At 36.9% G+C, this 72,089-nt stretch overlaps 3 protein-coding genes and 2 long non-coding RNA genes across 13 annotated transcripts in view; 2 read left to right on the plus strand and 3 right to left on the minus strand.

Annotated features, from left to right (window-relative positions):
- LOC138128274 (putative zinc finger protein 66) overlaps positions 1 to 8,110 on the plus strand; it is a 12,770-nt gene extending 4,660 nt beyond the window's left edge. For 5 of the 9 annotated variants that reach the window (XR_011158582.1, XR_011158581.1, XR_011158579.1 and 2 more), the window contains 2 exons: positions 1 to 3,423; positions 6,893 to 7,033. The exon at positions 1 to 3,423 is cut by the window's left edge. Coding sequence is in view for 3 of the 9 variants with exons in the window: in XM_069044465.1 (XP_068900566.1) it covers positions 6,893 to 7,916 (1,024 nt within the window). In the remaining 6 variants the exon portion in view is untranslated. Of the gene's footprint in view, positions 3,424 to 6,892 lie in introns of all 9 variants that reach the window. The other 4 variants (XM_069044465.1, XM_069044464.1, XM_069044466.1 and 1 more) reach the window with 2 other exon arrangements.
- A 3,577-nt stretch (positions 8,111 to 11,687) lies between these two features.
- LOC138127486 (uncharacterized) lies at positions 11,688 to 18,147 on the minus strand. Its single transcript, XM_069043533.1, has 2 exons — positions 18,010 to 18,147; positions 11,688 to 13,043 (listed from the first exon to the last, which is right to left on the minus strand). The coding sequence occupies exons 1-2, from the start codon at positions 18,142 to 18,144 to the stop codon at positions 12,051 to 12,053; spliced, it is 1,128 nt and encodes a 375-aa protein (XP_068899634.1). The 5' UTR covers positions 18,145 to 18,147; the 3' UTR covers positions 11,688 to 12,050.
- A 53-nt stretch (positions 18,148 to 18,200) lies between these two features.
- On the plus strand, positions 18,201 to 46,163 carry Atx2 (Ataxin 2). The gene is made up of 8 exons (XM_069043532.1): positions 18,201 to 18,368; positions 18,430 to 18,619; positions 31,679 to 31,803; positions 31,865 to 32,315; positions 42,265 to 42,865; positions 43,071 to 43,447; positions 43,508 to 43,695; positions 43,776 to 46,163. Exons 2-8 carry the CDS (start codon positions 18,582 to 18,584, stop codon positions 44,222 to 44,224), a joined length of 2,229 nt encoding a protein of 742 aa, XP_068899633.1. The 5' UTR covers positions 18,201 to 18,368; positions 18,430 to 18,581; the 3' UTR covers positions 44,225 to 46,163.
- LOC138127487 (uncharacterized) lies at positions 22,875 to 25,764 on the minus strand. The gene is made up of 2 exons (XR_011158235.1): positions 25,454 to 25,764; positions 22,875 to 25,145 (listed from the first exon to the last, which is right to left on the minus strand). It is a non-coding gene; the product is annotated as an uncharacterized lncRNA (long non-coding RNA).
- An 11,465-nt stretch (positions 46,164 to 57,628) lies between the features above and the next one.
- On the minus strand, positions 57,629 to 58,852 carry LOC138129628 (uncharacterized). Its single transcript, XR_011159286.1, has 3 exons — positions 58,256 to 58,852; positions 57,817 to 58,200; positions 57,629 to 57,761 (listed from the first exon to the last, which is right to left on the minus strand). It is a non-coding gene; the product is annotated as an uncharacterized lncRNA (long non-coding RNA).
- Between the last annotated feature and the right edge of the window lie 13,237 nt (positions 58,853 to 72,089).

Genomic DNA, 72,089 nt, shown 5'->3' on the forward strand with positions numbered 1-72,089 from the left:
GTAAAATCGAAATTTTTTCTAAACACCAAAGATTTCTCATAGCAACGGAGAACTCTAAATATTTATTAATTTTTGTGTTATATGTCTGTGTTATATTATGTGAATTTGGAACAGCTATATCTAAAAGATATGCTTGCTTTTGTTGTTTATTTAAAATAATAATGTCTGGTCTGTTATGCTTAATATGTATGTCAGTTAAACCTGTTCGATCAAAATACAATTTGTAATTATCATTTTCCAAACAACTTTCTGGTGTATAACTAATATTTATATTTCATTTTCACTCCAGAAACATTTTGTTAACTAGCAATTTTATTTAAACGGAGATAACGACAATTTTGACAATAAAAGTGCAGCCAATTATCTGAATTATCAATCGAAAAACGCCCCTAGGAACCAGGATGGAGCCAACTCTCTTTAATATACTTACTAATTTTAGCCCAATTTAGTTTACTGGATATTTCTAATATTTGATAGTGTAAGCGTTATGTTACGAACTCGTGTCAACAGACTGTCGCAGCCGAAGCGTTGAAGCGGTTCGCTAGCTGTGCTGTAGCGGTGTGGCGGTATTCTGGGTAGGTAGAGGTCTTTCAATCTCTCATGGGTTTTGACCTTGGAAATATCTGCGCGAAGGCGGAGCGATAAACCAGTAAAGAATTGGTAAATGAAAACTGAAAACATCGACTATTTTAGCCACGCATTAAAATTCAAAATTACAATTTCATAATGACACATGACAATGGTTCGTTAATGATCAAGCCAGCTGTGAAAAACGAAAATGCTGCAGATTTGCCAGTTCAGACATTATAATATAAAGGTTCTACGAATGACGATGTTTTCCGGTCGGTTTTTTTTTTTTAATTCAACTGTAGGTTAGATTTCGAAAATAGACATCTCTAGCTTTATCCATCAACGTCTTTTACTCTGGCCCAAGAATAACAGACGCATTTACCACAGATCTGACAACTTACACATCCATCACCAAAACCGTGGTTCTTCATTTTCCTTTTCGCAATCGCCGGAAGATGTATTGCTGGGTACTAGCACGTTTAGCTGGTTTCTTGTGCATTCCTATTTTCATTTTCTTTTTCTTATTACAGTTAACATCCCATCTTGCCCCCGCGAGTCTTTTCAGATTCAAATCGCAATATCTACAAAGTAAGCTTTTCCAAATTATAGGAAAACGATTCCTACCTTAATGTTTTCGGTACGGTGCATTGCATTGTAAACACCTTCAATGTCTAATATTTTGATAGCTTTCCTACGCAGAGGGTGTGTAAAATTGCGAGTACAGTCGGTTGCAAAAAATTCGAGTACCTACATCAAATTTTCTATAGTTTAATTCATCCTTCTTGTTGTCAATTTTGATGTTACCGAGACAAGCAAAAGGTCCAAACTTTTCATTTCTTACTTACATCAGACATAATGACATTCTTTGTGTCAGACATAACCTATTTGAAAAAGCATGCCACTAAAAGTCAGAAAAGCGTGATTTACATGTGTTAAAAATAGGAAAATTCAGTGCTCTTGATTTTTATGATGTACTATCGCGGCCATCCAAAAGTGAAGGTTTTTTTTTAATAGTTTGATTTTTACTTTAAATCATAGACGTCCTAAAATGTCAAAGTTTGACACTAGCGTTAAAAAAATTATTGAAACTATTTTTTTTTAAATGCCACATCTCACTCCGATTCAGACAGCTAGGGCTATTGCAAAGCTAGAAGAAAATTGGTCGTTGGCTTCTGTGGCGAGAGAATTACATTGCAATAAGCCAATAAGACTTGCATCTTCAATATAAAGAGGCGTTGGCAAAAAAACAGGCTTGCAAGGCCAATACGAATAGGTGTTGGAAAGATTCCTTTACTAAAGTTTACTTTCACGTTAATAATGTATTAATTACTTCTCAACCTCATTTTTATTAAAACATATTTCTTACAACTTTTTATTATTAAAATAGTAACGCCTGCTGCACGAACGCCAATGAATACAGCCTGATTTAATCCAACGAAAAATACGAAAATTTTCGCAAGCTATCGTTCATTTTTGGATGGCCGCGATGGTACCTACTCGATTTTTTTGCAACCGACTGTACATACATACTCCAAACTCCAGCTTAAATTTTTTTCTTTTTTATTTTTCTCAATGGAATTTGACATAATTTAATAATTTATTGATCATGAACGAAAATGAAGTAACTTTTAAAGTACTTACAACTTTTCTTCGATTAATCAGTGCAAAGGAAAGATTAGCAGCATGTTTAAGATAAATAGAATTCATTGAAAAAGTAACATGAATTCTCAACTAAGTACAGTGGCGGGCAAAAAAAGTTAGCAATCATTTAAATGTCAGTGTCATTAAAGCATTAATAACATTAGGATTTTTATGTGACAGAAAAGTGATGGCTAGTTTTTATTGCCGGCCATTGTACAGTGGCGAGCAATAAATTTTGATCGTCAATGCCCGGTTCACACAAGAGCACCTTCCGTTACGTCAAAGAATGACAACCAAAATTCACTGCTGGCTACTGGAAGTACGGTCGGTGGACAAATAAAACTGGGACACTTAAAATTTAATCTATGTAAGTCAGACCATTGAATTGTCAATATATTTGTCAGTATCTATAGAATATGTCATACGAAAGTTAACCTATTTGTGACAAAGCCGTATTTAAACGATGCAAATTTGTAAATTTTGACTTATATGATTGTCATTTTTGTCCCAGTTTTATTTGTCCATCGACTGTACCTTCGCTGGCCAAAAAAAAAAACTCTTACACAGGTAGAGCTCGTGCCAACTCTCATGATCGATGACGCAGAAACCAAAATGCGTACCGAAGCGTCTGTACTATTCGAACTAAAAACATTGGTACCATTTTGTCACGCTTTACATATTTGTGAGCTAATTTATGTTGATATTTATTTGGCGAGAAGCCGACAAGTCCTTAGATAATGTCGGACATTCTAATCCAAATCCTTGAACAGTGTAAAATGCAAATTTGCCGCCACCCTGAAAATTTGAACTAAACGACCGACGTTTTTACGTTTCACTTATCAAAATTGGGCTCCGCCTTCGCGCAGCTTTTGTCAAGGTCATCGATCATGACAGTAGGCACAAGCTCTAACAGAACAACAGATCCAAAAATTAAAAATTTGAGTTGTGTAAACATCTCTTTTTTAATAAAGGTTATGTATGCATAGGTTTAATTTTTTGTTTGGCCAATAAAACGGTACCAACATCAGCAGCAATTGCCCGTATCGAAATCCCGTCTCTTAAACGTTGCGCTATAGACTTTGACACTGACAATAGTGTTTGACATTGTAGACTTTGTAAATATTGTAGACTACCTCGGAGATGCGAGCACAAATTTAATAGACTTGAACAGCTGATTGGAGATCAATCTGAAATAAACGAACGAAAAATAGGGTAGGTAATTGTTCACTTTAGCTCCCGGTCGAATTTTCGCGTTTTTTTCTGGCCAGACACCCTTAGGGCGTCCTCCTACATCGTTTCCCACCACTCAAACGGCAAACCTTGTGCAAATGCCCTTGTTTTTCTCTCTTGTTCCACATACCACATAAACATAACCAGATAACCCTACTATTGTGACAGGCGCCAAAATCTCAACATCCTCGGTCGAAATACTCCTAGCAAATCGAGCTTCCTCTAATGACTCTGACGTCCAATATCCGAACAATTTACGTAAATTAGCATAAAAATGATATAAACGAACGCAGCTTAGTAGTTAATAGTTATAAGACTCTGATAGATTGTACTATGGCGGACAATAAATTTAGGCCGGCCTGTCATTGGCTTGACATCAAAATGTGAAGCTGGCATTATGTTCAACTAACCCCATTCACGATTTTTGTCATTGTCATCGTGACAGCGATAATCAAAATTAAAATTGGGAAAAGAAGCGTGCACCAGAGAGAAGTGCTACTACAAATCAGTTATGCTAGTGCGTCATGATCTGTAAGTTACGAAAAGGGCGAAGGAAACGCCAAACAGCTTGAAAATCTTCAGTTTGACAAACTGACACATCAGTCATAATGACAATAAATGGTCGCTTGCATTGACTTTTTTGAAATGTCAGAAATTTGCCGGCCTAAATTTATTGTCCGCCACAGTACGTTTTTTGACAGAAGACAGACCCCGAGAGTCGTATGGCGGGAATTAATCTGCAGGGATACAACGGTTTTCTTCATAACAAAAACAGTTGAGATGGAGAGTTTAGTATTTTTCACTGCTTTATGTTTTGGAACTAGAATTTAAAAACGTACAATCTATCACCGTACGGAGATCACCAGTTTTTTTGCTAGTCGATAGTAGGTACTTACTATTGGGAGCATGGAATTTCGGGCAGCAATTTATTTGTCATTTAAAAAAACCCCGTTGTAGTCTAAGCTTTATTGTCATACCTAATTGTCATAATAATTAATTTTGACTGAACTTCAAAATAAACTGTCACAATTATTTTACATTTTAGTTATTGATTTCCAAAGCACTTGCAACTTTTCAGGATTGATGATTGATGGTTAGGTTCGAGGCTATGTGGTTTCTGGTGACAAACAAAAGATATCCCAAAAATGTAAGACAGCAAATTAATTGTAACAGTTGCAAATGACTAATTTCTCGCTAAATCATAGATGATTTTTCGTTTCACAATCAATTTTGGTTACTGGCGGCATATTTATTTGAATTTAATCTCTCAATTCAAGGTAACCAACCTTAGGCATTCAAAATAACTTTTGAAAATTCTAGTTACACACAACATGAAAAACGTTATTTCCCTAAAAGTTCGAATTCTAGGGAGTAACTTATTTTTGACACGAGAGTAATAAAATGAGGTTATTAATACGTCTAGAACCTAAAACCTATTTCACATCTTATATCAGTCAAATTTGAAGTCTGCCCGAAATTATGTGCTCCCAATAGTACATTCATAAAGTGTCAACTCCATGTTATGAACATTGAAGGAAACAAACATTTTGTTTCCCCTAGAGAATTTTTTGACGTTTATTAACGTCCACGTAGGAGAGGTATACGGCGCTTGGGAGTAACACACAAAAGCGACACGCGAGAATGTAACCCTCACAACTCCTAATCGCACCTGTCCGTGCCCACGGTAAAAATGTTCATCTAGAACTCCAATAGATGAATGTGTAAACACATTTGACATACAGAGCTGGCAACCCGGTATTTGTGTTTTCCGTATTTGATTATGAATATTAACTAATCAATAAAAATTAAAAAAACACATTTATCCGAAAAATAATACATGTTAATGATTTTTACGCTAAATTAAAGTAACGTAACAACACTTTAATTTTAAAGTAACTGTAAAAAGAGAAAATTAACCGTGCGTGCCACCGATGTTGTAAATATCCCCCAGAAATTTACAACATCCGTTGGGAAGTCGCAGCTACCTTAACCTAAAGTGGAAGGTAAAGGTGTGTTTACGTCATGGAAACCGAATATTAGATTTTATTGGGCTGTTTTGATATTGACAACAATAACTCTGAAATTATAAAAATGTCAGTTAGGTACTTCTGTCAAAAGATTTTATACACAAACCTAATAAGAAAATTTACAACATTTTAGACGTTGGAACTATAATTGAGCATTTTATTATTATTGTCGAATAATGGAGAAAATTTAAGAAACAAACAGGACCAGCATTTTACATTTGTAAGAATAGGTAATTTACCAGGTTTATTGTCAAACGCGACGCCACTGATAAGCAGATTTTTCGGTAAAATGTCAAAGAAACGTCAGTTTTAAAGCAACGGTGTTGATGTTGACCATGAGAAACAGTTTTCAATTTCGGCAAAAGTTTACGGACTTTTCCTGTAATTGTAAGCAACAATTATCCCAGAATAAACGGTAAAATGAGTTTTACAATTGAAGATAAAGCAGGTAGGCAACCAATAAAACGACTGTGTATAGCAAGTATACATACATGTGTACGATTAAGCTAAGAAAATGGTTTCGATAAAACAAAGGATGGGGTAGGGGGTAGCACTAATGATTTGCTTTCTTGTTGATCACTGAATTATGGAGGAAACAAGGACACAAACATTTTTGCTTCGCATATGCAAAATTATTTTTTTACATCTGTATAAAAAATGAGGATTAGGTATTAAAAGGGTAGCGCCAAAACTACTATCCACAAATGTGTTCTCCACTACCGTTAGTGAATGTAATAATTCCGAAATCATTTTTAATAATAGAAAGTAAAAATTCTCACTCTTGGGATTGGAATATTTATTCTGAAACACTTGCTTCTTATATGTTTTGCATGTATTTTCATTCCATAACAAGTCACTGAATGAATATTCCATAATTATGTTCAACGAAATACATAGATTGCCATGGATTTCAAAACTGTCAGTGTCAGATATCAATGCGACGTCCTAATTGTTTTGTGACAAGTTTTAATTGAAATAAACAAAAATTGTTCAGATTTCATTGTTTTTGATTCATACTTTCTGGTCGTGGAGAAAATCCAGTCTGTTACTCGGTTAGAATATACTTACTATTCTGTTGTGCTAAAAACTTAACACTTAAGCCAGTGACAAATCAAAAATACTGAAGAAGCAAAAAGTTGTAGAGAATAATTCTGTATAATTCGCTACTGGTTCGTTTCTGCTTTTTATTCTCTAAATAAACGATATCTGATGGATAATAAATTAATATCTATATTTTAGCATTGTTATTATAAACAGTTTTATGTGATGTTTCTGGTTTATAAACAACCAAGTTCCTTATTTTTTATAATTTAATAGTTCTTTCCAAGTTTGCACAATATAAAACCAGAACACGAAAGCCCTTATTTCTCTGCGTATCAGGCTTGTTTCTTGTTTCATCCCCTTAAAGCTTATTTATTTTATAGGCCAGACCCGGACGACTGCGACGATTCACCCGACCGAAAACCCGTCTACAAACACAACACTCGAAGAAAACTGAAATACGGCGACTCTGAAAAAAAGTACATTTGCAACTACTGCACGTTCAGGTCGAAATACAGGAAAAGTCTAGCCGAACATACGCTCCTCCATAAGTCCCGCGACGAAACGCCGATCTACCATTGCAGCGACTGTTCCTACGAAACCAAACGCAAACATTACCTGAGAAAACACAGTTTAATACACAAAAATAGCAGTCAGTTGGAGATGCACAAATGTCCGGAATGCGATTTCGCAACTAAACGGAAAGACGGTCTGCAGAGACACATGTTACTCATCCACAACCACAATTCCGAGGCATTGATATACAAATGTCCCGAGTGCAGTTACCAAACCAAGTTGAGCTACAGTCTGACCTCGCACATGTTGGTGCATAAAACTTCCGAAGATTTCTACAAGTACAAATGTACGGAGTGTCCGTACAAGACTAAAGAGAAGAGGTCGCTATTCAAGCACTCTTTGAGTCACAAGAGCAAGGACGAAATCAACACGTACAAGTGCACGTATTGTCCTTTCGAGACCAGGAGGAAGTCCAGTTTGAACAAGCACATGGCGCCGATTCCAGGCGACGAGTTCGGGAAAATTCACAAGTGTACGGTTTGTGTGTTCGAGACGACGCGGAAGAAATGCTTGAGGAGTCACATGTTGTCGCATCGGAACGCCAACAAAGCCTACAAATGTCCGTATTGTCTCTACGAACACACGAAGAAAAAGAAACTGACGAGACACATCTCGGTACATAACGACGGCGAAGAGTCTTTCAAGTATAGATGTAAGGAATGTCCTTTCAAGACGAAGTGGGTGGACGCTCTCAACACGCACAAGTTGAGACACGTGAAAGAGGAGGACGGTGGGATTTTTAAGTGCATGGTTTGTTCATACAACGCCAGGAATAAAGCGCATCTCACGAGACATTTGAAGATGCATAAAAAAGTCAATGTGGGGAAGTAGTAGTCGCGACTGAGTGTTTTTAGTTGATTCTGTTAGGTTATTTTGCCTGTGATATTTCAAGTTTTAGTGTTGACAGTGGTGAACTGCGAATAGAAACCACCATTGTATAATTTATATTTATATTTTTATTTGTGTTAAACGTTCGATGTATTATGTACCTTTCGATTTATTTATAAAATAAAAGAACAACAGTACACACAGTTTTAGTTAATAACGTTGAAATTTATTATTAATCAGAAACATGTGGAACAGCTTTCCGATTTTTCTAAGCTGCGGTTTCATGACATAATGTCCTAAGGAAATATCGAGCGAACAATAATTATTTGTATATCAAGGATGCGAAATCGTACTTTGACGAACCGAGAGAAAAATTGTCGTCAAGGCCGCTTTGCGGCCGAGACAAGACAATCTCGAGGTGGTCAAAGGATTTCGTAGTCAAGGTGTACACAACATTTTGTGTGCAACCCGAAAATTTGTAATTATAAAATGAACAAGTAAAATTTCCTTCATTGTCAATAAAAATACAGTCGGCCTACATGTCGCTATGGAAACAACATAAATAAAACAATTCACTTTGAGAAAAATTGCAAAAATGTCCGAAGAAAATTACGATGTTTCAGTTCCGTGTACTCATCTAGAGTTAAAAAAATATTATAAATTGTGCAGTGTCGCATTTGAAACATGAAAAATGTTACAGTGACTTTGAGACTGATGTTACAAGAAGAATGTGAAAACCGTGTCGGATAACGTTGTACTGACTTATCTATTTATTGGAAAGTGGAAGATAAATGTTGAGTTCTGTTATGGTAGGTTGTATCATCTGCTCCTTTTTAGGTTTTAGGTTATTTTATCAGGAGCCGTGCAAAGACACAAATAAACCAAAATGACTGTTGATGAGATTCAGGAAATGTTACGAGATATATTTCTCTTTTTGATCGGTGAAAAATGAACCAAAATCAACCTAATTCACATGTGTATGTTTCATATGGATGATAGATCGATAATGGAGATCTTTCTTATCGACTCCTCAACCTCATGCGACTGTCTCATTTGAAATTGGCGGAAATTTCAAACCGGATGAAAATTCTGTACTGATAGTGGCCGTTCCTGACACAAAATCAAACTTTAACTGTAACCAATCCAGATTTTGTAAGATTACACCGGAAATATGCAGATAGATATGTTGTAATTGTAATAATAAATAAACATAAAAATGACTTTTACGTTTACGGCCGTCGTCAAGGCAACGGCTGCGAAATTCAATTTCGCGGCCTGTTGTACGCACGCGAAGTGCTCATTTCGCGTACGGTAGCACACAAATTAATTTGTAATCGAGTCATCCATGGATTTGAATACGTATGTCATTTGCGATTGATATGTCGAGATCTAACCAGTGTTCCAAGCTGTGTTTATTGCGGCGTGGAGTTCAAGTAATGACATACGATTTCGGATTCATGGATATCTCGATTACAAATTAATTTGATCGCTCTTTAATAATGCGAGAGTGGTTTATCATTTACTGTCGGATGTAATAGTAGTTCATTTAACGAGCGTTTTAAAGGCCCACGAGTGTCAAAAAAGGCCTAGTTTACACACGAACGAGTTGAATACAACGTTTTTTTGTTCGACGAACCCCTTCAAGGCTCCAAATCGCTTAAAATCCTTAAAATTAGCTTCACGTTTCGTTTTAACAAGTTGTGACATTTATCAAAATCCGTTCACACAGAAGAAAATTCTCAAATTCTGACAATGTCGAACAAAAAAATATTTTTTTGTGAACTTCATAACTTTTTGGAAAATTGGCAAATTTAAAATTAAACTGGACAAATGTCATACGTAGGTGTTACAGCTACCGTTGCTAAAGAAATTGCAGCCAAGCAACTAGAATTAGCTTTTTAAATCTGATTAACTCACTAACCTGCAGCAAATTTTAACCTGATTTTCAATTATTTTTATCTCGAAAACGAAAAGACTTATTAGAAACATTTTTTGTGTATGAGTTCTACTCATCGTCACCTATTACTGAATTTCTTCTGGCAGGTTGTATCGGGACCAACCTGTAGGTATAACCATTGATCACAGCCGTAGAGGGATATGGAGGGAGCACTCTTCAAAAAAGTGGCTACGACCGCGCTTTTCTGTAGACCTAATAAAAGGTCTCCAGATGAGCCGAGCGAAACCGAAGTTAACGCAGATATTTCATCTTTCCAGTGGCGTCCCTTTAACTTTTTTCTGATGACAATTTTTGTAGGAATTGTAGGAAGACGACCGTAAATATTTAGTTCAAAATAAAAACAGATCAGAGTTATATAACTGAAAAAATACAAAGACAATTCACCAACCGGTTCACGTGTAAAAAAACAAATCCCAGTAAAATGACGGAACACCGACGCCTATGAAGCATCTGATGCCCAACGACCCTCGTCACGAAATTTCACGAAGTACTGGCGGTCATTTTAAAAGGCGTCATAAAAGGTCTCCGCACAGGTCTCGCGACGTGCCTCTTCCTTTACATTGCCAGCATAGGCAGTGCTCCCTCCATATCCCTCTACGGCTGTGATAAATTACAAATTGAAGTTTTCTCTTTTTCAACGGTCTTTGAAATTCCCATTGATGGTTGTCCAATGTCCACTTCTACTCTTTCATTCTAGACTTCTTCTTTCAGTAGTATTTGAAGTATTTGACAGGTGATGAAGCTGCACCATACATTAACTTTAACCACACATTTTTTTGAACACATGTTATATTCAAAATACCAATTTTAGGATTCAAATCTAAATGATAAATTTTAATTATCTCAACAATCTTCAACAACTGCATTATCCCATAAATAACATGGTTTTCAAGAGTTTTTTGAAATCAAGCACAAAATTAACATTTTAATTTTTATCCAAAATACATACATATAGGTATGTATTTCCATTAGGTACTGTCGCGACCAATAAATTTTGGTCGCCAAGGTCATTCTTTGACTCAATGGAAAGTGCTATAATGTAAAGCGGGCATAACCTCTAATAAATCCTATTTGTCTTGTCTTGTCAAGGTCTTGTCAACTTTTTGGAAATCTCAACTGGGTTGCCACCCTAGCTTCTGACACATTCGTCTCTATCAGTGAAATATAACATTGGAGCCATAATTTTGAATGTTTAGAATAAAACTTTTATAATTTTTTTTTGTTTGACGATTTATTGACATAATTGGCCCTAATAGACCATTCTAATCTCGGTTGTGAAAATCTGATATTTTCTGTGTTGTGAAAGATTTTGGGTTGCCCTTCCCCTACATCTGGCGCATCTCGGTAGCCACGCCTGTGTACCTCTCGTTGAAATGCACTCTAGCAGCTTATAATCTTCCTTTGATGAAGTCCTCTCTTCGGTGCTAGAGATGTTGTCTTGTCTTCGATACTTAATATTGTACCATAAACAACACGTAGTTTCTTCACTGCTGCTGTAACGTTGTTATTCTGAGGAATCTTGCAAAGTAAAACATGTCTTCAATGCCTTTCAACCATTCCGCAATACTTATGGGACGAGGTAACACTTTAAAATAGCAGGTCCAGTTTTCTCCATTTTTCGTAATTTTCCAGCAACTATGTATGTCAAATTCTGGATAACTAATCTATTAACTTTTTTTATTTTGTTCTTTATTTTTTATCATTCAATTACCTAGTTCTCATTTGTTAACTGCCATTATTATTAATCCATAATTTTTACAGCGCTCTTTAAAAATATTAGCTTTCGTATTTAATTTGTAATTAATAAAGGAGGAGAAGTGGCTTAACGTTTTTATTACAAGTTTTTGTTTTTATATATTTTGACAAACAGAGATATAATATAATATAGTAAGTATGTATAACTACAAGTAGGTATGTATTTCGAAGAATGTAATACTATTTCAATTTTTTTAATTAGGTATGTGGAAATTATACTAACAATAAGATAAACAGCAATCGTTAAAAACTAGGAGTAAGTATAACAAATATTAACAAAATAAATAAAAAAAATCTCTTTCATAATAAATTATACAAACATATCATAAATGTCAACAACTGAACCGTGATTTATCTTATCTATGGCTAGAGAAGCTATTTAAATAATTTTTTGACTTAACATCGCCAATGTTTCCATCGTGTTATTAATGCAATTCCAAAATAACGGCAATATTTTCGTCAGAATCAGAAGGTTTATACTCTAAATTCCACAAGCTGGTGAATATTAGAGATTCTCCTTCCTTCAATTTAACATTAATTTGAGGACATTCTGTCTCACAATTATTTCTTGGTAATAACTTGATAAAATTTGCCCCCATAATCTGGCCAACCACTGCAACTTTGTCAACCAATGCGATCGGTTTGAAATGGGTTGTGTTGTAGTTTTTACTCCACAATAACCAGTTATATTGCACTGGAGACAGTTCCGGCGGTAAAAAAGACGGTCTTGGAGCGAATCCCCTAAACTGTTTCATTCCAAAGTAATCACAGTTTTGAAAATGTAGAAAAAAAATTTCGAACAAATGAGTTTTTTCAATAAGTTTTTTAACTGAAGGTGCGCCATTGTAAACATTGGTAGCTAAATTACAAGGTACAGAGTTTGCGATGTCTGGATTTTGTGAAATATGTTCCATAAAGTTGTCCGACTTTTGCCAACTTTTTTTAATTATTACAGGCGTGTCTACATCTAAGTATCGTTTCATCAAAATGTCTTCTGCGATGCTGTTGTACACATCGATTTGTTGGATGTTCTCGCAGAGGTCGCAGTTGAAGCTGATTTCGGAAAGAGTTGTCGGTGAGATGTATTTGGCAATGAGACACTTCTCGTTTTTCAAATGGGTCCAGTCCCAGTAAGGAAGAATCTTGATTAGAGCGATACGTCCAATAGCTGACAAGTTCCACGAGAATGTTTCATTGTATGTTAACAAATATAAGAGGATGACAAGGATGACTGAACTGAAGACGACAGCTGCTGTTAGTTTGATTTTTTTGGTGTCGGGTCTTAGTGGGGTGAAAATGTGGCGAATTTCTTTGTCCGTATATTTGTTGTCTTTGAGGTACTTGTAAAACTCGTTCAGTTCGTCGTTGAATTGTTGAAATGTGTAAACGGGAGTTGTATTGTGACTTTTCATTTTTATCTGAAACCCAAATATGTATTTCTCAATACCTATGTACAGGGTCATTATAAATGATTGTCCTATCGCAGTAGGCGTTGGTGAAGTGTTGAATGTGCCGCAAGCCTCATAACATGAGTGACACTAGTATCGCCGATAGGTGGTGCTACCGGCGGTAGTGGAAATCTGTCTGCTAGTTTCTCTAACATTGCGAGGCTGGCGGCACATCCAAAATTTGTGTGGGTTTTCAACGCCAACTGCGATGGGATAATGATTTATAGTGATCCTGTAGTTCCCAACATGCTACTTTGATCTGATCCTTATTGTTGGATCGCAATCAACCAAATCTAGAATTTGTTCATCCAGTTTCACAGCACCATCATGCACAAACCGCCCCCTAACCCACCCCTTTGGGCCAAATTGCCCGTTTTCTCTGTCTTCGATCCACATTTGCAAAAACACTACTGTGAGGTTGAAGTCTATTGGAATGTACAGTCGCGGACAGAAAAAAATAGGACAAGTCTTATTAAGAAATTTAGCTAAAATTGAGTTGAGTAGCTTGGGCTTATGATAATAAATAAATAAATATTTTACTAGTAACCATAGAAAGAGTGGGCAGAATTACATTAGTGAAAAAACATTGCCCTACTTTTTTCTGTCCGCGACTGTATATACACTTGATTTCAAAAAAAATAACGTACACCTAAAGCATTGCGCACAGCCACCTATCATGGTACAATCATTCATAATGACCCCGTATTTCCCCATGTAATGTTAATGTTAGCTTTGTTTCCATGACATTTTGAACTTTGAAAATTTTCGAAGGTAGCGTATGAAATTCATGTTGCCTAGAAACAGTTTATACCGGGCCATTTACACTAGGACAATGCTACAAATATCGCTCTCAGCACTTGTACGCTATTTTTGTGAAATCAAGCGTAACTCAGCATAACTTCTGGCAGCTGCCAAAGCATTTTGTTTTGATGCATTTCCCATATATTGGGTTAACTTGATACAACAATTACACGTAAATTGAAGGATTGGTTATCTTTTCATTCCTCCTGTTCTTGAAGGATGAAATTTAGGAAGAGAAATATTTAAAAATATTTATTATTTTATATCTTATCTACCAATGAACGTAAGTACGATGCGATCAACAGTTACTTAGATAAGGGGTGGCTTTGACAGTGTCAGATTTTTCGTATCTTTGCTACCTCAGTTAATAAACATCAAACAAGTGTCATTATGAATCAAATTTTAACGCAAAAAAAGCTTTTACTTTAGAACATAAAAGGTTCATCATTGCTTCGTAATGATGTTTTTAATAATGGATACTGTACATACAGTGCTGTTGCTTGTTTGGCCGAGTTTCGGCAAAAATTTCCAAATTTAAATTGAAACAGGTACAGGTGTCCCAGAACTGGCTCCCCAGAGAAAACAGGCGTGTGCCGACAACAAAAGAGACTCTAAATTGAGTAAAATAAATGTTCTGCTAGCTCAAATTACCGAGTTATCAAGACTTGACAATTGTAAAAGATAATAACTTCGAAGTAAAACAATAAAAATGGAGATTCTAAAAAGAACCATTTATTTAAATAGGTAATAAATAATGTTAAAGCAGATGTTCGAAATGACCACCATTCATTTGTATGCACAATTGTGCTCTACGTAACAAACTTCTTGTAGTAGCGTTAGTTATCATTTCTTCAGTAACTGAAACAAAAGCCTCCTGAATTCGAACTCTCAGATCAGCCTCTGAATTTATGGACCGCCGATAAATCATAGATTTCAAATGACCCCAGAGAAAAAAATCTAGTGGATTCAGATCTGAAAATCGGGCAGGCCAATGATGCGGTGCTCCTCGACCGATCTAGCGCTGTGGATATTGGTTATCCAAAATTTTCCGAACATTTCTGTTAAAATGTTGGAACCAGTCATTTATGCGTTAAGCAAGAGGTACAATTTCAAGTAAATCAGGTAGTTCCGTGCCAATGAACTGAACATATCTTGCAGGGAATTCAAACGGTCCAATCTAGAGCGGGAGATTCGGAATTTTAACGAATGGAAGGATCCACCACACTAACTTATACTTGCCAAACGATCGCTCAATAGCCCAGTCCACAAATTAACAGAAAACCTATGTTGAAAACCTCTGGGAATAATTCTCTTGGATTTTCCTCTGCCCAGAAATGAAGGTTGTCATAATTGGAACAACCTTCCCGGCAAAATAGCGACTCATCAGAAAACAGTATCCGTGACAAGAAGTGTGGATCAGCATCGTTTTGGTTTATTAACCATAGACAAAATTCTCTCCTAATTGGATAATCCTCTGGCAGAAGATGTTGTACTCGTGTATAGTGGTACGAATGCCTCCTATTATCAGCTAGAACTCTCTGCACCGAACTTTTGGATAAACCCATTTCACGATAAACTGTTCGAACACTCTGGATGCCGTCTTCCTCAAAGACATTCAATACGGCTTCGTCGTGCTCGACAGTCCTTACATTTCTTGGAGCACCCCCAACTTTTCTTCGAACTGGCTGCATTTGACCCGTTTCTCGACTCCGAGCGATTAATTTCAGGATTGTTTTATGATCCGGATGATTTTGTCTTTGCGGAAATTGTTCACGGTACAACCTTACTGCTTCACGTGCATTGTTCCCACATCGTGCAAAACTATTAGAATCATATCTACGTACTCAGAGGAAGAATACCTACATGTTAAATGATACACTTGAATTAAATATCGCAGCGAAATTGTATCGTGTGTTCCAATAAAAACTCACTCGCAGTAAGCCATGACTATAGAGATAGATAGACTGGTCATGTCGATTTTAGGATCATTGGAAGTAGTTCATTTGTTACTTACAAATTTTCATCATATTGTGAGTTGTGACAGATAACCTATAAATTTACTTTAGTAGTTCATTTCCATTTCACATCTGGTACTAAGACATACTTCACTTTTGTCATGGCTTGCTGCGAGTGAGTTTTTTGTGGAACACACGATATAACAAATGTCAAACTGACGTAAACAATTATTCTAATAAATGTAGTGGACCAAATACAGTGTGGAATTAAATGATTTACATCTAGTTACCTTCGGAATTTTTGCACATGTAAATTTTCCTGTACCACTCTACTTTTTTTTTCAAAGTGCCGAACTATTACTTCTGTCAATAAATGTCATCAATCGAATTGACAATTGTTACAATTTACTAAATTGAATTAACAAATGTTGGTGGCCACTTTCAACACTAGCTCTGGCTTGCTTTTGTTAGCTCCTTTTTCATTTCAATCTCAACTTTGCATTCATATCATCCCTTCGCAATAAATCACATTTGGAATTTGGATATATATTTTAAGGTTAGGCTTTCTTTTTTTTGTAGAGCGGCATTTCGTATTTTTACAAGGGTAATGCAAAGGTAACTAGATGTAAATCATTTTATTCCACATTGTATAATGGACAGAATTATAGAGGTTTACGGATAAAAAGGAAACCTAGGCAACGCAAAATTGCGATTATTCCACCTTAATGGTGATCAACTCTGATTGGTCAACTTCAGAATGTCCTTTCTCGGTTATCATTTGAGATAGGACTTTTTTTCTTCAAAATACACGTTAATATATTCGCCCTAAGGGTCCCTGTTTTTTCTGGGGAGCCAGTTCTGGGACACCTGTATATGCAACCAGAAATACTTTAATTCATTGCAGAGCATTGCGGACACACGTCGAAAATCTCAACGCCTTCTTTGATCTAAATAATTGTTGATCGCAAGTAGCAGTTGCCATTTACTTAAGCGATTTTTGTTTATTTATTAAACAACCTGTACATGTTTAAAAAAATGGTGGGCGAGTCGCCTACAGGCCTTTAAAAATAAAATTTTTAAAACCTAATTTAATTTACAAAATTTAATTAAAAAACAAAAAAAAACATAAAGAAGGTTACAGTAATGCGTTGTCTTTCTTTCAGCAATAAAAAAAAAAACTTCGGCAAAAAGATTCGAACCCGGAGCCTTCCAGCGAGCCGCTTTAGGGCCATATCTCACTGGGATGCCATGGAAGCGCCGCCAGCAGCATCGCCAGACATAGGTATCACATTAAAAAGCAGAATAACCAACAATAATATTACCAATCTATGAAAAAAAGTCACATACCTACATTTAAAATCACCCGGTACTTACATACAGGATTATACTAAATGATTGTAGTCGAAGTAGGCGTGAAAATTGAGTGCAAAATTTATGGTTGCCGCTCCACATAAATAAACATCAAAATGATGTGAATAAGTGAGTTCACACACGGGAGTTAAATTGGGTGCAAAACAACTCAATATTTTTAAAATTGATTGCAAAACAACTCAATACCTATTTTTGGATTCAATCGTTAATTTAACAAAAATAAATAAAAATCTCATCACCGTACTTTTCAGCTAAAAAATGACAGTGACAGCGACAAAACTTACAGTTCACATGAAAGCGGCAAAAATGTAATAACATGGGCATGGCGCATGGCCTACTTCGATTACAATAATTATTTTAGAAAAACCTGTACCAGACCTGTACTAAGTATTCATGGTCCATTCCAACAAAAAAAATGTTTAATTAATTTGAAAGTTAACTTAGATTAAACAATTTGTTGGAAGTGCAATAGTAACTGAGGAGTGATTCAAGCAAGTCGCTAAATAATTCTTACAATTATTAGATAACCACCGCCAACAACCTATCAACTAACATGTTGGCACAGTTTAAATTTAGCGCGATTGTAATTAAGCCAATAACCTGAAACTTTCATTGTTGTTATTTTGAAGTGTCGCCAATCTAGATTTATTTAATGACTTAATCACGTTAAGTTGGTAACTAATGAATGTGTTATTTATTATTAAATCTGTACCAGTGTTTTCACTGAAAGGGTCGATTATTGATTTGTAATTACTGCGGAGCCAACATTCCAATAATCGTGCAAGCATGCCGACAAGCCACAACCCTACCTGCACAACGTATTCCCGAGTATTCTCCAGATGAATCTTTAAATAGGCCACCGTCGCCAACAGGTTGTTCCTGCTCGTGTTAAGCGCAATCTCCTTATTATTGATTATCCGACCCATCGCCCAATTTGCCGCCATAAACCGAACCCATCGCAAGCGAAAAAAGAAGCAATGACCGCTTCCAGTGGCGCGCAAGCGCAGTTTGTCCATGTCAGTCTGACAGACAACACTTCGTGCAAATGCTGTGTTATAATTGTTTGTTATCGAAGGAATCAATTTTTTAAAAGCACCCATCCACCAGGTCCGAGCTGAACTCTGTCCGGGACGCTACCCACGGTGCCGTCTGCCACGAATGTGAAAAGGTATGTCGAAGAAGTTTTGCAAGTTGCGATTACGTCACTGAGCCATTTTGTGCGCTTGTAGGTGTCTTCGGCGAGAGTGTGGAGCTTTGTTGTCTGAGGGTCGATCACGTACCTCGTGTATATTTTTTTTCGAGCAGTTGTACAAGGAAGGACTCCAAAATTCCGGTACCGACGAGAAATAAGGACCATACCGGCCATCACGGTAACGGTGAGATGAACAACAAGAGGAAAAACAGAGGAGGGCCTGTAAGGTTAGTACAACAAACAAAGAGGGCCCCAGTTTCTCGACTCAATCCGTTTCGGTCTCAAATTAAAATATACATCGAGACCTGTTCTCGAACAGTTTCCACAAATCTTTTAAATGCCCTGCGAAGTGTAAATTTACAAACTAGAATGTTCAGAAACGTGGATTGAAGCAGATTCTGCAACTGAAAACCTCATTTGTTGTGAATTTGAACCATGTGCTACTGGTTGTTTTGTAATTGAAACTTTTAAAGTTACCAGGGTTCATTTTGTTTTCAAATAGTTTCGCTGCTACTAGAAACATGAATCATCACTTTATCTCCCAAATGTTCGCCACAGAATTGGTATCTTGTTAAAACAATAAATATATCATTGGCCTAGAAGTTCATTGTCCTTGCTTTTAATGCAGTTCATGTTGTTAATGGGGCCTGAAACTAAGATATTGACTCATATCATTCACACATCTCTTTAATCATTTTTATCACAGTCATATTTTTTTATTTGTTTATTTTCTTATTGTTTGTGTTATTACAGCATTGTAATTTATAGGTGTGTAAATGCAGAGTAATGTTTCAATTTTACAATTCATAGATGTAATTAAAAGAAGTCTCATTAAGAGTTACACTCACACAGTCCCACCACTCATTTTTTATTTATATATGTCCACATTTATTACGTTATTTTGTCAACTCTTCATTACTTTTCTGCATGAAACTAATCAATTACTGTTAACAATTAGATTTTTTTATTCTCAAGTTGTCTGTATGTCTGACCTCATGGCACAACTTTAAACATGGTCTATGGATAAAATTTTTATCAATTAAGCAACTACAATGTAACAAATGACGTGCGTTATGTTAATTAAAGTTGTGAGGGTCAGGCAGTGAAAAGTTGTATTTAATTGATTAATTAATTGGATTTAAATAATACATGTAATTGTCGGAAACTGGAAGATTGTTGTGCAAATCAAGCAAAAATTATTTGTTTGATTTTGTGTAATTTTTTTTCTAAAATTTAAAGTTTAATGAGCAGTGTATTTGCCCTTGAATAATATTTGAGTAAATGACTTTATCTATACTTTTATCCTTGTTAGGTAACATAAAGAGTGAATGAAAGTACTAACAATTAAAAGTTATCATCTTCTCTTATCAGAATTAAATTTTTAACAGCTTCTGTTTTGATATAAAATTAATTATTCTCGCTCGTTTTTCCTCATAGATTTATTATTGTCTGGTCTTTCGGCCGACTAGTCTAACGGCCGTATTCACCAACGCCAGTTAACGTTAACTGTAGGTTAAAATGTTTCGTTACCTTAGTTACCTATTGTTACAACAATATTTTCGTATATTTTAACCTACAGTTAACTTTAACTGGTGTTGGTGAATATGGGCCTAAGTCGAATAAATCGAGGCAGAAAATTAAACGTAATCTCAGATCATATTATCCAAATTTTGAAGTTAATTGGTTTTGGATTATCAGCGTTCTGGATTTTTGCAGTTTTTAATGGGTTATCGATCGATTGCGCTACGGCTGCAAGATAGTTTCGTATCTGTGGATGCAATAAGAGTGTGCTGCAACGCGAAAATCCCGTAATATATTCGAGGATTTTTGCATTTGCGTTTCCAACAGTCTCGCGTTTTTATCGGTTGAAGGAAAGTAGATTTTTAGAGAGGCAAGGGTGACGTCTCGTAAAACAGCGAATGCATTTTAAACTTGGCTTTTTCTTATTCGGGACTGCTTCCGTAAACACGACAGAATGAACGAGAGGCGAGGGAAAAAGCTCACAGTCTCGTCATTTTTTTCGTATACAGTGTGTGGTTATTACATCTTTCAAGATGTTTATTATCTTTGTCCGGGTTGCAAAAATGTGGTTTTCATGTGGTTGAGGAATGACTCAAATAATTTTGTTATCGTTATCGGGTTTGTCATATTAATTATTTAATTACTTTAAGTTGCTGAATAATGTCGATAGTTATTACATCATTTTTATTCTTCAAGGGTGCCTAGCTATTTTTTGTATCAATTGTAAAAGCGTTCTCAAATAAAAACTTGGTGTTGTGTCAAGATAAGTTTTATTTGCAGTTTTATACGAAAGTTAACATGTGGTCATGTTGTAATAAAACACCACGATAAAATCGCGTTTGATAATTCAATTGTTTCTTTCGTGATTGACTCGGAAACATTCGCGAAAATGGTAAGCGAACAACATTTTCTTATCATGTGTTCAGAAATCTGTAACATTCCCCGGAGATAAATTGTGTATGTATCTTTTTATTTCTTTTTAACTTTGCCTTAAACAGTATTGGCTCTAGAAACTGTTAGGCAGAACGGAAATTCTTGTAGCGAATACCTTTCCACTGCGGAAATCCCTTTTATGGATCCTTTTCCTATGTCCGTATCAATTTTGAATACGGATTAGTAAATTGTTGTACGAAATCTTAACTTTGTTTTCTTATCACGGACAAACTTTCTCTATTTAGAATTATCTAGGCAATTGAGGTGTTGAAAATATTTCTCTTTGTTCTGATATTTTTGATTATTTTTATTATAATTTGTACGTTTACTTGATTTTTTTTTTATACAATGCTTACCAAGAAATTTGTCTCACATGGAAAAAAGAATTGTATTAATTGATTTCGTAAAAATTTTACAACAATTCCTGCTGGTGTTTTAAGGACTACAAATATGACTGACAAAAGTTATTAAGTTTGTGACTTTTCAATGAAAAACCATTTGTAATTCACATAAATGTCAAAATTGACAAGTGACAATTTATTTTGTCACATGGCACGTTTCACGTTTTCTTTTGTTCATTATATTGCAACGATTGTTCAAATCAATTTGTGGTCAAACAGGTCGTGGTTTTCCAAATGTAGATTATCTTTTTAGTTGATAATCTTTCAATCCTTCTGATACCTAACCTCACTTCGATCATATGTTCATTTGTTGTGATAACTGATAAATTGAAGTACAGGGTTATTATAAATGATTGTAGTCGAAGCAGGCCATGCCCATGTTATGAAATTTTTGCCGCTTTCATGTGAACTGTCGATTTTTGTCGCTGTCAGTGTCATTTTTTAGGTGAATGAGCATTTTGTTTTATTTTTTTTTTTAAATTAACGATTGAATCCAAAAATACAGTTGTTTTGCAAACAATTCCAAAAATATTGAGTTGTTTTGCATCCAATTTAACTCATGTGTGTGAGTACTCACTTATTCACAAATCATTTTGATGTTTTTTATATGGAGCGGCAACCATAAATTTTACATTCAGTTTTTACGCCTACTTGGACTACAATCATTTATAATAACCTGTATTTTCGCAACGGTTTCTGAAATACATGTAGATAGTCGTCCATTTCCACTCTTTCGTCCTTCACTTCCTGTTTCACGTAGTACTTGACAGCTGATGAAGCTAAACCATACGTTAACGGAAGTAAAAGCAAACACTAGGCCGCTTGACCATATATATTTTTTTTGAACATGTTTGTCTTCATTACACTGAGCAACAGATGTCTACGGACTTTTTACTTCGAGACAGCTGTAATTGCAAAATTTGTGTTTTGATTATTATTTACTTTATTCAGTTGAAAAATAATACCTACGAGTAGGCATTCAACAACGTATTGTAATATCCGAATAAGTGTTCAAACAATTTGTGTTTAAGTAGGCTATTTTTGTTCTTTTTGACAGTTTTGTCTCACCCTTTTTTATACACTATTCTTTATCTTGGTGAGTGGTCGATGCGATCAAGCAAGCCATGGGTCGCTTTTAACTGCCATCGCTGTCATTCGGACTCAGAATCATCGTCAAGCATTCTGTCTGATAATAATAACTACCTATAGTATTGCATTAATTGTTAACATTAGGATTTGTCAATTAAAGAGAAAATTTAGACGACGATATTCACTATCTTATAGTGAATTTTTTTTTAATAAACAAGTGTCTGTCAAAATTAAGTAAAAAAACACTGTACCACCCTAAAATGTCGTCGCCTTAAAGTGTTAACCTGCTTAGTCCATTTTATCCAATTTTACAGGAGAGGCAAAAAACGATTTTGCAACAATTATTGTTGACAACAATTAATAAAATTTATTTTAAATTATGCATTACCAGCATAAAATTAATTCTAGTACTAAAAATGATAAAAATTATGATTATAATTGTATTTTTTAGTATTTTTTTGGAGATAACAGTTTATCAATATTTTAAATTGGTTTAATATTGGACTTAGCAGTTTTGGTGCAATGAAACACGCCCTAGGTATTTTATACGCCAAGTAACTTTATTAATATTCTAGATAGGTTAAGTATGAAAAAAAGAAAGATTACATTTCTATTCATGGGGAAGATCATCATAAAATTTGTGGTAGTCTACTGGCAAAGTTTTCTTAATTGCTTGAAAGTCTTCATATTTTTTAGCGGTTATTTTACGTCTTTCTGTGTATAGCTGCTTCAGTTGTTCCCAAGAATGTGTCTTAATTTTGGTGTTTTTCCGTTGAGGAATTCTTTTCCATTCATCAACGAAGCTGGCTTTGTAATAAATTTCACCTTCAGGTGTGTACCTCAAAGCACGAATGTCTGTGACTTTCAAATCACCTTTACCTCTTCCTGGACGGATTGTTTTATAACGCTGAATTGGGTCAAAATTTAAAAAAAAATCATGCGTCAAGTATTTTACTTGGTAGGGTGCAGGTTTCTTTCTTGCCTTCTGACATATAGGTACATAATCCGCTGGTAGATTAATAATTTTATCTTTGAGATTTCGTTCGATTGTCGCGTGAACCGAGTCGACTTCCATCTGTGTGTGGCCAGGTTCAAGGTATTTTTGTTCTATTACTATGTTATGAGCAACTGCTACGTTTAATAACACATTGGCCATAAGAGCGTTTCGATTTTGGTACCCGCAACCATCTGTGTACATTATAATAGTGCTCCTTTCATCAGTATCTGCTGGCATGTTGAGTAATATCTTCTGTTCAATAAAATACATCCAAATACTTGAAAATTCCTCAGCACCAAGGCCTCCTTCACACTCATTCCACACAAAACAATAAGCATTGGAATTCACCAAGTTGTAGAAACACAGATTGTGTACTTGAAGCTTTGTTTTGTAGTATAGTGTGGAAACTTTTGATTTTGGAGCCATTAACACAGCTTGTAAGTCTGCTGTAAAAACGTATTTTCGCTCCTTTTTATCCTTTTCCTTTTCTTCCCTTGCCTCCATTTTCCTTTGTACGTGCCTATTAAATTCATCTTCCAAAACTTGCCCCATTCTATAGCTAACACACTTCTCACATTCATCTTTTTTAGGGCGGAAAAGTGCAAAGTTTTTTTCATCAAAAGCTTTAGAGAACGATGCTATCGAAAGAGGCTCTTGTTTTTTTGCTTTGCACCAGTCTTTGACATAAAATTCGTAAACACTCTGCCGGGATTGCCATTCAGCCAGAAGATATTTTTTTTGAGATGTTGATCTACAATAGTGTGACTCCATAACTGGTAAAGTATCTAAAAATTGGAACAGGCACTCGTGACGATCTTTGAAAGGTTCCATTCCACTAGTTGACTGGCGTAGTATACTTGGAGTACGTGTCCCGAAAGAACTCTTCCAGTGAAGAATTGTCCATCGTCCAATCACGAGAGTATTAATGAACATGGTCCGGCAGACCCTGAGACATTCTTCTTGTACTCGTAGAAAATATTCTAAGGATTGTCCTCTTTTTGTTTCGTTTTCTTGTTTTCGGTTTCGGTGCCTTTTAGTTGGTACGGATTTAACCTGATTATTAATAACAACTTTTTTTTCGCCCCATGACATTTGCCAAAATGACTTAAAAATACGCTGTCTTTCGTGTTCATTGATTAAAGAACATTTCATAATACCTCGTTGTTTTGATTTACATTTGCATCTTGGTTTCATAACCCGCGGCTCTTTAGGCTTGTCATAGCACCATTTTCCATCTTGTTTCGTTCTACCACAATAACGTTTACCACTTTCTCTTAGTTTTTTGTTTTTCTCGCTACACCATGTTGACTCCTGAACTTGGAAGCGTTTTTTACGTTTTTTACTTTTTTTTGGATATCCATCTGAAGATGAAATCGAATCCGTGTCCGAATATGGAACCAAATTCTTATTGATTTCGCTACCATCAGATATTTCTGACATCGTTGATTCTATAGGATAAATTTGGGATTGTTCTTGTCCTTCAGGGTAGTTCACTTGACAAGGAAGCTCTATTATGATATCATTTAATAATGGAACATGCTGTGTTTGAACATCTTGGAAGTCAAAATCGCTACGGGTGGGCAGAAAGTCTACAAAATTTATTTCGACGTTTTGGACAACTTCAAGATTATTGTTTGATTCGTTTGCTTCCCCCGTGGATTGAATTATCGTAACAGCTTCATCTGCATTCAATTTTATGTTTTCGTTAAAATTATTATATTCAGTTACATGCACTTGTTCATTTTCTTCAAAGTTGTGAGCGTTTCTTGTTGGTTTGGTTACCATTTCTAACATTCGTTTAGCACGTGACATCTGGAATTAAAAACCTTAATTCAGGACTAAGTACTAAACAGGCTCAATTTTTATCATTAATCAAAAATATTTCGCGAAACTCATCAACTACACAAATTTCTGGATTAATAATAATTAGACAAGAAACTTTATTAAAATAGGCAGTAAGTTGGTGAAAAGCTGCTATATTCCAGTTATTCAAAAATAATAAAGCGGAAATACTGACAAGTCCCTTTGTGAAAATAAACATGATTTTAACCCTAATTTATTGGCACAATTCACAATTAAACTTGACAACAATTATTCAATAATTCCAAAAGTAGACTTACCTTTAACACAACAGTTAAATGACCACAAAGAATGGTAAAAACTGACAGTATTTCACACAAACCCGCGGCGCGTTCCTGTGACGTCTAGATTTTCGAGGCAAAATGCATGGTTGCCAAGGACTTGGCTGTTTTACGCGGTAAAACAAGGCGGCCGGACTTAGCTGGTATACACATCATGCAATATTTCAGTTTTCAGAGGCAAAATCGGACTTAACTGTTTAACGAATCCAAAGAGTTTAATACAATTTGTATGTTGATGATAAAAACTCATTTTTACATAAAAGTGGACTTAGCAGGTTAACACTTTAAGGCGACGATGTGCGCATATGGACCAAATCATAGTTAAGGTTATGTTCACTTCACTTCCCGTACCTGTCTTCCGTGAATTCATTTTCAAAACAAATTTAATGAGAAATCAGGAGAAATCTTTTTCGAATTTGAAATACATTCTCGCTAGTCAGGGCGCTGGCTCAGTTACATTAAATAAATGTTGACACTCAGTGTGACAAATCGTATTATCATGAGAATGATTGGTTCATAACCAACATGACAACGTTTTGCCAATTGTTTATTATTATTTATTACTTGACGTGGCATTTTTTTATCTATTTTAAATTCAAACTTAATCAAATTCACAATTTTGAGTCGACGCAGTAACAACTAAATGTCAAATGCGAGGCAAAACTACCAACACACTTTTCCATGGGAAATTTCAAAAATCCCTAAATTCACTTTACGGCTGAAAATTTCCCTAAGACCACTCAACACATATTCAACAAGATAAAGAATACTGTTATGTTGGAATGCTTTAACCACGACCTTTGAAGTGAAAAAACTCCTTGTTTCTTGCTGCTTTGAAATTAAATTCGTGAATTATTTCCTGATTGTTCGTTAACGTATCCTTTAGATACATAACCTCACTTTGATCATTATTTTATTGTAAATTAAATCCGTTTGTTACTTCTAAAAATCACTTTTTTTTTGCAAAAAAAAAGATTCACACCACTGCTTGTTCGCTGAATAAAAGACGTTTGACAATTATGACCTGACAGTTGATGAAGCTACGCCATACTTTAACGAAAAACAAAGCAAGCACTAGGCCGTTGAACCACAAATTTTTGCGAACGCTCTTTACATCCACTGGTATAGTTTTACTATGTAGAATCTAAATGATTCATCAAACTGAAGTAGTCTTAAGTGATATTTCAGAGAAGGATTCACTGCTTAAGAATTGTCCAAATGACTAACCACCCAGCTCCTTGGAGTTTAATTACCTACATTTAGTGAAAATTTTCTCTTAAATGTTACTGTCGTTACTGTTCTTAAGTTCAAAATAGGTATAGGTCCAGTCGACGTCAAGGATTTGATCCATCGAGATGGATAACACGCAACAGTCTGACGTCGAGACAACCTTTGGATCAGAATGTTGCGTGTCACCTAACTTGATGGGTTACGTACTTGATGAAGGCATTGCGTACACTATGTGTTGTATTTTCCGCATGATTAATCTTTTTGCCATTATTGAAACTAATTATAGTCTTGGAGAAAGCAATACAGAGACTGGATTGGAAAAAAATGTAAATTGTTTATAAAAGTACTGGTCAGTTTGTGTTTCTAAATGGCCATCTTTTGGCATACATCATACATTTCTCCCAGTGGCGGCGCAAGGGGGGGTCAAACTTAAGAATTTTAAATGAGAGCAGCTGTCAAATAAATACAGGGTGAGCAACAATAACTGTTTCAGTTGGCAAAAAAAAAATTTACATAAAATTTTCAAACTGAATTGTACCGGGTGAGATGAGTTTTATCGTCAGTGCGAAAACATCCACTTCTAATCAATTTAAAATTCTCAAAAAATTCAGGAATGATTGTGTATAACTCTAGAACAGTCTGTAAAAATTTCAAAATTTTTAATAAAACAGGTAAAGATTTTCAATAACTGCTACATTAATTTACATAATTTTTCACTGAGAGTCCTTTCAAACATTCAGGAAAAATTTGGTGTCATTGAAATCATGAAAACATCACCGGTTTTTGAAATAAATGGAATTTGATATTAAAGCCTAAAATTTAACTATGATTTATTATTAAATTGGGCGGTCAGTTCCACAAAAGAAGTTGCCGTAGGTTATTTATGATACCCTTTAGGGACTTAAGAATTACTAGAAAAGTGGTCAACAGATGTTCCCAACAATGAGATATTTATTTATGACACTGCAGTTGTAAATCTTGGTCATTTTTCGCTCTTAATGTTAAAATTGGAATAATTCAAAAACGAATAATTTTCTTTTGATGCGAATTTCGTAAATGTGTTCTTTGAATTAATTGTGAATTATGAGCGTGTACGGAAAAAACATTTTTTTGCTCAAAATCGATTTTTTAAATTTTATGGATCTGAATTTAATGATAAGTGAAAATTGATTACACACATTTGAAGTCTTATATCAAGGGAATGTAACCCTAAAGTTTCTTAATTTTTACTAATTTTTTAATAGGGTTAATCATGCTGACGATAAAACTCATCTAAAACCCAATGTAGTCTTAGCTTTATTGTCATAAATGTCATAATAATTAATTTTGACGGAACATCAAAATAAACTGTCACAATTATGCACAATTATTTTACATTTTAGTTATTGATTTCCAAAGTTTAATAAAAAAGACGGTTTAGTTCTCAGAAAATCACATCTAAGCACTTGCAGCTTTTCAGAATTGATGAATGCAATTTGGAAAATGATATGAGACAATAGTTGATATTAAAATTAGGTTATTAATACGTCTAGCACCAAAAGCCTATTTCACATTAAATATCAGTCAAATTTCAAGTCTGCCCGAAATTCCGTGCTCCCAATAGTACCTATTTCGGTTTGTTTTATTGACATTATTGACAGCTGGTATACATTTCAAATTAGAAACGTCTTGGTTTTTGCAATCTTTTATTAATAAAATGGTTTTCTCGTTGGAACATGACATAAAAGGCACCAAAAATCACCAGAATTTATTGCCAACTCAATGAGTACTTGTTGCTCACATGGTATAATGTGTAAACTCGGTACAGGTTGCAAAGACACAGTTGTCATTTGCAACAGCATTTTTTTCATATTTCTGAACCAAATAAAGGCACAAAGGGAGCAGAAAATCATAGTTTGGGTTGAATATTTTCCATATAAGTACAGTTTTAAAGTAATTTCAAATGACTAATGCCATAAAAGTGCTGTTGCAAATGACAAGTGTGTCTTTGCAACCTGTACCGAGTTTAGTCTAATTTACCTAATTTCCTGTTCACTCGCCTTGAACTTGTCGATGATGTCGAAATGTGCTGATATCTTTATTTATTTTAATCGATAAATTTAAAACATTGATTTCACTATTGAATAGAGGATAAAAAGACCTCAAATATTATAGCATTTGATTCCTGTTATCATTTGTAATGTGTGAATTGTCTTCTCTCTCCCCTCCTGCGCCGCGACTGTATGCATTCCCAATTCGTTGTTTCTCATGCGGTCAGTTTCCTCACAAATTTTAATAATCAGTCATCTTTGCTACTTGTAATCAGTGATTGGCCAAATATTTTCATCAACCCAAATTTCACATTTACAAAGGGTGCAAAATCAGCAACTATATTTTTACTTCACCATTCAGAAGGTAAATAACTTATGCGAATGGAGCAAAGATCTGATACTTCTTCAAAATTTTTAACCTTGTACTATCATTGTATTCGTTGCACAATCAGCTGGCGATTGTAGTGATATTTAGATTTTTATGCAGATGGTATAGCTGCATATTCATATTTTATTAAAATAGGTATAAGTAACAGCACATTCTTTGTTTTTTATATTGAAGCAGAAATGACGAACAACAAAAATGATCTTTAAAATACTTTGACACTTGAAGTTGCGCTTTCTCTTTCCAATGTATGTATTTGAGAATGATAGAATAAATAAATAATATTATGAATCATCAGAAGTTTTTGCCTCAAGCGTTGAAAAAAGCGAGCAGATTTTATGTACATATATCTTTTATTCAACAACTGGAATGGTGCTTTTCCACTAAGTTGTACAGGGTCTCTATAAATGATTGTCGGGTCCAGCCAGCCATGGAAACTTGTCAAATTTTGAATGTGCCGCTTTGTTCGGCAAATAATGAATGTCACATTTTCAGGTTAGGTTGTTGGCTTTTAAGCAGAGACAAGTTTCAACTGTGCTTTACTCTTGCTAACATTAATGTATTTATTATTTAATATCAACACCAACACGGGAACAATTATTGCCCCCATCGTACCGCCACACACTGTACAGGAATTGGTATGAGAACAAATCCAAACAGATACTCGTAAATATTGAGAACACCTTGTCCCCGTATACCACAATACAATACTTGATACTGCCTTTTTGTCTGCTTTAGTGCTTTCACATTTCTTGTTTTATGCTAGTGGTAAATGCGACCTAGACTGAATTGTCGAATATGGTATTGACTCCCATTTTTTCTTCCAATATAAATAACAGTGTTTTTCATAACAAATAAGCCTTACTAGTTTTTCAATAAAATCAAATGTATTCAACAACATAATTTACAACACTAAATAATGATAACAAATAGGTATTTTTTTATAAAATAGATTGAAAATGTCCCCCATTAACTTCTAAACACAATTCTTCATTTATTTTCAAAAATATTTTGCAGCATTTCTTAGTTAAGGGTACAGCAACACTGCTATCCACAGTTCCACACACCAATTTTCAAAACATGTAAAGGAGTCTACAAATTGGTGTGGATTCTCAGCACTCCAAATTATGAAATTGAGGTGATTTTCAAACTGATTACATTATTAAACACAACTTTGATAATCTGCAGGTTGGAGTTCTTGTACAACACTAATTTTATTATGATGCAGTTGTAGCCTATTTTTAATGATTTTGTGACAAGTGCTTCGTGGTACACCAGATTGTTGAGATAAACAGGCTATGGATATCTGTAGAGACTTTTCCACCATTTCTTTCAAATCCTCGAGTATTTCATCAGATACTGGTGGTCGTCCTAATGATTTACCCTTGTTAATTGTTCTGATTGTTAAAAATCTGTTCACAATTCGCTTAATGTGAGTTAACAATCATCTTGAATGTTGTTCAGATATTTTGCTGGAATTCATTTTTACAAACAGATAATTCCCCATTACTAAACCTTCCATTTCGAAAGTAAAAAACAATGAACGTGTTCTGTTCAACAGAATAAACCATTGTAAAGAAAATAAAGCTAAAATAAAACATTAAAGCATAACCTCACAAATTTTGCCAGTGTATTTACCTGTAAAAGCGGACGTACATGCAATTTTTATTGAAAAATACAGATTTTTGGTGTATATTAACTGTGATTAACTGTGATAAAACGAATATAAGGAACCAAAACTCGACTGACAAGCGCAAACGAAACGTCATTCACTAATGTCAGAAGTGACCGTGAAAACGAATTAGAATTTGGCATCGGTTTCAAAAAAGCGGAACAGTAAAATTTTTTTCCAAGGCTGGCTTGACCAGACAATCATTTATAGAGACCCTGTATTTCTTTAATACTATTTAATTGTAGCAGGAACAAAACTAAATTTGGACAAAAAAAAAGAAATAAGCAAAATGTTTATAGCTTTCAAAAGTATACTGTTTATTTATTCTATTTATTGTCTTTAATTGTCTGTAGTTTTGGAGAAGACAGTGATATTCACTGGAAGCTTTTTTAATTCAAATTTTCGGCTGCTTTACAAGTTTCGTTTCTAATCCGTTGGAAACTAACTGCATTAAACTGCCATAAAAGTCTTCAAGCATTCACGTTGTTTTGGCATAATGGCAGGCCATAGAAATTTTGCGTTTAAATTGCTAGTAAAGATGTTTGTTGAATTAGGTTATATTTTTCTAAGTTTGAGGTTATAAATAGCGTCAGTTTTACTAGTTTGCAATAGACATCGCGGGAAATTCAGCAACATGTTATGTCCGCATGTCAGGCACTTTGGTGACGGCAATCAAACAGTGTGTCCAACGTTAAAACAATAAATCATGGCCTTCCATTATGCCAAAACAACTGGAACGGTGTTTCTTTATTTTTTATCGAAAAATAATTAAACAAATATTTTTGTGGTAATTTTGGAAATGTGAATTAATCTAAAAAAGTGGTGTTGTGGGAAATACTGTGTAAAACTTTTATTTGCTTAAATTTATGTGCTGTGTCGTATTTCAGGAACCCTAGGGCTAGATCTGTTCTAGCGGAAGGCGTGTATAACAATGCACACTTTATGCATTCAGCAACTCTACAAATCGGAAATGTAGTGCGAATTAAAACCGCCTCCGGTGTGGTATGGGAAGGTACCGTTTACATATTCTAATATTTTTTTCCGGGGAAGGTTTCAAGAAAACGTTGTTCCAGGCGTATTCAAAACATTTTCAAGCAATTTCGATGTCGTGCTAGAGGTGGCGGCAAAAGTCGACAACCCGAATACCGCATCCCAGACCTTGCTGGCCGAGAGCTTCGTCGACAAGTTGATATTCAAATCGGGTGACATATCGACGATGGAAGCGAGAGACGTCGACTTGGAGTATCCGACCAAGGACACGTTTCAAACGGACACTGCAATATCGGCAAGGCTGAATGGCAACAGTAACAAGTCGGAAGAGAAGGAACTGGAACCGTGGGATCCTTCGTCAGGTTTAAACGGCGGCAGCGACAATACGCCCCTGGAACTGGAAAACGCGAACGGTTGGGACGCAAACGATATGTTTAGGAAGAATGAACAAGAATACGGCGTTACGAGTACTTTTGATCAGTCGCTGAAGGGATACACGGTGCCTTTGAGGACGGTCGATTCGGCCGATTACAGGTTAGTTAATGGAACCTCTCATATAGTTACTCGAACAATAAAACGACACTATCAAGTAACAAAATTGGTAACGACATGTATGAATGTTGAGCGAAAACGAATTTTGGAAACGCAAGAGCTGATGGAATGTCGTATTTAAAGGAAATTAATGGGAAGATTGATTAGCGGTGAAAACAAAAGTCCGGTCGCAGATTCATTGACGACTTTAAAAGTAGGTCGGTAATAGTTCTCGGTGGCAAGTATTTATTATTTGTTTTGAGAGAGAATGCAGCCTTTCGCGGTCGTTGTCCTTGAAGTTGATGGTTTCCGGGTGATGCCGCGTCCGTCAAAGTGCAGATGCTGACATATCTCTCTCATATCTTCAAAACATCACCCGGAAACCGTCAACTTCGATTATTCTTTATATCTAGTTTACAAGAAATTGGTCTAAAATTCTCATCTTTTATAGTGACTTATTTAACTTTTTCGTGAAAATTAACCTAGTGTACTGTAGGTACCGCGTGACCGTGAGCAACAATTACTGTTGAATTTGGTAATAAAACTGGTGACTTTTATGTCATGCCCCAAGGAGAAAACCATTTTATCAATAAAAGTTTACAAAAACCAAGACATTTAAAGTTGAAATTTATGTCAGCTGTCAATAATGACAATAAACCAAACGGAAATAGCTACAATGCACAGTATACGTTGTTCACGTTGAGTTGACAATTTCAAGGTCATATAATTAAATTTTTTGGCTCTGTAATTATGTTTTGTAAATAGTAACATGCAGGTAAACATCGTTCACGTTGGATGAGAGCATTGCTAAATCGCATTATGTTGGATAGCTGCATGTCACTATTTACAAAACATAATTACAGAGCCAAAAAATTAAATTACTTTATTTTCAAATGAACCAGTTATTCCCACGCGGTAGTTAGTTAGTTACTACATGTTGCATCTTCGTGATTTTGGAAGTGGAAAACTAGTGAAAACTTTTTGTAGCATTAAAATTGTTAAAAAGAAAAAAAAGCGATAACGCTAGAAACAAGAATAATTGTAAAGCAGTGCTGCCTTCAAGGCAATTGAAGGTAGAAGGTTACAAATTTAGTTTAAATACAGCGTGATCAACAATGACTGAGACGACTGAGTCTGTCGTCAATGAAACAATTGAAAAATATTGGTATTTTTTTGTCTTGTAATTGGCACTGACTGGATGGATGTTTTCACAGGATACGACATTAAAAAAATTAGGTTATGTCGGTTGTGTTTATGCAATTACAAAAATGAACCTTCGATGGTAAATTTCGAATTTGCATGTCAACACTGTCCAAGCTGACAACCGCAAATGTGTTTAGATTACAGTTACAGTTTCATTGTTACCAACAGATTCAGTCATTCTTGATCACGCGGTACAACAAATTATCAAGGCGTTACGGTGACTCATAAAATGGAATTTAATAAATAGAAGAATGTGCTTCTTTTACTGCTTGGAATACTGATAAATACAATTTTCCTCAATAACAGCTGGAATCGTTTCTGTTTTTGTATTCATGACAACGTATGTAGATTAGATAAAAGTCTGTCTCAATTCTAAATTACCACCAACACTGCATTCTACGTTAGAAATACAACCGGCAACACTGTTTGGTGAAAAATGCCTCAGGTTTAGGTTGGATTTGTGAGGTTATCGTTCTCTGTACCTGTCAATTTCCGTTTTTACAACTCAAGATTGTAGATTAGAATAAAGGAAAAGAATGATGCCAGCCGCTTTATCTCTTCGAAACATTTTACTAGAGTATTTTTCATTTTAGTGTCAAGTAAATTATGTTGTTTTCGAATCATGGTTCTAAAATAATTATATTGCCAACTTTGATTGTAACAACAATTTAGAAATATTTTTATTTTGCGAACATAATTCAACAGGTAGTGGAAATTTAGAATTGAGACAGACTATAGTAAATTAATTTTTGTAATGACGAACTAGCTGGAACTTTTTTTTTGTTAGATTTTTTTTACAAAATAACTAAAAATAGACAGTTGGCAAAGATTTAAATTGTCATAGATATTTTCTTCCTTTTTTTCGTATCCCACCTCCACCCGGCGGCACGGCAATTTTGCCGGAGTACATACACTATTACGGATATTACTATCAAGTAATAGTGCAGTGCTTATCAACATAATTACCGGCGTCTCGCCTCCGCATTTTGACTTTGTTGTGTATTATGTTCTGTGTCAATGTTAAGGAACTTCCTCACGATGTGACATGAGTATAATAATATACCTTTTTGAATTATTATTATTATTGTCGCTGCCAAAATGAATGGGTTTCCAAAACGGAGTAGAGCATCAATAAGCAAGCAGACGAAGCAGCACATTTTAAAGGCTTTCAACAAAATAAAAGAAATTATTCATGGAGATAATGGAAACGTACAAAATTGTAGAAGCAAATGACGTGACCCATAACCTAACTTTTTAAAAGCCCAAATTCGCCGTAAAAATGTGTGTTTACATGACAAAAGTTACTAAATTTAGTAACTTTAGTTCGTCATTACAAAAATGAATTTACTGTAAGTAAAATTGAGTCATTTTATCCAACATGATAAAAATAAATCACCCCTTATTCACTTTCATCGTGAATAGACTTTAAGCGTAGCTTTCACATCTCAAACGACAACACGATGTCATATACACGTAACTCCAGGCAAAAGCTCTTTGGCGTTTGATAACTGCATGTATCGTAAATATGCAACCCATAACACGAGAACACAACTAAAAGATGACAGATAAGTCTATGGGAGGGGGTCTAACCCTCAGGACTTGCGGTTGATTTTACCAACCTACATAGTAATTATGTTTTTCTATTTTGCGTTTAGAATTAGTATATTAAAAGACAAGTTTCATAAGACCAGTCTTGAAGCACGAATTCAAGATTAAAAAACGAGTGGCTTAGCCACGAATTATTTTAAAGAATGAGTGCTTCATGGCCTTATGAAACGAGTTTTTTAAACTATTTTTTGTAATTTGCCCTTTTTGAGCCGTGTTTAAACAAAAACTTTCCTCGATTTAGCGATTTTTGTGGCGGTTGGTAATGTCTTAATTTTAAAAGTGAAAGTCTTCAAAGTCGCCTTTTGTTTCATCCAAATTTTGTCACAAAACACGAATATGAAAGATAATCTTTCATGTATGCCCGCTGAAATACGTGAAATTGCCAAAAATACGGTCGCGAATTTGTTGCCTGATAAATTCTGATAAATAATTCTTTGCACATTTTGTAATTTAAACTGACACGCATGACGGATCAAGCTGTGCCAACCTAAAAATTTTCGTAAAATGTTCCGTGAAATAATGGCTATAAGGACATCCCAGATGATGACGTCGCGTTCGTTAATATGTCTATTAGAGAATCAAAATGGAGGCAAATTACAAAATAGTATATTAAAAGACAAGTTTCATAAGACCAGTCTTGAAGCACGAATTCAAGATTAAAAAACGAGTGGCGTAGCCACGAGTTATTTTAAAGAATGAGTGCTTCAAGGTCTTATGAAACGAGTTTTTTATACTATTTTTTGTAATTTGCCCTTTTTAAGGGTGCCCATCACCCAACGAAAATATCTATTTCGTAACTATACAACCAACCATACAACACCTGCTGACCGTTTTACGACAGGCACTACCATGCAGTGCTAATAATGAGGGGATTAGTATTTGTTACCTCCTAGTGTGAAGAGGAGCACTTCGCCCAAAGGAGACTACCTGCTACTCTGCCCTGTTTCTAAATCCCGAGCCGCTTTACGAAATTTCCGTCGGATTCCCCAGAATATGATTTAAATTTATAAGTAAGAAAATAAAAAAATTTGAAATTATAAATCAGTTTATTTTCATAATTAAATAAATATACATTATTTTTGGCTCTGTAATTATGTTTTGTAAATAGTGACATGCAGGTAAACACCGTACCTACTTTACATTACGAGTTCCAAAACAACACAGTGCAAATTAATTCCCGCCAGTAGTAATCTTACGCATATGATATTGTTGCTTGCCCTGCGCGAACCTTGATTATAATTTTTTAGTTTTGTTGTCCGTTTCGGCATTGTTGATTTCAAAAGCACTGTTACGTTTTTTTACTGCTTAAATTAAAGTAATTAACTAATTCTTATTTGTTTTTGTCTTTTGTACAGCGTGATCAACAATGACTGAGTCTGTTGGCAATGAAACAATTGAAAAGTACTGTTTGATCTAAAAAAGCATAAGAATAACATGTAACAATAACATAATTGTAATAAATAACATAGCTGCAAATTGCAAGTGTCGTACAGTTGCGAAAAGTAAGACAGAGTAAAATTGAAAAAGAAATTATATTCATTATATTTACCTCTTATTACGTATTGCCTTCATTCTACGTTTTATACTTTTCCGGTAACCGTTTGTAGAAATCTTATTCTTACCATGGACACCCATTTTTAAAACGCACTCGGATAATAACTCAACTTCTAGTCACTAGGACGCAGTCAAAATAAATAGAAATATGTATAAACAAACACAGCAAATTTATATTCAAGATTGTACCTGAAATGGGGATGAATAACGGTGTCGTCCAATAATGATCCTTTAGCTAGCCGAAACAGCCAGGGGGCAGGTAATTTGGACACGGCAGATTAGGAAAACTTCCGAGAAGAATTATATATTTGGAATTTTGTGATCTTATAAAGAGCGATCAAATTAATTTGTAATCAAGTTATCCATGAATCCGAAATTGTATGTCGATACTGGAACTCCACGCGCCAATAAACATAGGTTGAAACACAAGTTACATACAACGTGTAACAGAAATAAGTACATTAATTTTAACTGGTAATAGAACTCGTCAAAAGGAACAACTTTTCTATCTACCATTTTGCCGAAAAACGATGTTTAATTCCAAAAAAAAATTGGAGAGATTTTTCACTAAAATAGCCCTACGCCACTAAATACTGCAATGGCTAATTGAGATCAGCGCTAATATGAAAAAAATGTCCATTTTCATCCAGAAAACGTGTTTTAACGCAGAAATCGAAATTCAAAGAAATCTACCCGTATAGCAAAAAATCCACTTCGTAAGAATCTGGTTGTTTCACGTTTTTAGGTATATAGCTTAGTTTTGGAGATATGAACGGTTTTAGGAAAATCTTTCCTAAGCCACTACGCAACGTTTTTCGCCAAAATGGCAGAGAGAAAAGTTGTTCCTTTTGATGAGTTCTATTACCAGTTAAAATTAATGTACTTATTTCAGAAACACCCTGTATTTTCATATCAATACGTTCCACTATCTTGTTTTTGGTTGTCACGGCTAAATATGTTATGTTACAACAATGACCGAATATTTTTTGACTTTTTAACTTTTCACTGTCAGATTTGATTTATAAAAATAAAACAGTCTGGTAAGTATTGCTTCCCTGTTGTAACTCACCTACCGGACTCAAATTGATCATTTCCTAAAAAAAGCCCATTTGGCTTATATAACTGCCAATTTTGACATAAATTTTGTTTTTCATGGAATACATAGCAGCAACGAACTAACTTTACCTACAGTTCATAGAAAATCCTATCCCATTATGGTATCTACATTACCTGACTCGAGTTTTCCTATAATCCACAGTGTAACTTAAATCCCCCTTTCTGCTTTTATCTCGTTTTACCTGGAAATTACTTTCTTTCTGTGATATTCGTTCACTTTCAATTTTTTTACAATAAGAATCGTTTCTGACATAATGTCGAAAGTTACCGACAAATTAAATAAATTTGTGCGGAACTTTAGAAGTCTTATTTTTTCAAGTGATGCTTTCGTGTTGTTTTTTTGTAAGATCTGTCAAAAATCAGTGAATTTTGAGAAAATGTATTTGATTGTTGTAAATAATGTTTTTTTTTCTATAATGTACAGTGAATCACTGAAACAATAATACTTATAGCAACATTTAATTGTCAATGTTTATCTTCGAATTTTTAATGCCTTTTTCCCTGCCTATTTTACCGATTTTTAATGCTTAATGCTCTATTGATAATGTAATCGAACATCTACCGGACAGTATGAAATTAAATTTTAAAGACGCAGTCGAAGTATTTGTAGACAAAATCGGCAAACAGAATTGGTACCTAGGTCTGTGTCTATTTAAAGCAGTAGCGAGGCGGCGAGTCCGACCGCTCTCCAGGGGGGCAATATAAATTATGAGGGCTTATAAATCACCCCTCGAAGAGGAATTTTTCGATGCAAAAGTTACGTTGCTTCCATTCATTATTTTTAAATAGAGAGAATTATATTCCATTTACTAAAAAAGTAAACACACACCTACCTAGTTCGCAAGAAGATGCTCGTCATTTTGGTGTAAGTCTGAAGATTGGCAAAGAAATAGGTTTGGAGAAAAATGTATGAAAAGTTTTTCAATTATTGTGTTTTTTAAGGCGTTCGGATCAAAATTTAAAAATAATTAACCTGTCCTGACATAGAAAACACCTTTGTCATCCTGTATAAATATCCATCTCCCTTTAGAATTGAAGATTAAAGATGTTATTTATCGGTAAAAAATGGGTGTTTTCTCGTATACATTTTCGGTACTGATAGAGAGCCTTAAGCCGTTTTTAAACAAAAATGTTTACTTTCCTCGATTTAGGGATTTTTGTGGCGGTTGGTAATGTCTTAATTTTATAAGTGAAAATTTGATCAAGTCTTCAAAGTCGCCTTTTGTTTTATCCAAATTCTGTCACAAAACACGAATATGGAAGATAATCTTTCATGTACGCCCGCTGAAATACGTGAAATTGCCAAAAATACGGTCTCGAATTTGTTGCCTGATAAATCCTGATAAATAATTCTTTGCACATTTTGTAATTTAAACTGACACGCATGACGAATCAAGCTATGCCAACCTAAAAATTCTCGTAAAATGTTCCGTGAAATAATGGCTATAAGGACATCCCAGATGATGACGTCGCGTTCGTTAATATGCCTATTAGAGAATCAAAATGGAGGCAAATTACAAAAAGTCTATTCTAGCACCCAAATGACGTCATTTGAGTGCTTTAATAGGTCGTTGGCGTGTTAGAATAGACTATAATTTGTTTCAAAATCAAAAATCCACCACCTGTTGAATTATGTTGGCAGAAACAAAGAAATCCCTAGAATAACTTTCATTTTTTTTGGGTTGGCCCAATGTTCCGCCAAAATTTGACATCGAACTGTTGAGTTTATTTACGTAACACAATAGTAGTTTATTTAACGAGTTCGCGTGTCCACGAGTGCCAAAAAAGCTCAAATTACACAAGAACGAGTTGAATACAACGTTTTTTTGTTCGACGAGTCCCCCAAAGGCTCCAAATCGCTGAAAATCTTTAAAATTAGCTTGACGTTTCGTTTTGACAAGTTGTCAAATTTATCAAAATCCGTTCACATAGGAGAAAATTCTCAAATTCTGACAGTGTCGAACAAAAAAATAATTATTATGTACAAAAGGGTGGTAGCTATCATATCACACGTTTCGAGTGAAAAATAAAATGAGAATAAACAAAACACGATGAACTACGACCGAAACAACTGTCAACAGTTTTCGTTCATAACCCCACTTTTTCCGACACTTGCAAACACACTAAAAACAAAAGTTGGCGACGTTGTCGGTTGTATTTTCGATGTAGAATGCAGTGTTGGTGGATTTTTGATTTTGAAACAAATTATAGTAAAATTTACTGTATTGATGTTGGTAGCGTGAAGTGTCAACTGACAGACGTCAAAAAATAAATCTCGCAGAGAACAAAGCAAATTAATAAATAACAATGAACAAAACGTTTAATTTTCATTCTGGGATTTGGACTTCTCCCGCAGTAAATTTTCTAACGTCTTTTGTGCAATTTGCCTAATTTGCGACGGCGTTAGTGATTATCTTTCTTCAGCATTAATTTTCAAACATCAAATGCGAAAATAAAAAAAAATCTGACGTTTTCAATTAATTTTTTTCACAGCCGGCTAAAATTATGCCACATAAAAAATGTCACCAACCACCGCAAAATTCCCTACATTTAAAATTTTTATTTTTTTATTTATAAAATGGTATAAAGCGGCAAAATAGAAAAGATATTATAAAAGATTAGTTGCAGAAGGTCCTTCAAGCACCATTTGTTCCTGAACTCGCCGCTACGTGGCTCGTTTAACGTTTCCTACCTGGCAAATCCATTAAAATCTATTTTAAAAAACATGACTATTGTTTTAAAATATTTTTCTAATAAATTTACTTTCGCAGTGATGTACATGAATGAATTTACTAGAAAAACTTGAAGTCAAAAATGGAGAAATAAAACATACATTTTTGCATGTTAACTTGCTTAGAGCAAGTAATGTGGAAAAATTTGCGAAACGAAGTTAAAGACGTCTACAGTTAATATTGTGAAAGACATTTTCTAATAACATTCTTCAAATTTATTAATAGTTTTACCAAAACTTTTCGAGTATGGTATTCAAAATGAAAAGAATGCAATAAATTTATGTGAAACTCAGACGGGAATAGTTGTTAAAATAAAGATTGTTTATTGATACGCAAAAGCAGTTTTTAGCAGCTGCCAGATGGATTAATAGGAAATGAATTTATTGTGTAAATAAAATTTGCTTACACTGCCTGAGGAAAGAGCAAGAACAATTGAAAATGTTACTAAAAATAAAATCTTGACATACTGAACTCTGGATAAAGTCGAAATTCTCAACTAAACGTAACAGATAACTACGTGTATACCAAATTCAACGCCAGTTCCACATTATATTACAATTCGCGATATTTGTTTTTTTTTTTGGAATATGTACATATACAGTATGTCCCCGGATTGAGTTTACAAGAGGGAAAAAAAATTATTTTTGATTTTACGCAAAAACTTTAGAGGAATAACATTTTTTGCTTCATCTGAAACCCCCATTTCTGTTATTAAAAAATCTTTTTCAACACAGAGGAAGACTTAACATTAAAATCAAAGAAAATGCAGAAAAAATATTTTCCTTTTTTTTTGAAAAAATCAAATGATAATTAAATATAAATCTATTCTATTAACTATGCGCCGTTTTCTGTACATCATTCAACCCTGTATCGAAGTTTAAGCTTCTCAACACCCATGCCTGATACATAACTGTTGGGAAATTTTTCATTAAATTTTGTAATTATGTGACAAAAACCGGTCCAACATTGGATTAAATAATTTCTTTGTTCTAAAGACAACATTTTGCAACAGTAATAAGTTGTTTGTCAAAAAACCAGGCCAATTGTAATAAAATTTATAACATAAAAATTAATTCTAAGTTCAAATTTGAACAAAAAATGTTAATTTAAGAATTCAGTGTATCAATACTGAGATTTAAATAACGGAAATGGGGGTTTCAGATGAAGCAAAAAATGTTATTCCTCTGAAGTTTTTACGTAAAATCAAAAATAATTTTTTTTCCCTCTTGTAAACTCAATCCGGGGACATACTGTATACAAAAGTAGATACAAAATTCCAATTGTCGAATTAAAAAAGGTGATTCGTTTTCGAAAGATAAAATGGAATTAATTATTAACATAGAAAGTATAAACATATAACGGATAACGAAATTATTCCTTTCGTTATTTAGAAAAGTGTAGCTTGCTGTAAGAAATTGAGACGTAATAAATCATCCCAAAACGTGGCATCTTATGCTTTCAATTGTACAGTGGGCTGCCTACATTTTCCCCCGAATTATTCTTGTCGTTAGTTACCTGATTAACATACTGCGTTTCCATTGTCTTCTTTCTTTTTCAAACTACTTTTAATAGTACGTTATTACATTAAGAACCTGTAATAATACAATGGACTGTGTACGTTTACGCTTGGACTAATAGCTGTGTAAACAGGTTTAAAGTTGTTATTAATCAAAAGCATCCGAACAATGAGACATAGAGAGATGAAGTAATACGCTTATATTATTTTTTGTAATTTTTAGGGAGGCGGAGGCGAAAGCCAACCAAATAGCGAGCGAAATCGAAAACCAGCCGCAATACAAGGCCCGTCTGGAATTGGAAAATGGCGACGAAGAAACTGTCTTTGCGGCCGTTGTGCGTCCCAACCAGCAGGAACCCAACGACAAATACATACCTCCCGCGAAACGAAAGAATCAGAATTCAGGCAAATTGGTGCGCAGCACGCCACCACCTTCGCAAGGCAGCACCCAAACGACTCCATCGCCGAAGGGCACGGGGGCCCCACCACCTATGACTTATCCCAACCATCCCTCACCCCATGCGCCACCAGCGGCGGTCCCTAACAACGTCCATCCGATGCACAACGCGGCCAATCCTCCACCGCCTCACCTGCCTCCACCCTCGATTAACGTGCCGCAACATCCCATACCTAACCATGGTAGACCCCATTCACATACCCCACCCCACGGTTATAATAATCAGACGATGCAGAGACAAGGTCCGCCGATGAATCAGAACAAGGCCCAAATGAACGGGGAGGCAAAGCCGATGCAGCAGAGACCTCCGAGAGCGGTGTATCCCGGGAATAATCCTCCGAATGTGCCTCCACAAGCCTACCAACAGGTAATTAATTGAAAACAGACGTACGAATAGGATTTTCTGGGGGAAAACGGGTAATGCTAGTAACTTTTCAGATCTTGTGTTGTACAACATAACCTCACTTTCCTGTTTTGTTCTTGCAGTCGTCGAGTGATTGTGGATAGCATTACACTCGAGTGCAACTGTTAATTGTCACTGTGATAGTGTTATAAAATGTTGTTCGTTTTAGGAGCAACCGGCCAAGCTGCCGCCGCCTCAGCAGGAGGCTATGAATCACCCACGACATCCTCGCGACGAGACGATCAAAGAACTGCACGGCTTTTCGCAAGATTTCAAGTTGCCGCCGCCAGTGCCGCCTAGCGAACAACCACCACCTCCAGCTCTGCAAGGACAAGTGCCTATGGAACAGATAGCGGCGCCTCAGGCGCTGAATCAACAGTCCAAACCGCCGCCACAACAGGCGACGCCGCCTCAACAACCGCAACAGTCGATATCGCCACAACAGGACTCCGTGGAGAAGGTCACCAATAATTTTAAAAAGTCGACGTTGAATCCCAACGCCAAAGAATTCGTGTTAAATCCAGCAGCTAAACCGTTTCAACCAAGGTAAGTGTCACAGACGATATGATCTATGTAGTAAATTAATTTGTGATTTTATTTGGAAAGATCGCCGAGTACTCCTTCAGCGAGTAGACCTCACACCCCCCAAACCCCGAGTCACAGTCCTTATATTCCGGCTACTGTCAGTGGTCCCGTGGGTCAAGCTCACATGCCAGTTATGATGCCCCTCGGATACATGATGACCAGTCAACCGCAGTATCAGCCACAGCCGCAAAGCAGCCGGATGAGAAAAAGTGAGTCACCAACTGAATTTAATTTTATTTGTGGAACTAGAGTTGTGCTTTGTATCTTGACACGACTTCCGCTTTTCTAGTTCCCATGGGACAGATGCGCACCGACGTCACGAGTCAAATGCAAGTGGCCGCCGCCACCGGACAACCTTTACTAGCGCCTCCACTCCAACAGTTCGTCTACCCGCCGGGCATCAATCCTCAAGGCTACCCCCAAATGCACGCTCTACGGATGTACGACACCCCGCCTCAGATCCAATACCTGCCCCCGAATCCATCGAATACTCCGAGTCCAGCTCAACCGCCTCAGTACACGCAGGGACAAGGTCCCCAAGCGCCCCCGCAACAGTATCAAGCGGCTCCACCCCCTCAGAGTCACCATCAGTTCCCGCCTATCATGCACATCTTGCCCCAGCCGCACATGATGCAAAACATGCAGTACCTTCAGCAGCCCCCGCCTCCTCAGCATCACATCCCCGTCATGTTACCCCCTCAGCATCCGCAAGCCCAGCAGCATGGACCAGCTCCTTAGCGGTAATCCAGGTGTTGCGTCTTAGGTAATTGTCATTGGCCTCCATCCCGTACCTATCCTAATCCTTCCTGTTCCCGGAAACGTTGATGGTAATTTTTTTTTTTATTTTTATGTTTGGTTGGTAAGACCTATCCCTCGTTCAAATAACTGTTACAGACGTCGGTTTTTTTCAATTAATCGGAGTCAGTTGATCTTTTTTCCTCCCGTTTGACATTTTAGGTATTAAACAGTTTACCTATAATCAATAAGTAAAAGAAATTAATTGAAAAAAAAAATGGTTTACTGTCTGGCGTGTTAGGATATATTTTTTTTAATGTTGGTAACGTTTTTATGTTGTCACTAGTAAGGTTATGTTTTTCGTTGCTGGTTCGAATAGAGGAAAACCTAACCTTCAATATTGGAATGGTGCAATCATTACCAACTTTTTATTTAGACTGATAGATCTATTTACAGCGCGAATGGACAGTAAATCAATCGGTTACTCTTAAAAACTTTTTGTTTCTACACTCATAGTTTTGCGACTATTTTTAATATACAAAGCTTTGATTTATGTATACATTTTACAGCCTTACTAGTTGTTATATTTATTGATTTTTATTTAAAAAAAAAACGATGTACTTTATATTATTATTATTGTTATATTGACTTCTCAATTTATTTTTGTTTGATCTATAACAAATCAAACGAAGTAGCTCTGGCTTTACACAGTGCCAACCTTGAAGAATAATCGGGCTCGTACACAGGGAGCCGAACTAAAGTTACTTATCTGAAAACGGCCCCGTCTAGATTTTTTAATGACTACATATGTTGTACCAGTTGTGATTATTTCTTCAAGGTTCAATTTATAAATCTAGATTGTGATTTATAGTTTATTTGAAATTTCTCAAGCTTGTATATTGATAATGGTCCGTCATGACGTCATCATTTAAGTAGGTAAGATTGAATGAGATTTTGTTTGACAGAGAGATGTATAGTGACTTAGCTAATTTCTTTTGTATAATTAATTTGTCTAAATGAAGTAACGTTTAGAATTTTTCAATTAAAAACAAACAAAAATCAAAAACATAATTTATGGGAAGTTCGCTTCTATTTCTGTCGTCTGTAAGGTTGTTTTAGCAATTTTGTTGGTTCTCACAAAATTTTATTGTTTTTTTTTTTTTTTAATTATTATTTGTTATATGTTGTCTTGTTGACTGACTCTCAACTGTCTCTTCGATATTTGTCGTAAGATATGAGGTTAGTTTTATTGGTAAATTCAAGCATTTCTTTCCACGAACGCATTTTTATATTCTTTTTTTTTTCGGAAAACAATAGTCGATTGTCACGTGGTTGTTGATGCATCTCATTAAAGCAATGATTCATTCCATTTCGAAGCAGGTTCATCGTAATGATTTATCATTTTTCTCAATTGTTTGCAGCAATTTTTCACTGTAACTTTGTTACTGAAAATTTTTAAATCTCGGGCACGTGGTCTCGGTTCAGCTATTGATTTGAAAATGGACCAGAGACGCACGTCGTCCTTACTTTAATAGGTGCCTTAAATGTAAATTTTTGTGTTTTTTCATCATGTGCGATTTTACTATGCAGTCTTTGGCACCTCAAAAGTTTGAGACTTAGTTTCGACGCTAAGCATTTTCAAAAAAAAAAAATTTATAACGGTAACAAAATTATACCTTTTGTTCTCTATAAGATCAAAATTATGTTAATTTTTTTTAATTAAATTTGAATATTTAAAGCTGTACAGATATTTTTAATTGGTAGTTTTGTTTTTTGTGAACTATTTTTTAAAAAGTCTGTAGAGCTGTGAATATTTTCTATGCACCATGTTGGTGCAGAAAAATAAGTATTGTCAAGACGAAAAGCAGAAAAATATAATTGCAGTTAAACAGTTGTGTGAAAACTTTTTTCGCAAATAAAGTCTTTTTGGTTTTATTTGTAATTGGATTATTTTATTTATCCTCATTTTATCTACATTTTTAGTTGTTTTTTTTTTTTTCTATTGAAGACGCACGGTAATGGAACTATGGACAAAATGAATGATATGATTTATTATAATTGAATTAATTAGTAGTGATCTTCATTACTAGTGAAATCAGAAATTTGGTAATTCAGCGATGGTGAAAGATAATTGGAACATGGAAGAACTTCATGCATCAGCGACTTTGGTTGGTGCAATTATGAAGTGATTTTCTTTGATAAATAAATTTAAAAATAATTTTATCTAAGAAAGGATTATGTGGCAGATTTGAATTTTGTTAAAAAAAGAGCCTTTGTTTCAGTATAGATTTTTGAAAGTTCAAAAACAAAGATCACTAGAGGGAATAGTTTCTCGCAATCTTGGTAAAACCTACAACTGTTTAAACAAAAAGACTTCCCTTGGTTTAAGAACCCCAGAATTGTAAAAAAGTAAATGAAATTTAAGTGGAGAGAGCTCCATTAAGACTTCTGTGGGATTACTCTGTTAAAATTAATCTAAAATGAATCCCTCCCTATATTAGTAAAATACAAGGAAGTTGCTACAGTTGGAAACAATATAATAGTGCATAGTACAATGCTTTAAATTCATGTTTAAATGAAATCAGTAAGCGTGTACGTTTATAGGAAAATCAGAGAAGTAACACAAGTCCTGTAGCAGATGAACATCGATGAAAAACAAAAACTGGCTGTTAACATTAGAGGAACATTTTAAACTAATACAAGGAACGAAATTACGTTTTCACAAATCGAGGGACGAGGGGAAGTGGTTGGAAATTGTCGTATACAGGGTGTTAGGTAAATGTCCTGCCAAACTTTAACCGCGAGCTACTGGCTTCATGTAGAACTCGGAAAAAATGTTGAAAAAATTCTGTCAAAAAATAAATTGACATTTAATTTTTGAGGTACAATTTTTTTTAACTGCTTTTAGTCTTCTACGTTGCCACACAACCTCGTAGGTAAAATTTCGGCATATTTTAAAAATACATCCTGTATATCATATTTTATAAAACGTACGCCAATGCGAAGTAACCTCTAGGAAATATGCTTTAAAACAAGGAAACCGCATTGGTGTATGTTTTATAAAATATGATATACAGGATGTATTTTAAAAATATGCCGAAATTTTATGGGACAACGTAGAAGACTAAAAGCAGTTAAAAAAAATTTTTCCTCAAAAATTAAATGTCAATTTATTTTTTGACAGAATTTTTTAAATATTTTTTCCGAGTTCTACATGAAGCCAGTAGCTAGCGGTTAAAGTTTGGCCGGACGTTTACCTAACACCCTGTATAATAGGTTGCGGGAAGGTCGGGGGTTGGCTCGTGAGGATGATTATTGTTAGAAATCTAAAAATCCAATTCCCGAATATTCAAGAAAAAGCAAGCAAGCAATTGGCATTTTAACTCCCTTTATTTGTGAATTAAATCCTTTAAGATTTATACGGAGCGATCAACAGTTACTTAGATAAGGGGCGGCTATGACTTTGACAGTGTCAGATTTTTGGTATATTTGCTAGCTCAGCTAATAAACGTCAAACAACTGTCACTATGAATCAAATTTTAACGCAAAAATGGTTTTTACTTCAGGACATAAAAGATCAATAGTACTTTCGTAATGTTGTTTTTAATAACGAAGAATGGACATACAGCGCTGTTGCCTGTTTGGCTGAGTTTCGGCGAAAATTTCGAAATTTATGCAACTAGAAATACTTCTATCCCCGTCGACATATGGCCGAGATTTCAACGCCTTCTTTGATCTAAATAATTGTTGACCGCATGGTATAGTTCTCCCAGAGCTGCAGCGGTTTTATGGCAGTGCAATAGTAATTATTACGCCTGTTGAAATGCCGATAAGCGACATAAACAGACCCCTGTCAATCATCATTTTCGTTCTATACCTGTCAGTTTACAGGGTAGTACTTGGACGAATTTACAATTAGGGGTTGTACTTGCGGTTTAAACCTATTGTGGGTGTTGTTAACGTTTATACAATGGTACCCTGCCATAAAACCGCTGCAGCTCTGGGAGAACTATACATATAAGGCATTCACGATCTTTTTGGGACCGAGTTGGCTATGATTTTTTCTTTTTATGTTACACTAACCGATTCAGTGATGCAACGGATGCAACTTTTTTTTCTGTCAGTGTCTGTTCGACATTTTCTTGCCACCGTATTGCCAGATTTATTATTATAATCTTCGTAAGAAAGTTGTTGCGTTACACTTGGTTCACTAAGACGGGAACTGGACTGCTGAACTGAACTGCCGGGTGTGATGCTGGGGTGGAATTTGATTCCTCCTGGTGCCTCACAGAGCGGTAGTCGGGGGTTTGGGTCGCCATCTATCGGTGATTGCTGATGCTGGTGGAAGTTCCATTGGGATCGTCTAAGGCTCGTAGGCAGTAGCTGGTGATGCCATCTTCAGGCGATCGTTGGGAAATCTGCCGATAGATCTACTGGTGGTTGCGGATGTATTGTTGGTTGCAGTGACTGGCTTCCAACAGGTCGCTACATCACCCCCCTCCCAGCGGGATGGTCGCGGAAGCGGACAGGGCGTTGGATGTTGCGTCCAGATCGCGTTTGTTTGGTGTTGGTGTCTGTTGTGTTTGTTGCTGTGTTTGGTGGAGTGATGGTGGGTTGTGGTGGGTCTTCATTGGCGACGTATGCGGGTTTGAGACGATCTGTCGAGACGGAGGTCGGACGACCGTTGAGGAGCAGGCGGAAAGTTCTGTGATCACGGTGGAGAACTTTGTAGGGTCCGTCGTACGCCGGTTGAAGAGGAGGTTTGACTGCGTCGTGGCGTAAGAAGACGTGGCTGCAGGTTTCCAAGTCGCGGAAAGTGAAAATTTGTTTGTTTCCGTGACTGCTTGTTGGTGTTGGACGGAGGTCGTTCATCAATTTTCTGAATTGTTGAATAAATTCAGGGTCGCTGAGGCGTGATTTGCTAGGGTTGAAAAATTCTCCAGGCAGACGAAGGGTTTGACCGTAGATTAACTCGGCTGTTGTGGCTTGTAGGTCATCACGCCACGCGGTGCGGAGGCCCAACAGAACGAGGGGAAGCGCTTCTGTCCAGGTTTCGGCGTGGCAAGTGAGGGAAGCCTTTAGTTGACGGTGGAGTCGCTCAACTAGTCCGTTGGCCGCTGGGTGATATGCGGTGGTACGGAACTGGGTAGTACCACATATCTTGTTGAGGCAGCGAAAGAGTTCGGATTCGAATTGGCGGCCCTGGTCGTTGGTGAGGCGAAGAGGCGTACCGAACCTGGAGATCCAGCCTGCTACAAATGTTTGTGCGACGGAAGCAGCGTCGATGTTGGTCAAGGGGAATGCTTCGGGCCACCTGGTGAAGCGGTCGATGCACGTCAGCAGATAGCGGTACCCGTTGGATGGAGGTAGGGGGCCTACTATGTCGATGTGCACGTGCTCGAAGCGGTGATTGGGGGGTGCGAAGCGTCCGAGAGGAGGCGAATTGTGACGCCAAATCTTAGTTCGCTGGCATTGGGTGCATGTGCGGGTCCACTGGCGACAATCTCTCTTGATGTTGGGCCATACAAAACGATCTGTAACAAGCTTTGTAGTGGCACGAATGCCTGGATGAGAGAGGTTATGCAACGAGTTGAAGACGGGACGTCGGAGGGTTGGTGTGACAAAGGGACGTGGTTCACCGGTTGTTGTGTCACAATAGAGTGTCAGGTTGGTACCAGGGATAGTGATCTTTTCCAGACGGAGGCCTGTGTTGGCGTCTGGGCGAAGAAGTTCCTGCAGTTCGGCGTCGTTTTCTTGGGCCATGCTGAGGGCGCGGAAGTCGCCGGCTGAGGAGATGCTCCCAATGCGTGACAGGGTGTCGGCGGGGATGTTCTCGGGGCCTGGGACGTATCTGACATCTGTGGTAAATTGGCTGATGAAGTCGAGATGGCGAAACTGACGCGGTGTACACTTCTCGGGTTTCTGTGCGAACGCGAACGTCAGTGGTTTGTGATCGGTGAGTATGAAGAATGTTTGGCCTTCCAGCATGTGACGAAAGTATTTGATCGCGGCGTACACGGCGTAGAGCTCGCGGTCGTAGGCACTGTACTTAGTCTGTGCTGGAGTTAGTTTCCTGGAGAAGAAGGCAAGCGGTTGCCAATCGTTGTTGACTCGCTGTTGGAGGCAGGCGCCGATACTGAAGTCGGAGGCGTCTGTAGAGAGGGCGAGGTCAACTCCAATGATGGGGTGTGCCAGGAGCGTGGCGGTGGAGAGACTTTGTTTGCAGTCTGTAAATGCTTGTGCCATCTCTGGGGTCCAGTTGATCGTTGCTTTGCTTTTCGTTTTTGGAGTGAGAACAGCGTGAAGAGGAGCTTGGAGACTAGCTGCTTTCGGGATAAAGTTCCGATAAAAGTTTATTAGTCCCAAGAATTGCCGTAACTGTTTCGCTGTTTCCGGTCGCGGGAAGTTTGTGATCGCGTCGGATTTTTCGGGCGTCGGTCGGATGCCACTCGCGGAAACGATGTGTCCAAGAAATCGGATTTCGCGTTGGCCGAACACGCACTTGTTACAGTTTATGAGGATGTTGAAGCTTGCGAGTCTTTCACACACAGTACGGAGGTGTTTTAGGTGCTCTTCCTCGTTTTTGGATGCGACGAGGATGTCGTCTATGTACACATAGCAAAATTCCAGGCCGCGTAGAACGGTGTGCATGAAGCGTTGGAACGTTTGTGCAGCGTTGCGGAGGCCGAAGGACATATACATGAATTCGTACAGTCCGAACGGTGTTGTGATTGCTGTTTTCGGGATGTCTTCGGGTGCGATTGGGATCTGGTTGAAAGCGCGCACCAGATCAATCGTCGAGAAGATGGTGCAGCCAGCAAGGTTGTGAGAAAAGTCTTGAATGTGCGGCACGGGATACTGGTCGGGTATGGTGCGTGCGTTGAGGGTGCGGTAGTCGCCGCAGGGTCGCCAAGAGGAGTCTTTTTTGGGTGCTAGGTGTAGCGGTGAAGACCATGGGCTTGCTGAGGGGCGGATGATGCCGTCATTGAGTAGTGCCTGAAATTCTGTCTTGGCTATCTGCAGTTTGTGTGGGTCCATTCGTCGAGTCTTACAAGAGATAGGAGGTCCTGGCGTGGTGCGAATGTGATGCACGGTGTCATGTTTGAGGGTGGTTCTGGTTTGCTGTGGGTTGGTTAGTTGCGGAAATTCTTTGAGCAGGCGGAGATATATTGAATCAGTGACCGCAAGGAGACGTGGAGGATTGGTCGCGGTTATGGTAGAGACGGTACGGACGCTGAGGGACGTCTGGGTATCGATTAACCGTTTGTTGCGGGGGTCGATCACTAGGTTGAAGGGGCTCAGGAAGTCCATTCCGATGATTGCGTGTGTGACCGCGGCTACAATGAATTTCCAGGTAAATTGTCGTCGTGCACCTAAGTTGAGATCCATGGCTCGAAAACCAAAAGTTGTAATGGTGGAGCCGTTTGCGGCGTGTAGCTGGAACTCGGTTGCGGCGGGACGGTAGCGTAGCTTGTTGACGGGGTAAACAGATATTTCGGCACCGGTGTCCACCAGGAATCGCTCTTTTGTGGCGACGTCGACTACGAAAAGGCGGCGTTGCTGGGGTACCGGACCAATTGCCGCCGTGAGTGGTCCAGTACGTTTGGTAGGAACAAGGCTGGGTGCATTTGGTCGCTTTCCCCTTGAAGCGGTTGTGGTACCAGCAGATTGTGTTTTCTGGTTTGTCTTGTTGTGCTGCTGGTCGTGCTGGTGATTGGTTACGGCGTTGCTGGCGGTTGCATGCTTTGCGGAGCTCGGCTACTTCTTTACGTAGTTGCGCGAGTTCTTTGCTAAGGTCGGTTGATGTTGCTGCTATTTGAGTGGCGTCAATGTGTGGCGCAGTGGGCAACATCTCGTGGACCTTGTCTGCGAGTTCAGCGAGCTTGTCCAGGGTGGAGTCCGTCTGTGTGGTCAAGATCACCTGAGTTTGGTGCGGCAGGCGATTTGTCCACAGGGATCGCAGAAGGTTCTCTGGTACTGTCGCTAGGCTTCGGAGGTGCCGTAAAAATTCAGAGGGCTTGCGGTCCCCTAGGTCTTCTCGTTGAAGAAGTTGTTGAATGCGTTGCTCTTCGGAGCTCGACAGGCGGGATATTAAGGCTGTCTTGAGTGCTTCGTACTTGTCGCTCCTAGGTGGTGTTTGCAGAATGTCGCGGACGACTTGTGCGTTCCGGAAGTCAAGGTTGGAGACCACGTAGTGGAACTTGGTGGTGTCGGCCGTGACGTTAGCTAGTGCTAGTTGGCTTTCAAGTTGCGAGAACCAGAGTGCGGGCTCGTTACTCCAAAATGGTGGGACTCGAACTGTGACGCGGTCTACCTCAGGGTTGCGGAGCGCAGGGGCCTCAGTCTGCACGGAAGCTGTGGATTCGCCGTTGTTGGGCATGGTGCGCAATCCAGGAGTCAAAAGTTGGTAATCACCACACAACACTCGCGAATGGTAACTACGTTGGCAGACTGGACTGACACTACTGGGGGCACTTGGGAGTCACTGAGCACTTCTGGGGGTACTTGGGTACACTGAGCACTTCTGGGGGTACTTGGGTACACTAGGGAGCACTGAGCACTGGGGTCACTTGGGTACACTGACTCACAACTGAAGCACTGGAAGACACTACTGAATCACTACTGGAGCACTGTTTCTCGGGGTCACCACTGTTGCGTTACACTTGGTTCACTAAGACGGGAACTGGACTGCTGAACTGAACTGCCGGGTGTGATGCTGGGGTGGAATTTGATTCCTCCTGGTGCCTCACAGAGCGGTAGTCGGGGGTTTGGGTCGCCATCTATCGGTGATTGCTGATGCTGGTGGAAGTTCCATTGGGATCGTCTAAGGCTCGTAGGCAGTAGCTGGTGATGCCATCTTCAGGCGATCGTTGGGAAATCTGCCGATAGATCTACTGGTGGTTGCGGATGTATTGTTGGTTGCAGTGACTGGCTTCCAACAGGTCGCTACAAAGTAAATGATGTATTAAGTGTGTAAAAATAATTAATTTTGGCCAAAGGAAAAGTGAAAATTGCCAAAATAATTTTGAAATGACAAAAAATTTCCATTAAACGATGTTACTTCCAATTTAAAAAGGATAGACCAGATTTAAGAGGTCCGGCAACAATGTACCTATTCAGATAATATAACCTTAATTTGAAAACAACCTAACCTAACACAAAATGTGGCAATTTCCTTTAGGGAATATAGTTATCACCGAGGTAATGCCAACAAAATCACTAGATGGTCATAGCCAACTCGGTCCCAAAAAGATCGTGAATGCCTTATATGATTTTGTTGCCAGTACATCGGTGATAACTAAATTCCCTAAAGGAAATTGACACTTTTTGTGTTAGGTTAGGTTGCTTTCAGTTTAGGGTTATATTTTCTGAATAGGTACATTGTTGCCGGATTTCTTAAATCTGGTCTGTCCTTTTTAAATTAAATTAAATCGTTTAATAGAAATTGTTTATCGTAATGAAATTATTTTGGTAATTTTGACTGTTCCTTTGACGGAGATTTAAATTATTTTTACACACTTAATAAATCATTTATATACATAAACTCGGTGCAGGTTGCAAAGACACACTTGTCATTTGCAACAGCGCTTTTATGGCATTTGAAATTACTTTAAAACTGTACTTATATGGATAATATTCAACCCAAACTATGATTTTCTGGTCCCTTTGTGCCTTCATTTGGTTCAGAAATATGAAAAAAATGCTGTTGCAAATGACAAGTGTGTCTTTGCAACCTGTACCGAATTTATGTATATGGTTTCTTACGAATATTAAAATAATAAATCTGGCAATGCGGTGGCAAGAAAATGTCGGAACAGACACTGACAAAAAAAAAACAGAGTGTGTCGTAAAAACGCACGATAGAAGTGAAACTTTTGTATTACAGCGAAACATTATAATTATTCATCAATCACTTTTAAATAGCATATTCACAACAAAATTGTATATTTTAATGAAGAAATTAAATTATAAACAACGGTAATACTAAACAATATCGAAGTGCGTATAGTTTGTCTCAATTCTAAATTTCCACCACCTGTTGAATTATGTTGGCAAAATAAAAATATTTCTAAATTGGGGATTCTTAATAACCAAAGTTGGCAATATAATTATTTCACAAACATGATTCGAAAACATTAAAGTTAGTTCATAAGTTTATTTTGCTTTTAGAATTTGATTTTCTACCTACTTACCTACTTACTGCATTTAAAAAAAGGTTTTCGTTCTTTTCCTTTATTCTAAAATTTTGAGTTGTAAAAACGGAAATTGACAGATAACCTAACATATACATTCTGACGCATTTTTCACCAAACAGTGTTGTCGGTTGTATGTCCAACGTAGAATGCAGTGTTGGTGGAAATTTAGAATTGAGACAGACTTTAGAACTAGAACTCATTGTTCATTTTTAAGCCTCCAAATTAAAAGAGTGGACATTATCGATAAATGCCGTGAGTGTGACAAAGACAGAAGTATACACAATTTTAAGGGATGTTTGTATCGTGTCAAACCCAAACAGATTATAACTTACATTTAAGTGAGATGGAAATATTGGCGCAACCGTTGTGCGAGACACTTCTCCCACTTGACCGACAGCGTTTACCCCCACCACTTTTCGTCACACAAAAAGGTTGCCGATCAGAATTTCAAAACCCTCCCATAAAAAGTTTCACTTCAAAAAAAATTGCATCCATTGCATCACTGAGTCAGTTAGTCCAACATGAAAAGAAAAAATCATAGCCAACTCGGTCCCAAAAACATCGTGAATGCCTAATAAATACACTGCGTTTTTTATTTCGCTGAACATACAATGTAACATGGCTATATTCAGTTCTAAAATGAACAAGTCAATTCATTTGAAATAGACAACCAAACTTACAGATCCATGAATCGTATGTTCAGTAAAATAAAAAACTCACTGTAGGTACTAAACTGTAGAGCAACAATAAACAACGACTTTGTTAATGTTCCGGTTCAAGGGTATCACGTAAACACGGACGAATCAACTAGGTAGGTAAGTGTTTATTTCTAGGAGGCAAAATACAACTTAAAGTTGACTCAAGTTGCAAAAAACCACTTTGTATTTGCAACAGCACTTTTATGGCATTAGTGATTTTAAATTACTTTTTTGCGCGATTGTACTCTATTTGCTTGTTTACCACGTCTGTTTCCAAGACGGTAAGCTCTGTTTACTCGTTGCTAGCGATAAACTCGACGGTAAGTAATTTTTGGTGTTCTAGAACGGTAAGTAAAGTTTATTTAAAATTAATTGATTATTATAATAATTTTTATGTAGACAGAAGTTGAAGACAAGATGTGGGGGCACTTTCTGGAAACTCATAAAGCTCTTGTAGTCGACTTTCCTTGGCGCTGCAATGAAATAGCATTAGCAAACTTGTCGCGACATTGGTATTGTCAAAATTTTCATACCCCGCATTTTCCTTGTCTTCTTGATTACATATTGAGTTCGCTGGTTTCGAAAATTCTTGATTTATGTAGACAGAAGTTGAAGACAAGATGTTAGCACTTTCTGGAAACTCACACGGCTCTTGTAGTCGACCTACCTTGCCGCTGCAACGAAACAATTTTAGTCTTCTTAATTACACGTTGAGGTCGTTAGTTTCAAATAGTATATTATATACCAAGGTGGAGAAGTTCATGATTATAGCCAGAGCGCCAAGATTAGAGCCCGAGGCACGCCGAGGGTTGTAAGGCGCGAAGGCTATAAGGGACTTCTCCACCGTGGTTTATATACTATTTTTTTCACTACTAGATACGTTAAAACCCTTTCTGATAATAATTATTAATCAAATTATTTTGTCGAATGCGACGGGTCCGAGTTGTCGTTTGTTGACAGTTGGTATGAAAATCATCTACGTTAACCAATGAAATCACGACAATCTTTCGTTGCTAGGTGACGGTTGTTCCATTATTCACCCTTGGTTAATAATGAAAAATTATTTACCTGTCACTGAGCCAACGTAGAAAAACGAAACTTCTCAGTGTTCTATGACAACCGATAACGCTAGACTTTATTACTAGTAGTGAAAAATAGTAAGTATATTATACGCCAAGGTAGAGAAGACATTTTTTAAGCCGAGGTTTAAAATTGTCTTCTCTAGCGTGGTGTATATATTATTTTTTTCACTACTAGATCCGTTAAAACCCTTTCAAATAATAATAATTAATTAAATTTGTTTGTCCGATGCGGCGATCCGAGTTCTCATTTTTCAACGGTTGCTATGAAAATTGAAAATCGTCTGTCTACGTTAACCAATAAAATCAAAGAAAATCTTTCGTTGCTAGGTGACGGCTGTTCATTATTGACCTTGGTTAATAATGAAAATTATTATTAACCTTGGGAGAGAAATTCTACTTCTGGGGTCGGTTCGAGAGTCAATAATGACGCCTTCTAAGACTAGTAGTGAAAAAAATTCTTTATTTGTGACGCACCCCACATTCAAAGTTTCTTCTACAACATCCACTTCGTTTTCGGAATCACTAATATCACTCATTTTACTGCTTGTTTTTCAACACAACTGGCGAAATTTGCGCACAAAAACTGCAATGGCGGTAGTTGTTTGCAGATTGCCTTAGAAACGCGATACAAAAATCGACATTGTGGCAACACGATGTGATGGGTATAAACACGTATCGCATTGGGCCTATTCTAGATGTGAATGTTTTGTAATAAATATTCAATCGCGCAAAAAATCTCATAAGCATCACGAACGTTAATGACAATGTACCGATCTCAGACAATTTTGGAGTCGTCGCAAGCTCCTCCTCCAAACAATTGTCTTCGATCGGTACTATGGCGGCCAAAAAATTTTGGCCGTCACTTTCTTGACATTCGAGTAAAGTGTAAATAAACCTTTAGGAATCGTAACCCCACTTTCGATTCTTGTCAGTTTGACAATCAATTTAAACTGTTTGAAGCGCAGATATTCCAAAAATCCGACATGAATGAACAAAATTAGAGCAATCGTACATAGATAACCTGAGGTAAACGTTCTGTGTAGTAGAAATGACAAAATAATTTTGAGTTTTGAAATTTACCATCCAAAAAATAACGTTCATAATCAAGATGGTAATCATGATGACAATAAAGTACGGATTACAATTTTTTTTTTTTGAATTGACAGACAATGACGGCCAAAATTTTTTGCCCGGCATAGTACATTGTCATTACCGTTTTTTATACTTAATATACAGAGTGATCAACAAGAAACCAAATCAAGAGTGCTACCTCATCTTTTGTTTTATCGAAACGTATTTCTATCATGGATCAGCCCCTTTTATTTACTTGCTTTGGACACTCGTTTTGTTGGTTGCCTACCTCTCAAAAATCTATCATTAATTGCCTTTATAAATTTTTTGTAATTCATGAATAATAGATTTAAAAGCAAGTTATAATTAATTACTATTTATTATTGATTAAGGAAAAAACACACAGTTACACAAAATTCCTTCATAAGGCACAATCCTGAGTTACAAAATTTTAAAAATAATTATTTTTCACAATTCTTTGTTTTGTTGTTTTCTGTAAGAAAAGTGTAAGTTATTATTCTCTAATTTTTGGGTAATTGAGAACTTACTCGTATCTTTTCTAGCAGTGTTTAAAACATTTAAATTACTCCAAGGTCAAAAAATAAGTTTTCACAAAAACTGCTCAAAATGTTCTCCATTGTGGTCCAGACAGAATCAAACTCGCCTCTCATAATTTCAAAAACCCTTATGAAGCTGTCAATTTGTTTAGGGTAATGTGTAGGTTTTATTTCTTGCAACACACAAAGGGAAACAAATTAATATCCTTCTTAAAAAATTTCTGATAAGTGCCATAACACAATTTAACTTGTTGTCTTAAACGCCTTATGGAAGTTGAGGGATGTTCCTTGATAATTTGTTGAACATTTTGCACCATTTCTAAAATTTGAACTAAGGACTGACCTGACTTCTTCTTAATGATGGGTTATGTTATGCTAAAATTAGGCACTATAATTTTAAGACATTGATAAACTTGTTGATAACCAATACCATCAGGTTCGGACATCTGGCTTAAAATTCTTCAGTGTAAGGGGGTACAAAGTAAGGCCAGTCTTCTTTTTCTTGTTTCACCCTCTTTCGAAAATAATCTAATAAAAATGCCTTCTCTTTAATGGTAAAACCCATTTTACAACTTATTCTGGGATAATTATTGCTTACAACTTCAATAAACGTCTGTAAACTTTGCCGAAATCGAAGATTTGTTTTCTAGGTTAAATCACTTAAATTGTCAACAACAACAACAACCTTGAATTTTGAAATGTGACATTTCAACGAAGCATCTCCGTACCAGTAGCGTCGCGTTTGGCAATAAAGATGATAATTTACTTACTCTTACAAATGTAAAATGTTGCTCTTGTTAATCTTATAAATTGTTTCCCTTATCTTATAATAATAATAAAATGCACAATTATAATTTCAACGTCTAAAATTCATAAAGTATCATTTTTATTAAGTAGCGTTTGAGACCATAAATTGTCTACGCCCATGTTTTGACCGCTTATGTGCATATGATTTTGCTACGACGTGACCGATAATTTGCAACGCTTGCTCTGATTTGGATTCTTGTTGATCACTCTGTACTATAAAACTGTACTTATATGGAAAGTATTCTATCCAAACTATGATTTTCTGGTTCCTTTGTACCTTTATTTGGTTCAAAAATATGAAAAAAATGCTGTTGCAAATGACAAGTGGTTTTTTGCAACTTGAGTCAACTATAGGTATCTAAGCGGAAGACTCGTTTTACTCCGAATCTTTTCTGAAATTTTCTTATTAGGGGAAACGTCGATATGATGGCACCCTGCCAATATTGGCTCTATTTATTTGAATTTATACAATTTGTCACTTACTGGTGGTGCTATAGACCACCGTGATACTGCTGTAGCAGCGGTGTGCCAGTGGAGTTGATTTAGCCGTTTAAATTTTGACAAATATTGCTCTAGGCTCTATATTACCTGTAAACTGTAAAGATATTAGGAGATTTTGACACATTAACTGTTAATTCGGGGTTATGTTTTATCAAATAATTAAATAAATACATATTTGGTATGAAGAAGTAGGAGTTTCATCATGTGTGCGGAAAGCCAATTTTTGTATACCAAAGATTAGAACGATATCAGTCAAAAACCTTAACAGCATCTGATTTTTTATCGGATAATTTTATTTTTACACGCAAGTTTTGTTGTAACTGAAAAAACTCGAGATCAAAAGCATTATAAAATCACAACAGCTTTAGCTGCCTAAAATACACTCAATCTTGACTTTAAATCAGGATAATTTTATTTTTAATTCCCTCAAGTTTTGTTGGCTCCTGGAAAAAACTCTCGATCAAAAGCATTAGACAAAATCGCTCCAGCTAAAGCTGTGGCAATTTTATCATACTTTTGATCCCGAGTTTTTTCCGTTGCAACAAAACTTGCGTGTAAAAATAAAATTATCCGATTAAAAATCAAGTTTACCCTTGAACAATAACCATATCGATGAAGAATCACCAGAAGGTCTACAACGAAAGTTTTATCACGTAGCAGCCTACGAACTCGCGTGGAGAGGAGGTGAGGCAGCTAGATGCCGGATCCATTTGTTCAAAGAAAAAAATAGTGACGGGAGTTTATCAGGTTGAATTGAGTATAATCCGATCTTCACTAAAAAGTGCCAAGGTGGGTCACAAAAGTGTGCTAACAGTAAGTGGCTTGCTTCGAATTTTGAAAATTCTAAAATTTGTCCAGTACGGTTATATCAAAGACTACTATGTCATCGTACAGCAAATATTGCAACAGATCGATTATTTTTAACTTCAAATCGCTACTGGAACCAAGAAAATTCTGTCGGATGGTATAAAAACATGCCACTTGGAGTCAACATAATTGCAAAGTGGACCAAGCAAGCAACCTCAAAAATTGGGTTGGATAACTCTTCGAAATGGTCTGGAAACAGTAGACAAAGAAGTGATTTCTATTCAAGAAAATATTGGTCAAAAAAAACAGAGGAGAATCTATTTCAAATGGTAATAAAATTGTGTATAACAACATTTGAAGCGCAATAATTTCATCTTTCTATTGAGACCATTACCATAGCTGTAAGTTCAATTGGCGAGCAGGAATCAGCAAAAACGTTGTTTATGTTCGAGTTTGAGAATGCACAGGCTGTGTGTTCCAGAACTGCCGCATAATATTTTTTAGAGTAGAAATTTAAGTTAGATTTAACGCTGGAAATTTTGACCTGACAAGTTAAAAAAAAACGAAGATAAAAGATTTACTAAAACTAGGGAAAAATAAAATTTTGAAATGAACACAATAATTTGTGTTAGTTCTACTTAATGACTTAGTTCATGTTTGATTGGAGTAAGAGATTAGAAACTTAATTTTGGAGCGATGCAATTTTTTCTTACTTCTTCTTTTTCTTCTTATTTTCCGTCAACATACCTAAGACATACATACCAACATAAAAGAGAACTTTAAAACAATGTAGTTTTGTTTTCTTAAAATAAAAAAGAAACTTTTAATAAAGACATAACCTGTAATATCCCAGCTTAAATTTGAATTGCCGCCCAGTTTGAATTTAAATTGCCGTTGCCAAAGGAGACCAGGAGAAGTAGAGGGACGTCCGAAGATGATTGAGAAAATTCGACCGCGGGGAAGTGGGGGTCACTTTTTAGGGTTTTAGTTTTTAAAAGGAACGCTCGCTCTCTACTCTCCACTCTTGAATCGAAGGGTTGTGTTTTTTGAAGTGAAACTTTTTATGAGAGGGTCTTGAAATTCTGATCGGCAACCTTTTTGTGTGACGAAAAGTGGTGGGGGTAAACACTATTGGGTCGAGTGGGAGCAGTGGCTCTGTCTTTGTCACACTCACGGCATTTATCGATAATGTCCTCTCTTTGATTTGGAGGCTTAAAAACGAACAATGAGTTACGCATTTCGTTATTGTTTAGTGTTATCGTTGTTTATAATTTATTTTCTTCATTAAAATATACAATTTTGTTGTGAATATGTTATTTAAAAGTGATTGATGAATAATTACAATGTTTCCCTGTAATACAAAAGTTTCACTTCTATCGTGCGTCTTTACGACACATTCTGTTTTTTTTTTTTTTGGGCCCGGTTAGTGTCTTTAACCGAGTTCTTCAGTTTGTATAATTTCTACAGGTAGTCATTTTGTTTGTGTGTATTTCAAACGCCACGAATCGCACACATCAGACACGTGCGCGTTCGTGAGGTGCGCAGTTTAATAGAGGTATTGTAATGATTTGAATACATTACTTTTTCCGCCAAATATTTGAACCTGCGCAAAACGGTAACAAATGTGGTCGTGATCGTCATCGAATCGGAGGAGCCCTACGTTGTGATTTTCTTTTGGCGGAAAAGGTTCGGAATGCAAACGGTGAGGGTTCCAGTTGGAAGAGTGCCGCAAATAAAACACACATGTGAGGGACGCAAAATACCTTTTATTAAAAATGCCTGTAATAACTTTGATGAAAAAGAAATTGAAACGAATACAAAAGACAGAAATTAAGGTTAACGAAGTACAAGAAATTAACTAGTTGAGTACATCACAAAGATAAACGACAAGATGAATGCAACAATATTTAGAATAACAGAAAACGGGTACATGACAGACAAAATGTCAGTTTAAAGCTTGCAAAACAAGTAAACCAATTATAAGGCAGTTATTACAGACAGGGACGGATGAAAAACCCTCTTCAAAAACCGTATCCCAGGTATTACTCATTTTTTACAATTCGATTAATGACAAACAATGTTTAATTTGGAACTACGCGGTCAAGGTACGCCAACGGGAACTTAGAGCTGGAGGTAACAAACTTTCGGCCGCGAGGGGACTCAGAAAATCTGAGTCGTCTTGAAAGCAGCGACATTTATAGGTACTCGAGGTATCGCGTGTCGGACTACTGTGTACCGACCAATTCCGAGTGATATTAGCGTTCGGGGTTGTACGATGAGCTTCTCAGAGTCGCGTAGAGCAGAACTTGTTCCACCTTCCCCAACCAACCGTTTCCGACAAACTCCCAAGATCCCTATAACTGCGACGGGGGCTTCACGTCAGCTTCTCAGAGTCGCATACAGCAGAACTTGTACCACCTCCGTTATACGGTCCTACATAACCGTCGCCCCCACGGAAATTTGACTAAACAACCCCTCCGACCTTCTGAATGTCACCTAGCCCCCATGTGATCGTACTTACAACATTTTAACTTTAACTTTTTCGAAATCTAGCAACAACACAAAGAAAAACAAAAACCGAGTTTAATTCAATCAAACAAGGAGTAACATTCAATGATGAGAAAATCCAGCAAAACAGAGCGCAACATTAAACAATGATAAAATAAGCAAAACAAAACGCAACATTAAACAATGATAACATAAGCAAAACAAACGCACATTAAACAATGAGGAAATAAAAGCGAACAAAACGCGAGGTTAAATAACGATAAAATAAAACGCTTTAAAAAGGAATACCATACTTGCTGGCAATATTAAACAAAAAAAGAAAATGGCGGGTCGAGTGCTGTTAGAAAATGTTAGGAAGAAAAAAACAACATGGACGCACGCGGTTCGGACGACGGCTCCGAATTTTCGAAATTACCAGATTGCTAACAAAAAATGAACCTCCCGGGAGAAAGATAACGCTTAAAATTAACAAATGGGCGCTTCTTAAAGAAACAGCATGCAACAAAAGGTAATCTACAACATACCCTTACCACGTGGTCCTGGTCCCAAAAAAAAAAACAACGGACAACGAACGTGAGATAAATAATTACCCGTGTGGATAAAAGAAACTGCCGGATTCTTCTCGGGGACACAAAATATCTACTCGGGACGGTAGTGTAATTGGTTCGGATTTAACTTACAAATTTGAGAAACTTGGATCGCTCTTCGCAAGGTGTGTTCGTTTCGAAAAACTAAACAAAAGTGCCCTACCCCCGTCAACCACCCGCGCGAGCCCGTTTCACCCCCCGCTATATTTCCGCTCGTAGTGCCTAGTCTAGCCGCTAGTACCTTCACATTTGGCGCGCTGTTGTGGCGGTACCGGAAATTTAAATTTTAAACTGGGTCACTACACACGCCCCCAAGCTTCTTCGGAACGAAAAAAAATGTGGAAGTGACTGAAGACGCTTTAAACCGGTGGCGCAGTTTACAAATTTTTGGACGTTAAAGTGATGCTATGGCTGGTTGTCGTGTTGTGGTGGGTAGTCGCGTTGGTGTCGGTGTCGTTTTGGCCGGCGGCAGGGGGGTAACAATCCTTGACGACGCCCCCGAGGTCCGTGGTACATGGAACAGAACATTTTAGGCAGACTCATGCTTTCCTATGACACAACTTTAGGTTGGCAATGTTATAGTTACCCTTTTTCTTTTTCTCCTATCGCCGGAAAAATTAGGGGGGACACCTCACACTAGTGACCTGGAGGTGGCACAGAGAATGGGTTGATCGCCCCTCCCGTCTCTCCGATGGCGGCAGACCCAACCATCCTTGTGGTGGCGCTTGTGGTGTCGGTCCTGACGATGTGGTGCCTCCCACGTTCGGTTTTGGTGAGACAAGTTCCGTTCGTGGACGTTTTGGAGGATGTACCACAGGTTGCCGCTCCAGGAAGAAGTCCACCATCTGAGCCATGATTTCTTGCTGTTGGCGTAACAGCGCTATCGTGGTGTCCTCCTCCCGCTGTCGTGTATGGTTCCGTGGGGTGTCTGGGGCTCTATCCCTGGGCCTAAGCACCCTTCCTCTTCCGCGTCTACATCCGGCTTCCATCGTCGTCCTCCTCTACAACAAAAACACACAAGGGGACTCCGCTCCCCGCGGGGTGAATACATGAACAGGCACAAAACAGACAAACACAGAAACAAAAACCTAAACTCGGCTCTCTTCACAAGGATCTCACGCAATTTGCATCCTGGTCACGGCACCAATTCTGTAATGATTTGAATACATTACTTTTTCCGCCAAATATTTGAACCTGCGCAAAACGGTAACAAATGTGGTCGTGATCGTCATCGAATCGGAGGAGCCCTACGTTGTGATTTTCTTTTGGCGGAAAAGGTTCGGAATGCAAACGGTGAGGGTTCCAGTTGGAAGAGTGCCGCAAATAAAACACACATGTGAGGGACGCAAAATACCTTTTATTAAAAATGCCTGTAATAACTTTGATGAAAAAGAAATTGAAACGAATACAAAAGACAGAAATTAAGGTTAACGAAGTACAAGAAATTAACTAGTTGAGTACATCACAAAGATAAACGACAAGATGAATGCAACAATATTTAGAATAACAGAAAACGGGTACATGACAGACAAAATGTCAGTTTAAAGCTTGCAAAACAAGTAAACCAATTATAAGGCAGTTATTACAGACAGGGACGGATGAAAAACCCTCTTCAAAAACCGTATCCCAGGTATTACTCATTTTTTACAATTCGATTAATGACAAACAATGTTTAATTTGGAACTACGCGGTCAAGGTACGCCAACGGGAACTTAGAGCTGGAGGTAACAAACTTTCGGCCGCGAGGGGACTCAGAAAATCTGAGTCGTCTTGAAAGCAGCGACATTTATAGGTACTCGAGGTATCGCGTGTCGGACTACTGTGTACCGACCAATTCCGAGTGATATTAGCGTTCGGGGTTGTACGATGAGCTTCTCAGAGTCGCGTAGAGCAGAACTTGTTCCACCTTCCCCAACCAACCGTTTCCGACAAACTCCCAAGATCCCTATAACTGCGACGGGGGCTTCACGTCAGCTTCTCAGAGTCGCATACAGCAGAACTTGTACCACCTCCGTTATACGGTCCTACATAACCGTCGCCCCCACGGAAATTTGACTAAACAACCCCTCCGACCTTCTGAATGTCACCTAGCCCCCATGTGATCGTACTTACAACATTTTAACTTTAACTTTTTCGAAATCTAGCAACAACACAAAGAAAAACAAAAACCGAGTTTAATTCAATCAAACAAGGAGTAACATTCAATGATGAGAAAATCCAGCAAAACAGAGCGCAACATTAAACAATGATAAAATAAGCAAAACAAAACGCAACATTAAACAATGATAACATAAGCAAAACAAACGCACATTAAACAATGAGGAAATAAAAGCGAACAAAACGCGAGGTTAAATAACGATAAAATAAAACGCTTTAAAAAGGAATACCATACTTGCTGGCAATATTAAACAAAAAAAGAAAATGGCGGGTCGAGTGCTGTTAGAAAATGTTAGGAAGAAAAAAAACAACATGGACGCACGCGGTTCGGACGACGGCTCCGAATTTTCGAAATTACCAGATTGCTAACAAAAAATGAACCTCCCGGGAGAAAGATAACGCTTAAAATTAACAAATGGGCGCTTCTTAAAGAAACAGCATGCAACAAAAGGTAATCTACAACATACCCTTACCACGTGGTCCTGGTCCCAAAAAAAAAAACAACGGACAACGAACGTGAGATAAATAATTACCCGTGTGGATAAAAGAAACTGCCGGATTCTTCTCGGGGACACAAAATATCTACTCGGGACGGTAGTGTAATTGGTTCGGATTTAACTTACAAATTTGAGAAACTTGGATCGCTCTTCGCAAGGTGTGTTCGTTTCGAAAAACTAAACAAAAGTGCCCTACCCCCGTCAACCACCCGCGCGAGCCCGTTTCACCCCCCGCTATATTTCCGCTCGTAGTGCCTAGTCTAGCCGCTAGTACCTTCACATTTGGCGCGCTGTTGTGGCGGTACCGGAAATTTAAATTTTAAACTGGGTCACTACAGTATGATCCTTTAAATTACCATACCTACATTTGCCACAGGTAGGTATGTTCTGTTTATTTACATTTCGATCATGCACGATAAGGTATTTGTGGGGAGCGGGAAAACTCGTGCGTCCGGTAACCGGTAACACGTGGTCGGGGTCGCGTGGGGACGAAATTAACTGGGGTCCATTTCACGAACGGCCATCCATTTACCGCAAAAAAAAACCATGAGCACATGTTTGGCCGGAAGTAGGTTGTCCACGCAGGGCAAATAACAATAATTGGGGAAATAAGCGAGCCGAGCCGAAGGGATCCAACTGGAGTTGCCGTCGCTGTTATCTCGGAGCTTCGTCATGATGAAATTCCCGGGAGAGTGTCGTCCTCAACCACGGGTGACATTAGAGGGTCGTCGCGGGAACGGTTAGCGATTATTGGGGAAGAGAAATAAGTGAGACGAGCCGACGGTAGGTACCGTCTGGGGTTGCCGTCGCTGTTATCTCGGGGCTTCACCATGACGTAATACCCGGAACTCCCGGAAGAGTGTCGTTCTCAACCAATTTGGGAAGCTAGGCTGGGTGACGTAGGGATTTGGGTGAATGGGGGGGGGAATTTAGAAGTAAGAAATCGGGGGGCGACAACTAGAATAACGTCACGTTCGGGAGAGGTGCCACGTGTTATCGGGGAAGACGAGGGCTGCGAGAGAGAGAGAGTAGTATTCAGTTAGGGCCTTAATTATTGGAAATTTGAGTTTTGTTTATTCACTCTTATGTCATGTTGTATAAACTTTAACGATTAGAAAAGATTATGGTATGCTATCGTTTGTGAATGAGTCTTGGAGGTTTTACTTATTCCATTTACAGTGGTTGTTATTATTTTCATGTTTTAGTATCTCGATGTCGTGTTGTTCATTTATTTGTTGTATTTGTTCTGTTTTGTTCAATTTTATGGCTAGTGTTCATAAACTGTGTTGTTATGTATTTGTTTGTCTGTTTTACATCAAACACCGCTGTAAATGAAAACGAGAACGTATTTATTCGTATGTTCGTGCAAATGAAATACAGGCGTCCTTCTACCGATTTATGTATTTTTATTTCAAAGTTTGTCCACCCTGCAGGTCCGTCATTTGCATCTCGAGCTAGTCTTCCGCCATTTTGTATAAAACACACAACGTAGTCGGGTTTCCTAGGGTTTTTACCGTTTTTATAACGATCACGACTTGGCCATTTGTTCACTTTCGCGAGTTTTATTTGATTGTTCAAATATTTGAATTTGCGCGGAACTGGTGATACTTGGGTTTACATTACAAACCCAAAAACCAAAAAAACCAGCAAAGTTAACAATTCGTACCTACATAATTTTACAACTGTTCAAAATAAGCTCCATCCATTTGAATACAAAGTGAGCTCGCTTTATTAAGTTTGCTTCGGCGCCTCCAATCATTTGAGGTGTAATTGTTCGTATCCTGCAACCTTTTCTTTTATTGAATCGAAACTTGGTCCTTAACTCGTTCATCTTTGGGGTCCTAAAACATAACGAAGATGATATTAATAAACCGTACTTAAAGGATTTGTCCTTCTGAGGGCTTTAAACGATAAGTCTCATTTCTTATCTTTAAGCGCCATTTTTGCGTACCTACTGTGGGGTTCGTCTGCGTTTTAGTCCACAGCTATCCGAACCACAGGAATTTGCCTATTTTCTGCATAAAGTACTTTACCAAACATTGCGCACCAATGGCTGAGAAATGGGTGAAGTTAAATAATGGCGCCAATTTAAGAAGTCCAAAAAACCGTTGACACAATTGCACTATCCGCTTGTCGTTTGACATTTTATTTGGCGCCTTGGCTTACAGGGTTTTGCTGTTTTTTTTTTGAGCGATTTCCGCCTGACTATTGGCTTCAGCTGAACGTGTCATGGTTTATTTTAATCTGCTTAATTTTCGTTGCAAAATTTCATTTGATTTATGGTACTTTTTAGGTACCTATAGCTATTCGTTTTAAGGTTATGTTGCAGCACGGTCTGGTACGGAGAAGTAGGTAAGTGAATTTAACTTTACTCTACAAAAGAAGCGTTTAGACATTATAGCTTATAGCTATTTTGTATTTCAGTGAAAACAAAGTAATTTGTCATACACAGGTGTATCTGAAATACATGTGTTAATTTTAACCAGAGAAAGGATTCGCTAATTCATTAAACTTTTCTCTATAACATTTTTACGAAAAAGCATTACAAATTGATTTAGAATCTATATATATATATACAGGGTGGTCCCGATATAACCTGCCAAAAAAATTCTGGGTCATTAGAAGGATCTAACAAGTCCAAAAAACCCCCCTTCGTTAGGTCCAAAATAATGGGGATAAATTAACCCCTATCCACACCCATTCGACGCTGCTGACCACAAAAATACGTACCTACTCAGGTGTTAATTGTTGGTGTTTGTAAGGATGACAGTACATATCTAAGCAACATAGGTACCTGTATCGTTTATGACAAATCTCAAATCTGACAAACTAAATCAAATTAATGACATTTATTGAAAACGCTGTACACTGCGTGCGTTAATTCACCAGCTTATTTAGGTACAAAAGCTAATTTTGTAGACTGAGATGAATGAGTAATAAATAAAGTGGTGTTCCTCAATGTGTAAATAAATGTAGAGGTAGTGTGTGCAAAATTGTGGAAGAACTGTGTAATAAGAATATCGTCTTAATTGTGGTTAAATAGCCAAAATAATGTATTGAATAAATTTATTTACACTTTACATATTCGTACTTTCAACTCTAACTGAGAATATCTACTAACTAATGAAAGGTAAACTAGACTAGAAACATTATTTTATAATAAATGTTCTGTGTGCCTTCCGTTGGCATTTAAGCACATTTGAGTACGCTGGTACCAATTTTCATGAACAGAATTCAGCATTTCTGGGTTTTTACGAATCTGGTTCGCGGCGTCTGTTACGCGTTTGTGGAGTTGGCTTTTTGTATTTATTTCAACTTCGTATACCAAATCTTTTGTGTGGCCCCAAAAATTGAAATCCAGAGGAGTTAAATGGAGGATCGGGGACGCCATCGTATTGGAATCAGTCAGAACCAACCTCACATAAATGCAGATGTAGCTCCACAAAAGTACAACGAGACGGAAGGACTCCTTCAGGAAAACGCTCGCCGTATGGTAGCCTTGCCGGTCTTGAATTACCACGTGTTTCGCCATGGAATAAATGCAAATCGGCGTATTCTTGTTTCGTGAATTTCATAACTTTTTGAAGGATTCGCAAATTTAAAATTAAACTTGACAAATGTCATAGGTGTTGCAGGTACCGTTGCTAAAGACATCGCAGCCAAGTAACCAGAATTACCTTTTTAAAACCGATTAACTCATTAGCGTACAGCAAATTTTGACCAAATTTTCAATTATTTTTATCTCGAAAACGAAAAGACTTTTATTAGAAACTTTTTTTGTGTATGAGTTCTACTCATCGTCACCTATTACCGGATTTCTTCTGGCAGGTTATATCGGGACCACCCTGTATATATATATATATATATAAATGAATCGCCGTTCGTTAGTCTCGCTAAAACTCAAAAACGGATTGACCGATTTGAATATTTATTTTTGTCTTTTGTTCGCTTTAATTCAGGGGTGGTTTAAAAAAAAAAAAAAATTGGAAAAGTTGCCCGGAAAATTGGAAAATTCGGGAAAAACTGAAAGTGCTTTTCTCTGTGGGAACGGCTAGAATTATTTGGCTAATTTTTCTTTTAAATGTTCGTAATAATCCGTATGAGGTTTTTATGTAAAGAAAAACTGGAAAAGTCACCCGGAAAATTGGAAAATTGGGGAAAAACTGAAAGTGCTTTAGTGCTTTTTTGTGATGGATATGCATTATTATTATTATTTTTTTGTTCGTTATAGTCGTGAAAAAGTTTTCAGAAAAAAAAAATCGGGACAATTACAAAGGAAAGTCGAAAAATTCGGGCAAACTGCAAAAATTATAATTTTTGTATGCATTCTCGATCATAACTGACGATAGGAACGACATATTTGATTAATTCTTTTTTTTTTTTTTGTTCGATATGCCCCGGGATGGAAATAACTCAATTGAAAGTTTTTAATAGAAAAAAAAATCTGGAAGATTTGGAGAAAAATCTGGAAGAACTAAATTAAAATAATTCGGGAAAAACTGAAAGTGCTTTTTTGTATGAACTCAAGACCATAACTCAGGATTCCAACGATGGTTATGCGTAATTCTTTTTTGGTTTTGTTTGTTAGGGTTTTGGATAAGTTTTCGCAAAAAAAAATTCGGGACAATTACAAAGGAAAGTCGGAAAATTCGGACAAATTTAAAAAATTATAATTATTGTATGCACTCTCGATCATAACTGACAATAGGAGCTACATATTGGCTTGATGCTTTTTTTTTGTTTTCAATTGAAAAAAAACCTGGAAGATTTGAAGAAAAATCTGGAAAAACGCAATCCAGTAAATTAAAATTAAATTACATTTGCTTTGTGTTGTTACGCGATCTGTCCGACAAATGTAGTAGTTGTTTTATTTCTATTCCAATTTATTTGCCTTCATGCACAAATGTCATGTGACAGCTGATTGTGAAATTGGGAATCAAACCAATCGGATTGTTTGCTTGAACATCGATCTTGCAATCGAAATCGAAATGTAAATATTGGGTGATTCAAAATAATTGTGGATAAATGTGGCAACTATGTACAAAAATTTATGTGGCAACTGTGTGAGTGGGATAGAGTTGACATTTTTTTGACAGTTCATAGTCGCACAATTTTGAAAGTTGTCAAATCAATGTGTAATGAAATTTTAAAAATCAAATACACGCTTATGAAATGTCATACAAATGTCAACTCTATCCCATTCACACAGTTGCCACATAAATTTTCGTACATAGTTGCAATACTTATTCATAATCATTTTGAATCACCCAAGAAAACTGCTTGAGATTCATTGTGATTTCAAATTTAATGTAAGAAAATAAATAATTAGTTTGGACATGAAATTCTGACTTAATTAAATTGTGACTTAAATTCTGGAACAATTCCGCATGGTTCCAACTCGATCACATTCCAGGCACATCACACATTTCCAGTATTTCAGCAGTGTAGAATACTGCCGATATAATTCATCTCCGATGTAAAATTCCTCATTTTTACTTTGTTTACACATTTCCAATAGCTTTTCACAAATTCACAAAACGATCACAAACAAATTTAGGTATTGAAATTTGGACAAGACAACGTCTGTCGGGTCAGCTAGTTTGAAATAAATTTGTCATCAAACCCTATACCCGCCTTTGAGTAAGGGCGAAAATTTTATGTTGTGATAGAAACGGAGCCTTGTCAAAAAGTTACATTGCTATAGAAAAAATTAAATAATTAAAATTAAAATTTTTATGGTTACAAAGAATTGAGCCTAGTTGATCACACGAAACGACTCGTTTGGTAAAAATTGGGGGGCAAAAAATCTTGGAATACTTTTGCGAATTTTGCAAAAAGTTATAGAGAAAATTTTCATAAATTGGCGAGTTCTTTCACTGGTTGAAATTAACACACGTATTTCACATACACCCGGAATGTCGGAGGAAATTTGTTAGCGTTTCAACAAAGAATTGACATTTGAAGACAATGCATAATGAGAAAGTACAGAGCATTCATAAAAAATTCATCCATCCAAGTAGGTACCTAGTGATTTTGTTGACCAATAAGCCAAAAAGTTATCAAACTCTTTCTTGATGGTGTCACACATCAAAATCACAGCTAGCGTTCCAGTCTGTGGACAAGAACAGAACAAAAGAGTCAAAAAAGCATTAGCAACATACCCAAAAGAGCACTATGACGGCGGGACAAGAACTGCAAACCGTTGCCTAGGATGTTGTGACTGTTGAGCTTTTGTTGCCCTTCAGCCTTCAGGACAACATCGAAGTAGATTAGACTTCTCAAAGTCGAGAAAATATATTCAGAAGGATGGTCCAGCCGAATATGTCGTTAATGATATTGACAATTTCTCGCAAAACGAGAACATTGTTTTGGGTTTTAATGAGAATGAGTACTGGTAGAG

This window comes from Tenebrio molitor, chromosome 4 (assembly GCF_963966145.1).
Source record: "Tenebrio molitor chromosome 4, icTenMoli1.1, whole genome shotgun sequence".
In the NCBI taxonomy this organism is placed as follows: domain Eukaryota; kingdom Metazoa; phylum Arthropoda; class Insecta; order Coleoptera; family Tenebrionidae; genus Tenebrio; species Tenebrio molitor.

Excerpts from the sequence above, each read along its gene's own strand:
- LOC138127486 (XM_069043533.1), bottom strand. The coding sequence starts at position 18,144 with ATGGCGGCAAATTGGGCGATGGGTCGGATAATCAATAATAAGGAGATT. Across the intron at positions 13,044-18,009 it reads CTCGGGAATACGTTGTGCAG|ATAAAAATGAAAAGTCACAA; the intron begins GTAGGGTTGTGG and ends TTTGGGTTTCAG.
- Atx2 (XM_069043532.1), top strand. The coding sequence starts at position 18,582 with ATGAACAACAAGAGGAAAAACAGAGGAGGGCCTGTAAG. Across the intron at positions 18,620-31,678 it reads AACAGAGGAGGGCCTGTAAG|GAACCCTAGGGCTAGATCTG; the intron begins GTTAGTACAACA and ends GTCGTATTTCAG. Across the intron at positions 42,866-43,070 it reads CTCCACAAGCCTACCAACAG|GAGCAACCGGCCAAGCTGCC; the intron begins GTAATTAATTGA and ends TGTTCGTTTTAG.